Source organism: Biomphalaria glabrata, chromosome 16 (genome assembly GCF_947242115.1).
Source record: "Biomphalaria glabrata chromosome 16, xgBioGlab47.1, whole genome shotgun sequence".
In the NCBI taxonomy this organism is placed as follows: Eukaryota; Metazoa; Mollusca; class Gastropoda; family Planorbidae; genus Biomphalaria; species Biomphalaria glabrata.
The window spans coordinates 21671537-21743625 of record NC_074726.1 but is presented as its reverse complement, the minus strand read 5'-3'; the positions used below and the strand labels follow the sequence as shown (position 1 = coordinate 21743625).

The window sequence follows — 72089 nt, the reverse complement described above, 5'->3', positions numbered from 1 at the left end:
CACTCCAATGAGTGATTAAAAAGTTATTGGTCAAGCTGTCAGCTATCTACACTTCACATGTACTGTAGTCTGTAAGATATTACAACAAAATCTATTGACTAATTCTCTCATTTACTCTTTGTTTTAGTATATTACTGTTGTTCACTCTCAGGCCGCTTTTGGACATTTCCTAAAATTGTTAGCACCAAAATAGTGCTGCATGTTAAGAAATATGATTGTATGACAACTACTAAAATATCAAGATGTTTCCCTGTATGAACTCAATTACAGCTCTAATAAAACAGCTAAAATTTTCAATTTGAAATAAATCATGAGCTTATGTAATTATAACAGCTTGATAACAACTTCATTCTACTTAACCAAACACTCACATTATTATAGAAAACAAATATATTTTTTAAAATGTATATTCTACTTACAGGTCCAAGGTCTCGACGTCTTGTTTTCAATGTGTTTGTTCTGATAGTCACAGGCCTAGGATATTCATTGGCCTCCAAAAAGTCCATTATCTTGGGAAAAAAAAAGAAAAAGAACATTTCCATGACTTACAATTAGAAATGCAACAACATGAATACAAAAAAACAGTGGAAATTCAAAATCTTCTACACATAAAATATCCCCTTCATCTTAATAAATAATATTCCTTTACACAACAAATAATGTGTCAGTTGTGCTAGGAAAAGATTTATTGTGTTGGTTTGCATTCACATAGTTAGAACATATATATATATAACAAAGGCTTATATCTATCTCTTTATAGTATAGTTTTTAAAAAACTTGTGCAGGAAATAAAAAGTAATGATTTTCTGTTTCTTGTGTCTAGAGCTATGTTCAAAGAAATGACCATGCCAAACAAACTGTATAGTATCAATATCCTCCCTGCAAGGAGCAATCTACAAACTTCTAACTAAGGAAAAGACACACTCTTTAAAATTATCACCATAACAGAGTAATCCCACTCAGCCTCCAAACTGTAAATACTGCGCCCAACCTTCCAAAATTGTGAATTGTATCCTATTTGAATGTCCCTTTTTAATCCACCTTTGGCTGGCTTAGGCAAACCCTTCTTCTAAAGCCCAACATAACTATCACTCTGCATGGCAATGCTGGACTATTGAAAAAAAAAAACAAAAAAACAGCACACTATTTTTCCTTGGCACAGACTGCAATAGAGCCTACAGCTCAGCTGCAAAAAGTTGGCTAGAAGTGTCAGGAATATTCAGATATGTTTCCGAAAATAAAGCATTCATTAATACATGTAACTTTATTAGAACATACTAAAATGTGGAAAAGAACTTTGATTTTAAGTTCCATTATACAATATGAATCATCATGCTCTGGCAGCAATTAAAAAATAGAAACGGAAAAATGGTTTGAGTGCTGGAACAAGTCCCAAAAAGCACATGAGGCCACACTTCCCTTGATGGAGGCTGCCAAGTCCTGAGCAAGCTATTATAGCACAATTCGGAACAGTGCTATGTCTCGTTGGATCATATTTCGCATGGCAAAACTTCAACCCACTGTGCCCCAGTCGCAGGGAAGAAGAGAAAACAGTGTCTCAGTCTTTTTGCTTTTGATTTGTTGATCTCAATTTCAACATGTCTGGGAAACCCCAAATTCTTCAGCTCTATGGTGAAATACATGCACTATGCAAAACAGCAGGGTATCTGTCCAGGGCTTTTGCTAGAGAGAATCTGAACCTCTCAAGCCCTCAATCAGAGTTTGATGATGATACTATATGAATGAATTTCAACATAAAAATGTTAACAAGTGTGTCACTCACTTCTACAGGAAATAAATCCAATAACTTGGTCATGAGATACTCATTGTAAGTGAAACGTGCACAAAGATCTTTAATAAGTTGGTTGTTGTACTCTTGTCGAGACCTAGGGTGGAAAGAGTGACAATCTTTTTAAATAAAAAGATAAAAATTGCAATGATTTAGATTAATGTAAAGTAGACATACAAAATTAATTTTCCTAGACAAATATTTGTTTTTATGAGCCAGCAAGATTGTTTAAATGTTACAACTGCCAGAAAGTTTAACTTGTCCCCAAAAAAGTCTTTACCAATTATAAATAATTAGATTTAAAAACTTTAATTCATTTTAATGCTTTTTTTTTTTAAATGGTCATCACTAAAAGATGAGTATTTTTTTTTAATTGAAAAAAAAAAAAAATGTCACAAGTCAAACTAGTGGCTTCTAAACTTACATAAAAAAAAATATGCCAGTTGCCCTATGCAGAACTAAAGCTGTTAATTAAAGTTTATTAAGTAAATTGAATCCTGCGCCATCTTTTCTTGACAATCCTAACAGCCAATGCAAGGTAGGGAAGGGCAAAGGTTATGAATGGCTGTTTTATTTATATTGTGATTAAAGAGTAAGAGGGCTTGGCTACCAAACTAAGAGACTTGAATTTAGGGATGAGATTTTCCTTGGAATTAGGTGATGTCCCTGAACTTACATAATATGAATAGGTGTCTGACAATTGCAAAAAAGAGTAAATGCAGAGGATACATGGACTGACCACATGACACCCTCATAATTCATTGGTTACTCCCCAAGAGATCTTTGAATATTTAAATTCAATAAAAAGTTCTTAAATTTGTAATTTTTTTCTATTTAACAAATAATTAGCTTGAAGACAAGTTTAGATGAGAATTGCACTAAGAAAACACAGATTCTAAAATGGCTTAAACCTGAAAAAAGAAAATGACCATCAAATGATTGATAAAAATTGTATATCTTACCTCCCAGGCTCTCTGCGGCTGTTAAAATCAGCTAGAACATGTCTGATATGAGCTATTCTGTTGTCTAATATAGCAAGGTCTGGAGGTAGATTAGGTGATAAAAGTTAAGGAAAATACTATTTCTTTTCTTCTATTATTTCTACTGTAGTGTAGTAGAGCCTAGAATTGGAACACTTGAGAGCTTTTTTCCATTTTGAGAACTGTTTAGTAAACTTGGCTACAACCATGTAAATGATTAATCCAAAAATGTTTTATCAAGCTTTTAAGTATTATTTATTTCTGTTCATCTTTTGCTTTAGTTTTTTTTTAAATAAATTTATATTTATTTTATGTTGAATTATTAATTATTGAATTCTATTAATAAAAAATATACTTTTATATATAAAAAAATAAATAAAGATAAGATTTCTGTTAAAGGATATCTTCTTTTTCTATCTCTTGTCCACTAGGTAAAACAAATTTCTCCTGTGACTGGATATTAAGCATCAATTCAGCTTTAGCCATATTTCTGAAATGTAAAAAGATAAAATTGTGCAAAGTTATAAAAACATATAAAAGAATGCTAAGATGCTTTTGAATATTGATTTCAATTGTAAGGTATGCTATGAAAAGAAAGTATACTTAAAATATCAATCTAATGAACAAATGCTTGTAATGCTGGATATTTTCTTATCTTATAGTTCACAGACATAACTTCAAAAGAGAAGATAATTACACAGTGCACATTTTAGCTTTTTTTTTTGCCAACAATAAGGTGATTATTACATCAAACCTATGAACTATTAAATCTTGAAAGAAAATAGTAAAAACGAACCAGTTATGAAAAACTAACACCTTTGCAATAAGCATTTACTGCTTCTAAAAATGACACTATTTTAATTGACCATTTTAACAAAATTACAATTTCTACCTATACACACAGTTGTTATATTTTCAACAATTTCTAAAATATATTCTGTTTAGTGGTAAAAAGTGGTCAAGCACTTGACTACCAAACCAAAAGGCTACAAAGGTGAATCTCTGTGAAGACTAGGATTCTGAAATGGGTATCTGACATTATGCAGGTGAATGTAAAGGCAGCTGGTGGTTATGCTCTCCAAATAATACCTTGTCAGCATTGGAAACAGATAAGCTTTATATCATCTGGAAGACAGACCACATGATCTTAAAGAAATTTTATATTTGGGTCAGGATTTTGTGATTTTTACCATCACAAAAGAGATACAAGACACTGATAGCAAAGACAAACAGACAAAAACTCTTTTGTTCCCCTGGCAATCATATCATTAAATAGAAACTATCTGATCTAAAATTTTCACATGTGAATTTTGAGTGAGTCTGGTGTGAATGTATATTTTGGTTTTCTATAATTATAATGTTTTGTTTGGTTTAATGCACAAATTGTGAGACAAATTTCCTTATGGATAATAAACAATATTATTATTAAAGTTTATGTCTGCTCCTAAACAAAACAAAATAAAAAAAACTCACTCATTTTCCTCTTGCTCTTTAATCAAGGCCTTGGAAGCTTTTTCAATTTCCTGAAAAATAATTTTGTAAAATTATGCTACATCTTTATCACCAAACACTGCATCTATTTACTAATACAAATCTGTGTAAATAGAATTATGTACCATATCTTCTTCCTCCTCCTCTTCCTCAGCTTCATCTGTCCCAGGTTCCTCTTCTGCAACTTCTTCCTCCTCTGCTGATGATAAATCTGGAGAATCATCTTCGCCATCATCACTGTCAAACAAGAGCTGATGAACAAAATAAGAAAGCTAATAAGTTTTTATTTTCATTTCTATCTATTTGTTCATAATCAGTGTAGCGTTAGAGTAGTTTTCTAAATAATCAATTTATTTTCCCACTCAACAGATGCACCTATAACCCCCCCCCCTCTTTGTGATCAAAGATAGCACTTTATTATTTCCCATGAACTGGAAAATAGCTTTTAAGGCCAATCTTCACTTTGAAAAGCCAACACCACACAAGACATGCTGCAGTGTTGTTTTCTTTTTCTCTTAATTTTTAAATGATGCATATAAAATTTTTCTTAATTTATTTTTCTCAGTAGCCCACATGTTTTAAAATAATTTCAATAACATGGAACAACCATGACAGTCAGCAGCACTGAAATGAGCATGCAGCACAACATATCACACAGGCTAAAGCACTAATGAGATTTTGAGACAAACTAAAATATATATTATATACAAAGAGGATTTCCCTATTAACAAAAGGTTGGGTGGTGATTTTTTTTCAGCAGGGACTGTTTACACAGTAGTGTAGAGTACTCAATGCAGCTGAGGTTTGAACTTTAAAAATACATGATAATCTTTTTAAAAAAAAAATTAAAAAAATGAAAAATTAAATATTTGTTTTTCTTTAAAAATAACATTTTTCATTTTTTTTTTTAAGTTTCAACATGTTTTGTTTGGGAAATGAAATGTGGATAAAAAGAAATGTGCAATTTATTAATCCTTTGACTGCTACTTGACACCAAGGAGAAGAAATTATATAAAGACTTACTTTAGGTTTCTTGTTTTTACTAGACTGGCCATCTTCTTTGACAGCTTTGGCTGAAATGAGAGATTTGTCTTATCTTACATTCACTTTGCATATATAGATTTAACTTTAACACAGGCAGAGTTTAGACACTATAATTTTACAAACACATGTAGAGTTTTAACATTATGATCACTTAATAGTTTTCCTGTACCTTTACGTTTTTGACCAGCCTGTTGCTTGGTCTCTTTTTTCAGCAATCTTTTTTTAAGTCTGAAAAAAAAATGTATGAATGATACATGAACAGAAAGTGATTCAACAGATGAAGAAAGAATATATATTATTTCATTAGATCTTAGAGTTGATGCTAGCACATTTATACCTGTCTTTCTGTCTATGGCTTAATTTCTTTTTGCCATCTTCTGTTTCTGAAAAAGAAAAAATATTACAATTTTTTTTTTAGAATAACAAAGTGATATTTTAACACCATGAGACCAAAACTTTTAAAATGTGTCTTTATAAAGAAATGAAATACAATGTTTCAGAATGCATTAATTATCCGAAAAAATACACCTGACAGCTTCTTATAAATAAAACATTTTATGTTATCAGATTAATTACATCTAATAAATTTTATTCGTCCCCCCCCCCTTAGAATCTGGGGGGGACCTGGAGAAGCACTGTAGGTTCCTACAGTGGTGCCCGGGAGGGTTTTAAGATTGGAACTGAAAAAGAAAAGAAACTTAAAGCCTCAGAATTATAACACAATTTTCAGGTTTAATGTGTATTAACACTATACATGTTTAGTATATAAATTTACATTTATGTAATGAAATATTATTAATGCTAGTCCATTTTTTTTTAACTCGGAAATAGTGCTTCATACAGAATTTTTAAGAGTTTTGCATACAGAAAATGTTCTTCCTGGAGATAGAACAGGAGATGTAGCAGGTTTCCTTTGCCCTTCCAACAAGGGAATCTGAGGGAGCGATATGGCGGAAAACAGATTTTCTATTGAAAATGCATTTTTGTAGTTCAAGATTCATTTTCTACATAAAATAGATCATCCATGTAAAATTTGATTTACTGATGGATAGATCTATGTTTGTGTAAGCTTCATTAGCAAAAGTTTTTTGAAATACGTTTTTATAATCAATTTGTGCGTTTGTGAATACCAGCAAGTATGCACTAAAGGACGGACAACATTTACTTTTGGATTTAAGTGCTCCCGTTTCAAAAGGTAAGAAACATTTTTTTTATATAAAATTCATGTATAAAATACATGCTTACCATTTAGAAATGGATGTTCTACGTGATAAAGAAAAAAAAAAGTGAATATATTGGTTCATTTGTCTTATTTTTTAAAAAAATAGCCTAGATGTCATTTCCGAGTTTTTTTCCGTCCGTAAACATCATGTACAATTATTTTTTAAAATATCATTTAAATAACACAGATTTTACTATTTAAACACATTTTTTTTAAATTTCGGTAGTAATAACGAATTCTTTTTAGTTCTTTTTGAAAAAAGAAAAAAAAAACTTTAATAAAAAAAAATATTTTTTAACCAATCAGAACGTCGGTCGGCGGAACTTAAATTCATGACCAATTTTTCAACGTGGTGTTTTACTAGTCATTCTCTCGGGAATAACTCGTAGTGATAACATCTACGAAAGGTAATTAGAGACTTTATCATACACAGATCGTTTAGTTTAAAATATTGACTTCTTAGGCATTTATTTTGAATTTATAGTAGGCCGTCGGCTTTCTACTGTTTTATTTCATTGGATGCCTCGCGCGCTATATAAAAAAAAACACGGGTTTTTGGCACTAGTCTCACTAGAACTAGGCTAGATCCATATTATATACTGATATATTCTAATATTGTCTAGGTCTAGATCTAGTAAGACTTTACCATGTTTTACGTCTTAACATAAAAAAAATTAATTGATTATTAAATTAAACTAGCAGTACTAGTAGGTCTATAGATTAGATCTAGACATCTAATACTTATACTTGCTCTATACAGACAGCGCACACACGTTATTATTGTTTTTTTCTTTAGGATTTAGACTATTTACAAAGTTGCTTAGATAATGGGGGTCTTCTAGACCTAGATAACAATAACTAGATATAGATTTACGTCTAAAATAAATTGATCATAAAATAAAACTAGACTAGCGAAACAGATATGTAGAGATTAGAGATTTAATACTACTAGACAACGATCTGCACTTAGATCTATCTAGATCTACTCTAAATAAACATTCCCGATCGAGATATATCTAGCTCAAATCTTAAAACGTAAAAATTAATAAACATTTAATTAATTCTAGAAATAATTGTGTAGACTAGATCTAGATCTACACTTCGTCAGATTGCTAAAGTAAAACCTCGTACACTCTGTACTGTATATTTCTATAAATTTCTTCAATTATCTTGCAGATCTACCACATACTGTATTATTTTAAAAAACAACAACATTTTAATCAATTTAATGTAGATCTAGATTTCTAGATCTAATCTATTAAATTCAAGTATAATTATTATGTTTGTGATTACTAGATATAGATCTAGATTCAAGATCAACATCTAGATCTAGTCTGGTCTAGATCTACAAATTTAGTCCTTGCTCCTAAGAATAAAAGCATAACAGTAATTAGACACTTTATTAAATACCATAGTCATAGATCTAAATCTAAATACATATAGCCAAAATGTATATATAATATAATATATATTGTTCTATAAAGTTAATGAAGTCTAATATACAGATCTGAATCATACTATCACTATCATGGCTGTTTAAGGCACATTCAAACATTCAACATTCATAACATTGTTTATTCACATTTAGACTAGTTACATTCTTACAAGTTATTTATAATAATCTACTAAATCCAGATCTATATCTTTGTTAGTCTACAATATACTTTAGACATCAGTTAGATCTAGGATTCCAAATGTAGCACATACTCACTTTGAAACTTTGACTTGAAGCTTTCTGATATAATAGTAATCTAGCATGACATTATGTAATACCATCCCTAGATCTAGCTAGTTGCTAGACATATTTTTTTATAAATATTATTCTTGTTTAGACTACAGTACATCTACAATCTCTATATCTATCTAAAATGGATATATATATATATATATATATAAATAATATGTCAAAACATGATAAGAAAAAAATTGACTTTTTTTTAGGGGAAAGTGGGGGGGGGGGGGGGGGGGCTTAGTTATTAATCATAAATATTAAAAATAAATTTTAATTTTTTTTCTTAAAATCTTCTACAAGTATACTTACATTGTGACACATTCTTCTTTTAATATTTTTTGTTGTTTTGTGAAATTCATGGATTAATAGACATATCTTCTGTGAGTGATGGATTTTTCATGTCGAGGGGTAAGTGTGATTGACCTATTTTTTTATGGGTAAATAATTGTCTGATGCTAATGATTTTATTTTTTTAAAATTCCTCTATGCTTAGGCATTAAAATTGATATATAATATGTCAAAACTGTAACTGGTTTTGTTATTAAGCATGATGATAAGTTATAATTTGCAACTTTTTTTTTTACATTGAGGGTGGGGTCTAGGGGGGCTCAATTAATAGGCATAAATGTTTTTTAAAAATTAGTTTTTGAATTTTTTTCAAATGTTCTATGAATATACTTTACTTTGTGAAACATTTTTCTGTAAATAACATTGTGAATTTGTGAAATTCATGGATTATTGGACATATCTTCTGTGTGTGATGGATTTTTCATTTTTAGGGGTAAGTGTGTTTGACCCAATTTTTTAATATTAAATAATTGTCTGCTGCTTCTGATTTTATTTTTTTTCAATTCCTCTATTCTTGGGCATCAAAAATGATATATAATATGTCAATAAAAGCCAATTTGAAATTGATCAAAAAAATAGCCCTAAAAGTAGAATGTTGAGAGCTCAATCTGTTTTCCGCCATATATATTATATATGTTCCCCCAAGGAAGGTCCAGGGCAGAGTCCTGGCGTTATGTGCATTCCAGCATTGTGAGCTTTAGAAATTCTTTCTCCTTGAATCTACAAGACCTTTTTCTCGAGGAAAAGAGATTCTATATATATATGCTTTCCTGCAACCTGAAAGCAAGAGATTGATCCTAGTAAACAAACTAGAGAGTTAAATGAATAAGGAGGCAGCACTGACCAATATTATTATAGAGGGATATTCAAGCTACATCTATATAAATTATAAAGTATATATTTGTGTAATTTGCTAAATAATTTTTTTTTCACAGAAAGATCCTCATAAATATATCATAAAAATATATATAAATAACATAAATAAGGTACAACAGTTGGAAGAATTATGAATTATGACCATTTTGATGCAAAAAAAAGTTGAGAAGAATGAGATGACATTATTGGAGACGTTTTATTTTTATTAACAAATGTGTATTCTTCAAAAAGTTTTGAGTGGATTTTGTTGCAGACACCTCTCCCGAAAACGCTTTAGATCTATATTTTAGTGTTTACATTTAAATTATTACTTATTGTTAATAATAAAAATAACTAATGGAAATAGATCTACTAGATCTACAACTTTTTTTTTGAACCTATGTTAGTGGTCGCACCTCTGTAGCCCAGTTTGAGTCATGCTGTACTGAGTAGTACTCTGACTCTACTTAGTCTACTAGTCACTAGATAAGCAGATTAATTAGTCTACTAAGTTAGTGATTTGATGGTCATGATGATGTTGCCATTGATCATTTAATGATCACAAGATAGATCTAATCTATTTATCTATCATAAACTACGATATCATGATAAAAGATATATCAATAATAAACCCAGCCATTCCCACGCGGCGAATGGGAAGTAAACAAAATTGAAAATATGTACCTTCAAATTTCGTTCCTGCGAAAGTTGGTGGCTTTTGTTTCTTTGTTTTCCTACCAGGACCAGATTTCGGTCTTTCATCTAATGGATCTCTTTTGCGACCCATTTTAGTTGTCTATAAGTTATAATTATTTATGCTAGTAAGAATTGTTATTTACAAATATTCTAGCATGCAATATTTTGCATGGCATTAGTTCTCATCTAGAGTAGCCTCCCATGGTTTAATCATGAACTTAATCATTCGATTTTTTGTTTTACTTAATTATAATTTAATATAGATATAATTGTTATAATTTCTTTTCTTAAAATTGTTACGTGTAACATAAGCATTTTATTTAGAAATAAAATTATTAGATCTGAAATGATGTTTACAGGAGTTCTATATACGAGCTACAATGCATGGTTCATAAATAGACTTTATTACCAAGAGGACAGAAAGCCTTAATTACAATTGAGGATAAAAAAAAAACGTATTAAAAAAATGATAAAAAAAAAAAATTGTAAACCAGGGGCTGAAAAGCTAAGATAACAAGTAGCCTAACATTTTTATCAAAAGAGGTGACATTCTCTTAATAGTGTTTTTGTAGTAAGAGAAAAAAAAATGCCTTTGAGTCTTTTGTCCACTTCCGCTTCTGCATATGCGTTGATCTGCAAAACATTTCTCACAATAAAAATTCACAGATCTGAAGAAGCTCTGAGTATCATGTTTCACGTGAATAGCTTGAATATATACTACATGGGCGTAACCGCAGCAACCCCCTCCTCCCCAAGGGGGTTTGGGCTCAAACACCACACACACACACACACACACACACACACAAATGACACCACACCCCCACACACACCGTTTGGAATTTTGTGACTTGATTTCTTTTATTTTATTATTAGAGGGATTCCATATTTGGAAGTTAAACCGTCACTTTTCCCCTGGTTGCCAAGCCAAAGGAGATTTTAAGTTTAAAACCCTTGTGATAAACAATTAAATCAAAACTTATAGTTACCTCATGAGCCAAGAAAAGTGTTTTTTATATCCCCCCCCCCCCCACTTTGGTCTGTTTTTCTACCAGTTATTGGAACCCGTTACTAAAGTAATCTACGAGAATTCAAGCCACCATTTGAGGTTGAACCCTACCCCAAATAAAACCTATCACACATTGATTTGTTTCTCTAACAGTCGCTGGGCTCCATTACTAAAGTACATTGAATAGCAGATTTGATATTTGGCCGATATTTTGGCATAGAAGAGTTTTGTTTTGTTTTTACATGTTTCGGATGTTCCTTCAGAGTTGAAGATAGTTTACTTGCTAGTCCAAACCTCCCGCAGGACGACGGGGGATGGGAGCGGGCAGGGTTTGAACCCTCGACCGTGGATAAATCCGAACGACAGTCCAGCGCGCAAACCGCACGACCAGGCAGTAACGGGATATAGAACTGTAGACACCTCAGACTGTTTCTTTTTTTTTTTTTTAAGTTTCAAATACATGAAATAAAGTTTATCCGACCCGCTAGGGTAGCTCATAGCGCTCCCTCAGACCCCTTATAGCTGGCAAGGGAGTGGTGTCTGCAGCCGTTACACTAACTAAAGAATGTACTCTAGGGTCTGTGTACGTATGTGTGCAAGGGAAAGAAATCCATCCCCACCCCCACACAGGAAAACAAAAAATCCCGTGTAAGATCATGATATACTAATATTTTGAATGGCTGCTTGGTCGAGTGGTATGCTCTCTGGGCAGAGGTGGCGCAAGGAGTGGGCGACTGTCCAAGGCCTCGTGATTCGATGGGTCTCGCTCTCGAAAGATCTCGACTATTAAAAAGATGAAGCATAAGCTGCTAATTTTTTTTGCAACTAGATACCTGGACACTGGACCGTGTAAGAAGAGAATCAGTACGGAGCCTAAGTGCATTGAGGATTACAGGTGGCAGCTACAAAAAATGTTGCAAAATTTACCTAGAGTTTTAGAGTTATTTGTAGAATTCAAATTTTAATACTTATAATTATATTGTGCAAACATTGTTAATATAGCATTTTAATAGATTCACTTTAAGAGTCCTAGAATTGGTACATTTGTTGCTTATTTAGCATAGATGACATTTGTGTAATATATAGTAGAAATTAAAAAAAAAAGATATGTTTGTTTTCGGTCTGAAGGAAGTATATGAGCACCAATGACTAAGCATTTTTTTAAACTCTGAGCTTCAGATTCCACAAAGCTGTGATGTCTAATAATTACTTGAACTAGCAAGACGAGGATAGTAACTAATCTCCCTTGTATTGACAGTGTTTAGTAATTTTAGTTCATATTATTTCACCATCTTTTTTAAAAACTCAAAATGTAGTTTGTGTATTTGTCTCTTAAACCCTAAGTGAAATAAATGTGAAAATAAAATCTGAAATCATTTTAAGACACAATGTTGCTTTGAATCTTTGTGATTGACAATCTACTGCAATAAAACAAAACTCAACGTCACCTCCTCCTTCAACATTTTTTGGATAAGAGAATGAAACTGAAGAAATAGTTGAGCATGGTCAGCGTGCTTTGGTCCAAGTGCTTGGGTAAACATGAAAGGGGGGGGGGGGAGAAGAAGGTTCCTGTGCTGCCTTTGGGACCTCAGCAAACTAAACTCCATTCGGAAGTCCCTGGTCACACATCTCACATGCCCAAAAACTCAGCTAAAAACTTTTGTGAATCAAGGAACAACAACTCTATTATGTAGGCTACAGCAAAAAGTTGATCATTTATTTAATATATATAAGGAGTGTACTGAGTGAAATCAAAATTGAATACAAAGCATTCGCCAAAAACTATTCATGCAGCTCTGTGTCACAAGGACAGACCTTTGTAACACAAATGTATAGGTTGTGATAACAATAATTCTTAAATAATAGACAAATAGTGATAGTTCCTTGGGATATAACAGCTGTAATAACAGGAAGTCAACTCTCATAAATATAAGTTGTGATGAATGCTTGTAAATTGAGTACTACAAACGTGCATTAATACAGTTTTACTGTTTAACATTTCAAATAAATTCTTGATATTTTCTATGGCATGAAACTTGATACTGGAGTTACTGAAAAATAATGTTAAAATCAAAATACATTTTGCCAGAACTAAATAGAGGTCTTCAAAGTCTTGTATTAAAAGAAGAAAAAAAATAGAAGAGTTTGGTTAGAAAAATAGTACAGTCTTAGTTTTCAACTTTCATTCAATATATTTGTTTTATAGTTCCTCATTTTAAGTTCTCTTTCTTCTGATTACTATATGAGCAGAAAGAAAGAATACATGGAGTAGTCCAGGGAGAAACTTGTAGCCTAATATTATCATTAGTTATTCAACAGAATATGTTTAACAAATTAATTCTAACAAAAATAGTAACAACAATAAAATATATATAATGCTAACAAATTTTAAAATTTTCATTGCTGATTTAAATCCTCTCAATTATGATTGGAAAGTTGTCCAGCTAACATGGTTGTTAATCTTAAACCACACAAGATAGTTAATAAAACTTTACCAGCTCGACATCAAAGCCTTCCAAGTAAAACTTCTTCAGTAAACTTGTTTATTTAAAATAAGCTGACTATAATAGCTGCATTAATGAGGGAAAAGAGAGAAATGGGCTAGCTTGAGGTTAGCTCCCCTAATATAAGCTAAACAGTAAAACACATCACTCACATCACTAAAAATGTGTGAAATCCTCAATACAGCCTGTGAATGTTTAGATCCAATTCAACTCATCACATGGATTGGGATAAAAGAAGACCAATGGCCTAGAATTGAGAAAAGCTCATAGAGAAGGAGGGATACCGGTACCATTAATTTGAAAGAGAAAAATAGTCACTCAGAGATTAAGCAAATCTAATTAGCATTGATATGCACGTAAAATTCAGATTGAACTGGAGTAATAATACATTGTACAGTTTTAAAAATTGTCCTGTATCATGCAGTCTAGGTATTGTAAATGCTACAAACAATACAAAAGTTAAAAACTACAAGATCAACATGGCGCCTAGTAGAAGATTGGATGGTGTGGCTCTTGAAAACATTCATAAAAACTGTCACTCATGCCTAAGTCATTCCTCATCAGTGTTCTGATCAGTGCCCAGGACACTGGACCATTGAAACCAATGTGTCCTCAAAATTACTGTATGTCATGAGTTAAAATGAATACAAGAAGTCTGGAGTAGCCCTCTGAGAACTGAACAGAATGTAATGGAAACTAAAGAGAAACTTCAACTTTCATTTGCTTACTTCAAAAAAGACTTGTGTTACTTCCTAATTCTTATTAAGATAAATAATAATAGAAAAAAAATATGAACATGTTAAATCTGTTATTAAAGTGATAAAAATCCTAACTCTAAAAAAATATTTTGAAAGAGTTGTAAAATATATTAAATAAAACCAACCCCATTGACCCTTTTAATGAATCTAAATTAGTTGTAAAATAGAAAGTTCAAAATGTAGACAAGTTGATACCATGAGATTCTTGAAATAATATTTGTTCAACTGCTTTGTATGTGATATGTGAAAAAAAAAATGTAGATCACAGTTGGGTTTTATTAACCACATAAAATACTCCCCTATTCTTTAATCTTGAGACTCCAAAGTTGTCTTATCTAATCAATATAAAGGTTTCAATGGACTAATTTATTCTGGCCAATGGGTAGGTTTTCTCATATCACCTTCAGCCAAGTCTGGTAACCCGCATAAGAAAGTCCTGTTGACCAGTGTCCTTCACTCCTAGCCTGTACTATGTATTAAAAAGATGAAGCGTTAGCTGCTACATTTTTTTGCAACTAGATCTAGAGAGAAATTTAACAAAACAAAATTTTGAGTGTCTCAAATTCTACATGTCTTTACAATGAACAAAAAAATACATTTTTGAGTTTGTTTTCAATTGTTGAGTCAGCAAGAGAAAATCAAGTAGTACACTGAATTCAATTGTTGAGTCAGCAAGAGAAAATCAAGTAGTACACTGAATTCAATTGTTGAGTCAGCAAGAGAAAATCAAGTAGTACACTGAATTCAATTGTTGAGTCAGCAAGTTGTACACTGTGACCTACTTCTTGTAAAATAATATAAAGATTGCCATGACCCAGATTAAGTGTCCAGCACTTGAATTATTGAATGCCTTAATACCAATGGCTCAAAGTACCAAACAAAACATAAAAGCAGTGTTGATCTAAAACTTTCTTATCTATGTTGCCCTGAGCATAGGCTCTTTCTACTTTAAACAAAATCAAGTCATGCATAATTGTTTCTCACAAAGCACCTAAACTATTTACATGTTCTCACTGAGGCAAAACAAACACAATCACAAAACTGAACATAAAGACATTGCTTTGCTACATGGTCTAAGGCTGAACAGTTTTCATAAGTCAATGTATAACATAAGGGTATCATTAAATGTTACAAAATATACGTCTACAAAAAGTCCACACACACACACACATAAAACAAAATAAAATTCTAGTGCTTAAAAGTTTTCTATCAAGTCACAATTTTATAACAGTATTGAATGTATATAATAAATATAATAAACTGTAAATAACACTTCCCCACAATATGCTACACATATATTTTCTTGACTTTAAGTTTACAAAAACAAAGTATATTATAAAATAAGGACAAAAAAAAATGTGTATTTGCCTATACTGGCAAATCTAGTAAGTAAATACATAATTGTATACAGCAAATGATTCACACAGAGTGGTCAATTTATCTACATACAGAAGAAACTACTCTAATTAAAAAATCCCTTATACCAATGTGATCATTTCTAAATGGACAAAATTAAATGACATATTGTGGCAGAGTGATAGAAATGATTGTGATAACTCACACGTTAGGAATGAACAAAAGAAGAAATGTTTATAGATAAACAATGTTCAGAAACTATCACAGAATAAGGAAAATATATATAAAAATCAACCTCTTTCACCTGGAGTATTTAAAACCAAAACACAAAATGGAATGGGAGGAAAAAAACAGAGAGGGTCTTGAGAAAACTGTTTGGTAGCATTTTATTCAATAGTTTCAGACTAAAGTTGGACAGATTATCTTTTTTTAAGCAAGGGCCAACAACCGACCCACAGTCCTAGCATCTAGGTCAATGGGAAACATAATATGTAGGAGTAAAATTTATTTTGGCAGGTTCTCAAGAGTAGCATAAAAGTTTGAAAAGGTCAAAGATTCCTTTCATGCTGAGAGACAAGAAATTATCAGCTATTTGAAACATAAGATTGTAGCCCAGTCACAAGGAGAGCTCTCATTAGAGAGAGCAGAGCTTCAGGTCTGAATGAAGGCTCCAATTATGGATCAAGGGAGGACATAAAAGTACAAACAAAATGCATTATAGTAACAGTCTTAGAGATAAGTTGGTGACTTGGCATGATGTGTATAAGTGTGCATGTGATATTTTCAGAATAAATAAAGATAATCTAGTCTATATATCTACACACACAAATTCACCAGAATAAATAAAGAAAACTTTGAATAGGCAAGAATATATCGGATGGTGCAGAAGGAAATTATTCTTATTGTATGTAACTAATTATCGAATCAAAATATCAAATACAATTAGAAGACAAGATGTACTGTTAAACTGTCCAACGGTATATTCTTACCTAAAGATATTTGGCCAGTTTGTAACAGAGACACTATGTATTCTTCAGGTTTTGTATCTGAAGTTATGTCATACATAATTATAATCACTATGTGAAATATAACTGCATCTCAGAGTGGAACATATGAATGAAAAATGTCAAAAAGATGACAAGACTTGTTTCTTCAGCTTTCAAGTGGGACATCTAAAAAAAAAAAACGAGTGTTTCCAAAGCTTATCTTAGTTGTTTCCCCTTTTTTTAAATAATTTAAAACTTTGTTAAAAACATGCATATGAAATATCTGTGAATATATCTTTGTTTGTAGCTTAAGTTCACATAAAGTTTATTTACTTAGTATAATTTATATAGCATGAATGCATCTATAAGCGATTCAGCTCTGTGATGTAGAAGGCAAAGGTTAGAACTAAATTGATAAATCAATGAGAACAGACCTGATGTAAGAAACACTTCTCATAAAGTGTAGTGAACTTTTCCACCCACCTTCACTGTGTGGATGTAGTCAAAAGGGATCATAATGTAGTGGATATAGATGTAAGTGACTAGAATGGCGTAGTTCTAGAGCCCACTATGTGGAGAGAAGTTTTAACAAGTCAAGCAATGAACAGCGAGCAAAATAGCAAGCGACTACTCCAATCCACAGTCAGGTTCTACTTTCGCATACAAAAAATGCCTCAGAGAAGAGTCTTTCCAAAATAGGGATTTATAGCCACAACAAGAAATGTTCCACAAGATAATCCAAAGTCATCTCACAACAGAAGGCAGCCAATGATGATGATGATAAAAGTAGTTAAACCAAAAATAGAATATTTATTGTTCATTTTGAGAATACTTCATAAAAACTTCATTCTAAGTATATGAATATAATAAAACGTATCCAAATAAAACATACTCATAATTCTGAGAATAAAATGAATAAAACCATGGTTTTCCCACCCTTGTATAAGACCATTTCAGAATGTGTTCTAAAAGTTTGATAAAATATGAGAGTGAAAGACAGTGAAGACAAAAACACAAAGCTACTGGATGACTGAAGGAAAGGTTTTCCTGTGACTCAATAGATAAAAGTGTATCACATGCTTCAAGTAGAAAGATTGGTTGTTATTACAAAGTCATCAAGTAATTAGAATGACTTGTAATATGTTTCATCACGATAAAATGTAAACCACCACAGCCAGAGCCTTTTAAAGCGTTTATAACTGAACAATGCAGCAAACCGAACTGGTTCTAGGTTGACTGGACAAGATATATCAGACAACTTTTTAAACAATTCATCACTTTGTTGATATTTCATTATACCTTCCCCCTCACCCCACAGGAAGCAACATTTGCCTCCTTTGACCTAAAAACAATAACATATTGTAATAATATAGTTAACATAGAGTACAAAATAACAATAGAACATATCAATATAGTTAAGCACAGTGGATAAATCAATGGACAACTGAAGTTAAAAAGAAGTAAAACGCAAGCAGAATAAAATAATCTACTATTGCAGTTAATGCAGAGTTTTTGAAACAGGAATAAGTTATAAAAATGGTCAAAAATAATTTTCATTAGCAGCCGAACATGTATCCAGTAGAGTCAAGCCCATTTTGATGACAATATCTAACAATGTGATACAAACAAAGACTCTAGGACATCCTTGGTTACAAAAAATAATTTACATTTTAAAGACTTGCCCTGAAGGCTCATTGGAAGATGTGGATCTAACAAATGTGAAAATAATTGAGTTAATTCAAATTATAACTTTCCTATAAAACCTTAGAAAAAAAAAGGAATTAACAAGAGCTAAAAAAACAATAACAAGAAACAAGCAGAAATAAAAATTAAATACATTTGTAAATATTGGTAAGCAATTAAACTTCTCAATCTATTAACACAACATTCAAACCAGTATATTGCAACTATCCTGCACCATAATAATAATTGAGAAGCAAATTTCAATATAACAGGAAAATATAAAAATAGAAACATTTTGGTAATCAAACACTTTATAATATTGAACACAATGTTATTTAAATCAAGAAAATACACATGTTACAAGAATGTTTGTCGAAGCCATCCAGCCATTTTCTCATTTTCTTCAGACTCATAATGCCTTGTTCAAATAAGCAAGCATATTCATTATAGATATTTAGATTTATAGATTTCTATAACATGAAAAAAAAATCACTACATCGTTGTTGTAAAGCAAAGTGAGATTACAAGCGGAAGGATACATGAAGGAAAGAGGAAGGACATGTAATGCACACATTTGGAACAATTCAATAGTATCATAAGGAGTGCATACAATACACAAGTTGAAAGAACTTCAGACAGAGAACAAGTTTTTCAAGACATGAATCATCAAACAATTTGATTAAAAACTGAATGTCACACAAGAGATAACCCAAACAATTTAAATTCCTAGCTCTGATCTGCTTCTTATATGAAAAAGTGATATTTATTAAACAAAACAAAAGGGAATGCTCCTGTCAAAAGCACATCTAAATAGCATGGTAAGATTTCATAGGTAAAATACAAGGTCATTAGGTTTAAATCTCAGAAAATTAACTAAGGTAAAACAATCAGAAATGGAAGCTTGGTGGCCGAATGGTAAAGAGCTTGGCTTCCAAACCAAAGTGTCCCAGGTTCAAATTGTGGTGAAGACTGGGATTTTTTATTTTGAGATCTTTAGGGCACCTCTGAGTCCACCCAGCTCTAATAGGTACCAGACATTAGTTGGGGAAAAGTAAAAGCGGTTGGTCATTGTGCTGGCCACATAACAACCTAATTAACTATGGGCCATAGAAACAGATGACCTTTATATCATCTTCCCCATAGATTTCAGAGTCTGAAAAGGGAACTTTACTTACAATAGTCAGAAACTGAAATGGGAATTATCTTTTTTTAAATATCTAACTTAAATGTTAAATGTGTGGATACAATGTACCTGGATAAAGACCATTAACAAAATCAACAAAACAATCAATCTTGTGACAGGCCAGTGTAGGATTTCATTATGAAATGTTCACCTTGATGAAATAGTCTACAACACATGCTTCATGTACAAGAAAAGAAGCGAAACAAAACTGTTTCTATGTTTGTACACATCATTCTTAACAGTGGTTCTCCATCTCTTGACTGAGGGATCATTGAAATAATGAGCAGTAATCTAGGAAATGTTTACTAAGACAACAGTGCTCTGAAACAAATGAGGACTAAGAGCAAGGTTGAATATCAACATGTATGAATGTGTGAGCGCTGGGAACAATCACAACCACTACACAAGGTGCCAACAGTGTGACGGACATAGAGAGAAAGTAGGACTAGGAAAACAGAAAAGTGCATTACTTCTTTGTGTATTCAAGTCTTAATTGAAAAGGAAATATTTATTAGAAGTTGTAAGATAATGTGATGCCATCAAATATGTCAAGATTAGTTCAAAATGATATCAAGCAACAGCACAGGGATAGGTTAAATTTTTTATCATTTAAAAATTCTAACTATTTTAGAAAACAAAAACAGTTTTATTGATATGCTAATCTCAGAGGTGCTTAAGTTAAAGAAGAACAGTGATTGATGTCATTGTGGTTTATAGTTTAAGTTACCATTCCTCAATTATTGGAGAGGAGACATCAGTGAAAGAGACAAAAGTTTATTTTAAAGTCAATACACACATTTAATTATTCTGTTAAAACTTGTCATAATTGAAATGCATTAAAAATATAATTGTACTCATCAAAACCACAATGTCTTTGTCAAAATTTAAATTTGTCAATACTATTGAAAAAAAATCGGATGATAATGTTAAAATATACAACATACTATTAATATGTGCCCTTAATTACTAGCCAATATAGTAAATGTTAACCTGATGAGTTTAGAAATCTCCAAGAATTAAAACAAAAAAATAAGTTGTACAAAAATGAGCCTAATTTTCTCTTTATTGATTAAAGTCAATTGTTGAACCTGCCAGGTTGTATACACAAATTATCATGAATTAGCCCAATTTTTAAAACAAGAAGCATTTAGTCAAATCTTTGTCTGAAATTTCACAAAAATATATAATTAAAATAGTTTACCCTTTTAAAATTGCCTTTACCAAACATTACAAATTATTGAATAACAGTTCTGCGATTATTAGATCTGGGTTTTTTATTCTTAAGAATAAAAAAAAAACTTTTTATTTTAAAAGTAGCATCGTATAAAAGACCTGAGATAAAATGTCTGGTGAATACATAGCATAGCAAAGTCAATTTTATATTTAATGCAGTCCAATCAACTAGTTGAACATGCAAACAAGTATAAAACTATAATATAATAAAACCCAAACTATATGACACTGTGATTAATCATTGGCCATAGAAAAAAAGTAAACATTACATTAGCCTGTGACTCTGACATAAAGATATTGTAGGGAAATTATAATTACTATCTTACATTAGCTTCACCAGTGAGCCTAAATTAAATTACAAAGTTAGTTTGAAAAAAAAACTATAATCTGTGGTTGTTATGAAGGATATTGTGAGCCTTATGAAAAAAAACAACTATAATCTGTGGTTGTTATGAAGGATATTGTGAGCCATAGTAACATTATCATTTGTAATGAATAAGGCTAGCCATAGGAGAAGTTGCACAAGTAAAAGAAAATTTGGGAACCAAAGTTTTGAATAAATTAAAAAATGGTAAAGGCTATTTGTTTTTACCCTTATTTTATAGCAAGCAAGTATTCTGTTTATTTCACGACTCTTAAGTCAAAGTAGCCAGTCCAACATGTTTGTTTAAAACAAGCAATCCATTACCATATTAATAAGCCTGATAAAAAAATAACCTTAAATAAAAAGTTTGTTACTATCTTTACATAAGTACAAGGTGGTACATGGACATTTTGTCATCCTTCACAGGGTGAAACAGAAAATGCATGTTACTCAAAAATATAGAACATACATAAGGTTCAGTCCAGTCTAAATAAGCTGATGTCATTACCAATAGTCTATAGATTTATCAACCCCATCAGAAGATATAAATGTTCTATTGCTACAACAAAATGTAACGCAGCTTAATCCAAATAACAACCTAAGGAATTAAATCCAAACCTCTAGACAGTTTTAGAATTTACTTATTCTACCAGAGGCAATATTTAAATAGCTTTTACCAAAAATAAAATAATATATATATATATACACTCACAAAAAGTGCCCCAAAAATCCATTAAAAATGTTAAATATTTCATATTTACTAGTTAATAAAAATAGTTTGATATAACAATAAATTAACTTTTTAAAAGGAAAAAAAAAATGTATGCCTTTAAGATTTCATGCTCAGCACAAAAAATAAACTAGTTAATAGTTGCAAGGCCTTGTCTAAATTTCATGTTTTGATAGAAGAATTTTTCCATCACATAAATGTTTCTGCCAAAGTCCTGATAGGAGAATTGCCTTGAAGATCTAAAAATGCTACTGGGTTGTCCTGCAGACCTCAGCCATGTTAAGGGTAAAATATATAAAAGATGTCAGCACTTAGTTGTCTTGTCTTAATGTCTTCCATTCTCTATAATACTTTGATGAATCTTTTTAAGACTGAAACCAGTGGCTCTACACATGTGGTCATGAATGATTAAAACTGTTAAAAAAAAACAGAAGTACAAGAAACGGCAAACTTTCCACTTAAATTTACTGGCAACCAGTCCATTTAGAAAAGTGGCCTGAAAGACATGCGAGAGAATCCTGGATCCTTTCTGGCCTCCCAGTATTTGTTTGAGTACTCGTAGGTCTCTGTCTTGCCATCAACAAGAATTTTTCTGGTTTAATAAAACAAGATTATATTTTAACGTAATTTTGTTGAAAAGAATTAACAACTAATAGCAATTTCAATGTGTGTATAGATGTGTAAGTTAGCATTTAGAGAGAGTATTGTACACCAAGATAGATGATTCAATCTCTACTGTGGACCCTATAATACTAAGATGTTTCAATCTCTAATGTGGACACTAAAATACTAAGATTTTTCAATCTATAATGTGGACACTAAAATACTAAGATTTTTCAATCTCTACTGTGGACCCTATAATACTAAGATGTTTCAATCTCTAATGTGGCCCCTACAATACTAAGATTTTTCAATCTATAATGTGGAGCCTGTGACGACTACCTAATTTTAATGAACCACAAAACATTGAAGTAACAAACTCGACTAGCTTTCTTTTCTATTAATACAGCACTTTATTTCCTCTCTAATTTCTACCTCACAACCTACACTAACAGGCCTAGCCGCTCTACTGACTTCTGCATTCCTGACCTCTCGCTACCCCGCTAGGCTGACCCATTCAACCGCTGGACAGGTACAGAACAGGGGCGTAACTTAAGGGTGACACTCATGCTCCGCGACATACACACACACACACACCAAGATCCTTTCACAACAGAGCCAACAATACTAAGATGTTTCAATCTCTAATGTGGCCCCTACGATACTAAGATGTTTCAATCTATAATGTGAAGCCTACAATTCTAAGATGTTTCAATCTCTTATGTGGCTCCTACGATACTAAAATATTTCAATCTCTAATGTGGCCCCTATGATACTAAGATGTTTCAATCTCTAATGTGGCCCCTACGATACTAAGATGTTTCAATCTCTAATGTGGCCCCTATGATACTAAGATGTTTCAATCTCTAATGTGGCCCCTACAATACTAAGATGTTTCAATCTCTAATGTGGCCCCTACGATACTAAGATGTTTCAATCTCTAATGTGGCCCCTACGATACTAAGATGTTTCAATCTCTAATGTGGCCCCTACGATACTAAGATGTTTCAATCTCTAATGTGGCCCCTACGATACTAAGATGTTTCAATCTCTAATGTGGCCCCTACGATACTAAGATGTTTCAATCTCTAATGTGGCCCCTACGATACTAAGATGTTTCAATCTCTAATGTGGCCCCTACGATACTAAGATGTTTCAATCTCTAATGTGGCCCCTACGATACTAAGATGTTTCAATCTCTAATGTGGCCCCTACGATACTCAGATGTTTCAATCTCTAATGTGGCTCCTACGATACTAAAATATTTCAATCTCTAATGTGGCCCCTACAATACTAAGATGTTTCAATCTCTAATGTGGCCCCTACGATACTAAGATGTTTCAATCTCTAATGTGGCCCCTACGATACTAAGATGTTTCAATCTCTAATGTGGCCCCTACGATACTAAGATGTTTCAATCTCTAATGTGGCCCCTACGATACTAAGATGTTTCAATCTCTAATGTGGCCCCTACGATACTAAGATGTTTCAATCTCTAATGTGGCCCTACGATACTCAGATGTTTCAATCTCTAATGTGAAGCCTACAATACTAAGATGAAGACCTACTTGAACCACATAGGTTTAGGCTCCTCTCCGCCCATTTCCCTGTTTTTTCTTCTCTCTCTTTGTACAGACTCCAGTCTAAGTTTTTCTGCTTCAGCCTCAGCAATCTTGCCTTCTTCCAACAGCCTGGGAACACAGTAATATAATGTTATACAATTCTGTTTCACAAAACATGGGATCAGGAGTTTAACAGTGGATATCTAATGAGAGAAAAAGAGTAAAAAAAAAAGTTTCCCCTTTCAGACCATGTGGTCTATAGGGCATTTGATGTAAATGTCATCTGTTTCTGTGGCCCACGAATAAGGAGGGTGTCATGTGGCTAGCACAACGACCAACCACCTTTACTTTCCCCATCTAATGTCAGGTACCCATTAGAGCTGGGTGGACTCAGAGGCGCCCAAAGATCCCAGGATTTGAACTCGGGACCCTTGGTTTGGAAACCAAGCACTTTACCGCTCAGCCACCGCACAAAAGAGTAATTTGGGGTAAATATTCACAATAATGACAAACTGCCCCAAGTTAAACAAGAATAAATAATAAATAATATGACTTCTAGGGCTGAAATTTGGAAAGACATAATAAATGACCTAACCAGATCACTGTGTTTTCATAGTTACCTTGCAGAGCTAACACAAATTAATCAACTTTACCAAAGTCATTTATAAATATGAGTAAATTGTAAACCAGGTCTTAATTATGACATTATGATCCTACCTTTGATCAGGTCTAAATCTTGAGTCAGTAGGTGGTAAAAATTTGGACATGTCTGGATCTAGCTCATTCAATTCAATAGCAAATCTGGTGAACCCATAGTACAGTTCACTGTTCTCTGGCATAGCACCTGACCAAAGACAAGGAATATTTCTTGACATAAAATCAACAACATTAATAAATACATCTGCTCTAACGGATATACAAATCCGATAAATTGCAGAAGGTTCAGCTACTAATGCCTAACATGTAGACAATATTTAGACTTTGTCAAAACATAACCTATTTACCTATAACAAGTCAATTAATAACTCACAATTTTGTGAGTATCGATAATTCAGTGAAATAAGCAATTGGCTTCTGATAAAAACAAACATTCTTCAGTGGTCAAGTGCAGTGTAAATGTAGTTATCAACAGACATTATAATTGTAAGTATGTTGGTACATACCAGGCCTCCATATACATTTAGCAGTTGCAGCATGCCCACAGAAGAAAGCTTCATTCCACTTGCCAAACAGGTTATGCACTACTTTACCATCCCCAGTGTTGATGCTGCCATAAACTTCATAACGTTTGGGGGATGCATTATTGGTGCCCTGGAAACATGTTTAGTTTAGAAAGTAAAAATGAACTAGAGTTAACAGTTTTTCAAGCTAACAGGTTTATAATTAATTTCAGTTTTGTTCAATAATGTACATGCATATTCATGTTCAAACTAGACGTACATGTCTTGAATGACTCAGTCATATAACTCATAAACTACTTTTATCTCAACTAGAGGCTGCAAGAGGATATGTGTCAGGAAATTTTAAGTGCACACATTTTATACAAGAGTGTATATTTCCCTGAAGACATAGTGGCTGAGTGGTAAAGTGCTTGGCTTCTGAACCAGTGGGTCCCAGGTTTGAATCCTGGTGAAGACTGGGATTTTTAATTTCAGGATCTTTGGGGCTCTTCTGAGTCCACCCAGCTCTAACCTGACTTTAGTTGAGGAAAAGTTAAGGTGGTTGGTCATTGTTAACAGTGGGCCAGAGAAACAGATGACATAGACCACATGGTCTGAAAGGGGAACTTTACTTTTTTCCCCTTCAATCACTTTAGTAAAAAAAATAAAGATAATGCACCCACATCTCTCTCATACATTAACAATCATAATTTCTACCCTTTGGAAAAGGTTTCTTGAGATATTTAGCTGTATTAGTTGAATCATAAACGTTCACTTATAAATACTAACATTATTATTACAAGAATTGGTCCAGGTAACCATTTGCTAAGTCACACACTTGTAGTAAGTTATACAAATGTCTTACTTTGGTAAAGGTAATCTTGCACACAATGCTTCCATTAACAATGGTCATTTCCCCATATTGGTCAGCCCAGCGCTGACCTCCTAGTAAATTATGAACACATGTGGTCACTTTATTCCATTTGTAGTGATCTCTATACCTGTTCAAGAAAGAGACACTCTTATCACATCTGACATTATATTCTCTCAATAATGACAACCAAGATGTATATTTTTAAATCTGTAAATTTAATGACTTTCAAATCTTCTGAAGCCAACTTGTACTAAAACCTTTACTCTACTTTTACATAATAATTTAACATCCACTGATGTTGAAAGTTGTGGCAGCTCTGGTTTCTAGTTTTACAGAATAACTTTAAGGAAAAGGGCTCGTTTACATGGCCTAGATAACTGATAGTAATATGATATCCTATTTGATTGCAAACATTGAAATTGAAATAAAAGAAAACATCATTACATCGTCACATAACCATTTAACCAACAAACAAATGCACATAAAAGTATGTGAAACACATAATTTACAACTTTTGCACCATTGCGTCTCAAGTAATCAAAACGTATTGAAGTTTGACTATCACTGTTTATCTCACATTGATTGAATACCATAAAAATTAGTTTTTAAAATGTAATTTGATTACTTCTACTATTTGACAATTTTCTTTCCCAATCATGGCCAAATATTAACACATGGCTTCCCAATGAAATCAAGGAGTACATTTGGTAAAAAGTTGTTGCTAAGTAACTTACAACCAACAGTTCAAACACAAACAGCTTACTTTGGTAAAACCACATTGACAGTGCCCAAAGGTTGTATCTCCATAGACTTGCCCCAGAATTTGGTCTTCATCCTAACATCTTTAAAAATAAACAAAATCAAAGTAGTATTTTGAATAAATAAATAAATAAATATTACACTAAAAACATTTTATTATTTGTTGATAGAGTGAAATGTATATAAATGTCTCTTAATATGATGCTATAGATTAAAACTTAATTAAATAAATGAATCTTTCTGAGAATACTCCAATATGTCTAATATGTGACATTTTGAAATGTTCATTGCATATTTAAAGTCCCATCTGTCAATATTTGGTAAAAAAAAAATTTGAAATCTTCTAAACAAAGCTTTTTTTTTTTATTAACAAATTTGTGGGCAAAAAAATCTACAGTATTACAGACATTTTCAGTACCAACCTTGCCAAAGCTTAAAATTCTTAGACTCACAATAACAAGCTGATATTGGGGGGTGATGGCAGACCTGAGTAAATTGGAAGAAAATTATGTGACTGGCTTCAATTAACAAAAGCAGAAATTTAAAAAAAAAAAAAAAAACTTAGGTGAAAGCAAACAAAAAACTTAAAAAGGAATATCCTTTAAAACTTATGAAGTTTTGATTTGAGCTACACTATTTTGTAACAGAAAACCTTAAAAATGTCTTATTTACAGTTCCATCCCCACCTGCTCAGCAATAAACTTCCAGCCTTTGTCTTCCCTAATACACTCATATGTCTCCCCAAGTAATGGGTTGAATGGTTTGTGTCCCTCTCTGTAGTAGGAACTGGCATAGCCACTGACAGCAAAGGCAGCGACATAAATCTGGAAAAACAAAAATGTCATCATCTATGACTACATCTTTCTAATTTAAAGACCTCTTAGCAGTTTATTAACAAGAAAATGAGGAACAGAAAAATTTTAAAAATTAAAAGTTAGTCCATGAATAATAAGAATATGATATATAACAAGCAGAGATTTTTAACAAGATTTTTAACAACAATGCGGTGTAATTAGTTTTAATTTCAGGAAAACCAAGACAGACAAAAGTAGAAAAAATTAATTAAATTTGAGTAATTTAAAATAGTTTGATATTTCAATTTGTTTTAATATCATTTACAGCAAAGAAAAATTACATTTATCACCATACCAAGAATTTGGACTAGACTTTTAGGTCAAACTAAGCTCCATTCAATTTAGAATATTTTGTTTCTAAATAAAGTGCAGAAAAGAATGTTTAAACAGTACTACCAACCATACGTTCCAATGGATCATCATACTCAGCAGCCTTGTCCAGTAGCTCACTATATTCTAACTCCTCACAAAGTCTCTATCAAAGTAAAAACAAAGTAAAAAGATTACAGTAAAATGTGCCTATGGAACTCTTTTGTCTTAGTTCCACTAATACTGAAGCATCTTTCCAAGGTCTCATTTTGAGAAAATTGACAAGTTAGTAAGTTCAAAGGGCATGACATCTAAGGACTTTCAAGGCTTTCTAGATGTTAAAATTGTAGAAAGCTTCTCGGCCTTGCAATTCTCACAAGAGTGATCTCTAAGAAAGATTATTAGATCAGTGAAACCAGTTTTGCATTAAATTACTTTAAATTGGTTTTAAAAATTTGTCTCTGAACATTTTCAAGAACATTAAAACAAAACAAAACCAAAAAGTTCATATTATTGTTCACTCACCTGTAACATGCTGAGAGGCTCATTCAATGTTACAGGCATAGATATCTTGGTAAGGTCCTTGCCAATATTTCGATACAGCAGACCCCAGAGACTTACATCAGGTATTTCAGGTTTAGGAACAGGAAGACGACTCCTTCTCCCAGTGGCACATATAGCTTGCATTGCCTTATCTGTTTCCAAACAAATTCCAACATATGTTTTTAATGAAAAGATTTAGATATCTATTTTCTTCTAGTTAACAGATTACAGAAAATACTTGACAGTATGAATAATTAAAAAGTTAACCACTGTCAAACCTATAGTTATATCTGTACTAGCCTGACATTACCCGGGGCCTGCAGGTTTGTGTTTACTAATCTAGTGGATTGGATTTAGATGTATGTTAAACTTAGCTAATGATCCTTTCAAGTTTTTTCTCTTTCGCTACGAAAATAAAATTAGGTTTGCAAAAATGGGTTTACCCGAAGCCGATACATTCATATCTATTAAAAACGAAAAGAGCGATAGCTTTGTTACATGAATGGGATTATAAAGTGAACAATTAAACGAAATAATTTTTAGTACGCGATTCATGAATGAATATAGATCTAGAATCTAGGCCTATCTCAACTCGGCTTCGCAGTTTTCGTAAACGAATGTAGTCTCTTAAAAATGCTTTAGAAAACCAAATTTGAATGTTTATTTGGTCAAAATATGAAATGAATGGACTATAATTAGTATGTTCATGCGTTAAAGTGTAAAACTATCTGTGCGAAGAGAAGTTTTATCATCTTAGTGTTGAATTAGAGTTTTAGATCTAGGGATGGGATTATAAAGTAAACAATTAAACGAATTAATTTTTAGTACGCGATTCATTACGGTATTGTCTAATGAAAGAATGTTCGCCAGGAAATCTGTAGTCACAGATATAACGAACTAATTAATGCAAAAAATGCTTTTGAAACACAAAATTGAAGGTTAATTTTATTATATAATGAAATCAATGGATCTTCTTTTGTATTTTCATGTGTCAAAGTAAAAAACTATGTGCGCAAAGTGTATTTCTTAAAATTAGATCTAGGTCTAAATCCTTTCGATCTTTTCTCATGTCAACATTGTAGACATGGCCTAGATCCATAAAATACTATAGCTATAATAGAGTCGGACAACTTTATTTTTTTTTAGGGTCTTAAGTTTGTTTTAGGGCTACGATACATACACCAAGGTCTAAGTTGGTACCCAAGAAACATTCCTGCCAAGTTTTATCAAGATCGGTCAAGCGGTTTTGATGTCTATAAGTAACATACATACACCTCACATTCTACTTTATAGTATAGATTGTATTTTAAAATATTTCAAAGTTTGTTTCTTTAAATTTCATCTAAATAATATAATATAATAATTTAACCAGCATATGAATGTGTTATATTTAAAGTTAGAATTTGTCATGAATAATCAAATAACCAGGTTTGAATTTCCTTACCAGTAAAAAAAAAAAGACAAAAAAAAAAAAAAAAAAAAAGTTCCCCCTTTCAGACCTTGTGATCTATAGGGCAGATGATATAAAGGCCATCTGTTTTTGTGGCCTACAATTATGAGGGTGTCATGTGGCCAGCACAACGACCAACTACCATTACTTTTCCCCAACTAATGTCAGGTACCCATTAGAGCTGGGCGGACTCAGGCACCCAAAGATCCCGATATTAAAAATCCTAGTCTTCATGAGGATTTGAACCTAGGACCCCCGGTTCGGAAGCCAAGTGCTTTACCACTCAGTCACTACACCTACTTAGCAGTAAAAGGCTGATTTAAATACTAGTGTGTTGAGACTCTTGAATAATCTTTTACCTTGTCAATAACCTTTTACATGCTTTTAAATTTGCTGCTATGAATTAGCCAATTAATAACTGATTCATTTGTTAATATTTTTAAAAATTCCTATAATATTGTAATATCTCATTTATCTTGTTTACAATGAAGAAAAAAACTGAAGAAACAAAGCATGCAATGTGCACACCTGTAGTCCCACCTTGTGTGTGATCAAATTCTGTGCCATCTTCTGAGATCTCACTGGACACCTCTTCATCAGATGGCTAGGAAGATTATAATAATTTTGAAATATTAATTAACCAAGTTTACAGCAAAACTATTCAAGTAAATAATTGGCATGTAATATACTAATATAAGCAACACATGAATTTGTACAAGATAGAATTTTAATCACCAATTAGAAAAATGTCGTTTAATTAATTTTCTTCTTTTTTTATAATCAATTCTGGGATTTTGAATTTCTGGATTTTTAGGGCACCCCTGAGTCCACCCAATTCATATGTAACTGACATTTATTAGAGGGGGGTGTCATTGTTAACCATGGACCACAGATGCAAATGACCTTTAAATCATCTGCCTCATAGATTGAAATGTCTGAAAGGGGAAATTTACTTTTTAACTTTATTTTCTTAAAACTGAATCTTGATGAGTAACACATTGATGGAACTTTTACAGATGGGATAAATATGCAGCACATTTTCTAGAGTGTGTTGCCAACTTTAAATACATGCCAAGTTTAAGCTACTAAAAAGAAAATAACAGCTACATTGTTTGTAACAGACTACTATTTACCTCAGAAGAGGAATCACTGATAGTTCCAAAGTTTTCCTCAGCATCATAGTACTCAGACAAAGAGAAGCTGTCCAGGGACAGACTCTGGGCCACATTGATTTTGTCAGAAGCTGGACTGAACCTCACAGTAGGCAGAGGAGATAATGCTGTTTGCACCAAAGGTAGATCAGACAAGGATGAATCTGCATGGATGCGAGAGAGTCTAGCCCGGAGATCAGCATTTTGTTTCTGTGCCTAGTTGAAAAAAATAGATAAAGGTTGATGTGTAGATAAGAATATTATAAAAATTGTGAGTTTAATGTGTCCTTTTGTATTTAAATATGTATGAGTACGCTTGTATTGCACAATAAACACATAAACAGTTCAGCAAATTTTCGCTTCGATAAAGAACCAAGTGTTATATAGGCTACAATACAACCACAGACAAGAGATGAACATTTGATTATTGGTCATTATTTATTGTAGTAAAAAAAAAAAAGCAATGTACACACAAAAAACGAGGGTGTGTGACAATCAGTTTTATGTTTTGATTTGTTTTTTATTTTGTGAACTTTTTTTTTTTTGAAGGTGTCAACATATTTTCTAGCCCATGCTGAATGTATAAATTTTCTTATAAATTTTTTTTCCCAGAAAGATGTTTTATCTGCTCTATTCTGACTTGTGTATATTTTATGTATACAAGTACAAAAGAAAATTTTAAGATGGACCTTGTGTATTTTGGAATGAATTTTACCTCTATCAGTGCATTTTTCAAATTTCCAGCTGGGTTGACAATGCTTGGGTCTAGTTCTTGCTCCAGGGCATTTCTGATTCTTTCCCTCTCAGAGCTGACCATGTTCAGCAAGTCTTTCAATTTGACAAACACTAGACAACAGACAAACATTGCATGTGAACATATTTATCAAACAGAATGAAAACCAGCATCACAAAACACTAAACAAATGCATTTTTAACAGTCATTCATTAAAAATTGGAAAAGTTTCAGTGCCACAAGTTAGCAAGTTTGCCAACTCAGGAGCAATGCATCATTACATTAAAATAAAAGTTAAGTTCCCCTTTTAAACCTTGTGATCTATGGGCCATATGATGTAAAGGTCATCTATTTCTGTGGCCCACGGATAATGAGGGTGTCATGGGTCAGCAACAGGACCAACCGCCTTTACTTTCCCCAACAATATCAGGTACCAATTAGAGCTATGTGGACTCAGAGGCGCCCTAAAATCCTGAAAGTTAAAATCCCAGTCTAACATTAAAGTGAAGCTTCAATAACCAAATTGTTTTTTCTTTCTTCAGTTATGCATTTTACACAATGCTTCAAAACTCTATGAGATAAACAACAAGTAGAACAATTGGAAATTGAAATTACCAGATTCTGATTTCGAGAGGAAATGTTCTCGAAGCTTTAATTCCTGTATCCTGAACTCATGACCTGCCATGAAGGAAGGGTCATTCACCAGCTGCGCAGGTGGGATGTGGCCAGAGGAGATGTCACTAGCGTAGTTCAGCAGGTTGGGGTTGGAAGCACTAGCATGAAGGCGGTCAGTAGGGGAAGGGAGCAGCAAGGTGGGGATACTCTGCATACCTCTGGGAGTGCCAGGATACTGATAGAGAAACACAAAGAAAAAATGTTTCATAATGAAATAAAATATAGACATCATAAATGTATGATGTATTTTGTAAAAAAAGAATATTAACTCAGCTCTAAAGTTCAAATGAGGACAACTAAGAGTAATACATTTAATGCTATTGCTAAAAACATTGGTGTATCCTATTTAACATAAAGACATTCAATATAAGGAAGTTAGTTTATAACATTAACATGATTTTCTAATTCTAGTCTACATTTTTTAAATTAACTATTTTTTGTTTATTGCATGATACTGACAAAGGGATCTAACAGCTGTATGTGTGTATGGTCTGTTAAAATAAAACAAATTTATCACAGGAAAAAAACAGGAAGATAAAAAAAAAAACTAATTTATGAAAATAAAAGATTTAGTTTTAATATTTCTATTATTAAGTTGATTTTATATAAAGAATTGCAAGTCTAACACTAAAAAAAAATCTTAAAATAAAGAAAGATCTCTTGACAAAACCATAATGGTACAGAGATTGTATGCACATTTATTAGTAATAAGCAACACACAGAGGATTGGTTTTGGGCTTTTAATGAATGACTTACACATCTTCAATTTTGTCAAATTTTTAATTGTATTTCAAAAGTAGATATTTAAAAGGAACCATATCAGAATACTTTTTATTTCTGAAATTTTTGTTCGAAAACCATTACCAAGACCTAGCCTAATGTAAAATTTAACAACGTTCACACATCTAGTTTATTTTTATTTTCACAATTTTGAGGGAATCTCTACACTTCAACTCAATCTATGTTCACAAGTATTACAATAATAGTAAAACTATTTAGTTTTTTGTAAATATTATTGGGGGTTTTTTTTTTGAAAAATTAAGAAATAAAAGATATGCACATGAAAAAAAAATGTATCTATATGTCAAAAATACAACTTAAAATTTGTGTTTAAAGGTTAATTAAATAAAAGTTTAAAGAAACTAGTCTTATAAATTGTATACATAAATGCTAAAAGAAACTATCAATATTTTGTGCTCACACATAAAATAATATAAAGAAATATGAATTAGCTAATCTAAGATGTTGTAATCATAGTTTACTAAAATGTGTACATGTTATTGTTTGGATTCTCAAAAATGCATAACAAAACAAAATAAAAATAAGTACAAGATAAAGCAAAAATCAATGAAGCAAATTAAACAGCATATTTTTAGATGGTCTAATTGTCCAACATCAATTTGACTCATGCTATGAAATATTTTTAACATTTCATATTAGGGGATTGGGAGTGGGCTAAAATAAAATCACTACAGCTACTTATTACTCATATCTTTTAGCCCAGCTAGATATCCCAAAATGAAAACAACAACAAAAAAAATATGCCCTATAAATTATTTTTTTTAGAGAAAAGTTTAATTTTTAATGCTAGCCAAGCATTGTTTCAAGCTCATTTGATTAAAAACATACGCATGCTTTTGTACTTCATTACAAAGTGTTGATAATGGAAAGTTAAGATTTTTTTTTTAAAATAGTAAGCTATAAAAGTCTGTGCTACACAAAGATTATCACATCTTAATGTTCCTGACAGAGATCAGGCATTCATCAAAACTCAAGTTTCTTTATAATTAATTTAACTTTAGATTAAGTAGAGATTTAAGTTTTAGTTTAATATAGTACTTTGGCTAAGGTTTATATAGTACTCTGGCTAAGGCTAAGGACATCTTCTTTTTGGGAAGTCATAGATAGCCAATCTAAAAATCAAACAATTTAGCATTACAACAAGGCTTGTCTTCAAGTCCAAAGATTAATGAGGAATGCAGTATCTCCCGTGGTTATGCTGTGACCTACATATTTTGCCATATCTAGCACAGGCATAACCAGACACTACTGTATGTTACTTGATCCAGTTTCAGTTGTCAGAAAAAGGCTTTTCATCGTGTTCAATCAACAATATCGTTGTCAATAGTTAGAGAAAGATACAAGTAAACTTCAATGACTCTTTGAACACCTTATTAAGAAAACGTATTCATTATTACACCAAGACATACAGAAACGACTAGCTTTATTATGCACTGAAAAAATTATGTTAACATTTTGTTAAGAAATTTTATACATGCAAGTTTTATTCTCAATACAAGAAAACTAACATTTCCAAAGGCAACTAGCTACATGCACAAATAAAAATATGAATAAGTATATTTTAAATGTTGGAATATGTTAGGATTTGTTTTAAGGAATCATTTCACTCTGCTATGCTATGTTATGTTGAGGTGTAGGCATAAAACAAAAGCTTATATAAAATACAAGTTTGGGTTATAAAAAAAAAAAAGCTATATAAAAAAACACAATGCCTGCATTCAAAAAAGAAAAAAAAAAGTAAACATTTTTTTTTTTTTTTTCAAATTTTGTATTTGGCACGGCATGAAGATGTATTGCTGTTAACTAGCCAAAGATTCTCACCCGAACTCTTGAAGCCTTCAAAATAATATTCAAAGTTTGAATGAAAACAAAAAAATGATAGGAAAACAAAATTATAATTGTTTTTAAAACCTTCTCATTATGCACTTTGACTCCTTCAGTTTTAAAAATTACTCAATTATTTGAAAATAATAACTGCTCATTAATAAGACCAACTTGAACATTGGATAATGAATTGAGACAAGGAGAATTGAACAATTAAGACTTACCAAGTTTCACATCGACTATATATAAACCTTATTTCATGTGAAGCACATTTATTGGAAACAATAATCACTTCCTAAAATAAAGAAACTTTTTGTGCTAAGTCTCACCCATCAGCAAAATAGCACATACTAGAATATTCTTTAAGTAAATAGATTTTTAAAATTAAAAACAATTCTAATGATGTATTTTCATTTAAGCTACAGCTCTTCTAATATCATCATTGCTCCTGTCTCAATAGTTGGTTATATAAGTAAAACATTGCATTAATGCTGACATCATGCTATTAGATATCATAAATTTACAAAATCACCTATAATTTAAATTGAGTAGGTTACTATTCTGTCTCCTGAATAGTTGGTTATATTAGTATACTATTGCATTAACACTGACATTATGCTATTAGATATAATAAATTTACTAATTCACCTACAATTTAAACTGAATGCTATTAGATATCATAAACTTACTAAATCACCTACAGTTTAAACTGAATGTTATTAGATATAAACTTACTAAATCACCTACAATTTAAACTGAATGCTATTAGATATCATAAATTTACTATATCACCTACAATTTAAACTGAGTCTGTTACCATGTGTGATATAAATTTTATGTTAAAAACAATGATAAATGATGGGACAGTAATAATTGCTCAGATATGAAAATATCAAGCCTTATGGCCATGGTCACACACTTGTCAAAAAGACCATAAAACTTAGTAAAGATAGGAAGAATTAGTTTAGGCCATAGATAATAATTATTACCACAATTTTATTGCATTGCTCAGTTAAACAGAATGCCTCTCCCAACAAAGAGATGTGCCCCTTTCAGACCATGCGATCTATAGGGCAAATAAAGTTAAGCTCATCTGTTTGTTTGGCCAACGGTTAATGAGCAGGATGTCATGAGACCAGCACAACGACCAACCGCTTTTACTTTCCCTAACTAAAGACAGGTACCCATTAGAGTTGGGTGGACTCAGGGGCACACTCAAAATCTCAAATTAAAAATCCCAGACTTCACTGAGATTTGAACTCAGGAGCCCAGGTTTGGAAGCCAAGCACTCAACCACTCAGCCACAGTGCTCAACAAAGACATGCATCTTACTATAAACTCATAGAATGAATGAAGGAAAAGGACTTGGGCACACTTACAAAATTCCTTTGGACTTTTTGAATTACTTAACAGATAAAAATAGCTGGCTATAAATAGTACAAAGAAAAAATAACTAAAGATATTTAGAATATTTACAGGGGAGAGGCAAATAATGAAAACCATAAAAGAATTAAACCAAGTCAATACAAAAGCTAAGGTGTAACACCCTCTGCCACATAGCATGCACCATTTATTGACATGGAGTGAGTTAAAGACAAAGACTTACATCCAGTGTTGCATCTGATGACAAAGGTAATGCTTGAATCTTTTCCAGCAAATCTCTGAGTTCACTCAAGTCAGCCTGACAGCTCTGCAGATCTTTATTAGAAGACAGGGTCAACATTGAAAGAAAAATTCAGCTCAAGATGAGAAAAATAAATTTGAATGTATACAACTTTTTCATTTATCACGGTCTTGATAGGAGTTCAAGAGAGTGAGAAATAACTTACATAAATTCAAAGAGAATCCATCGTACAGCAGTTTATCACTAAATGATTCTAAAGAAACAAAAAATTATTTGAGAAAGCTAATTACTTTTTCCACTAAGCTCAAATCCAGAAGAGTCCAAAAGCCAGGTAACAACTCGACCCTGACCTCCTTTAAAACTCGACTGCCTGACAGCATCTCTTTTAAATGGCTGCTGGCGGATGTAATCTGGAAAGTTGGCAGCTTTAAAAAAAAAAAAAGAGAAAGAGAAAATTAGTCAAATAAATAAATATTTTGTACATTGGACAGCTGTTCATTTACTTTTATAAAAGAAATCACAGCATCTTTCTAAATTAAGGCATTGTGAAACCAGTCTTTGGTTATTTCAAATCATTTGTATTACACAAATGTTAAGAGGCTTAAGTTTGGTAGAGCTCTTAGGCACATCATTACAAAACTATTGACAAAAGACATAGTTGAGTTGTAAAAGAACATTTTTTCTTTTCTCCTTTATTAGACTTCTCTTGCAGGGATTTCACTTTATAATAAATGTAGACTTTTTTTGTGCGTCTTATTTTTGCTTTTAACTTTGATTCTGTTGTGAAGGATTATGAAGAATTATTAGGTCTTCATTAGCAGTCAAATGTAAACAAGGAAACCTTGTCAGATAGTTTCTGAAAACAAAAAGTAATAAATTGAATATCAACCATTATTAATTTAAAAAGTTAATAAATAAATAATCAGGCTCACTGGTAAGTAGAGGTGGCCGTTCTGTAACAGGTGAGTTGGCATCATCGATTCTTGCAGAACCCTTCCTCATGATCTCATGTTGACGATACAGCCTGTGTTGTTTTAATCTACTCAGCCAATCTTCAAACAGAGGCTTATCCTTCAGCTATACATATGGTAGAAACAAATTTAACTTATTTGAACACAAAAAGCTTTGTTTCTAAGAAATTTGTAACGTAAAAATGTATAAAAGAATATGGTATATATCAAGACCTCTTAATTTATTGAGTAGGTGAAAGAAAAAGTATCAATTTTTTTTTATGGTTATGTGGTCCTATATTGTCAGTTACCCATTAAATATGCAACAACTGAAATCCAGATTTGCAATTCCCATCTTCAAGTCTGTTCACAACTCAGAATTTTTATCATAATAGAGAAAAACATTACCATGCAAGCAAGTCTCACAGTAACAAAGTATCTTAAAAATTTTTTTAACCTTCTTTCAATACACTCATTATGTTAATGGACAAAGTATTTTATATGATGAAGTGATACAGAACAATATTTCTCATCATGGAGCATAACAGTAAGATATCCTAAAGAAAAAATTCAAAAAGAGAGAGAAAATAATGACCTTCAAGTGATGAACCTGTTCCTCTGCGTCTATATCGATTCTCTGGCCTCGACGTTTGTAAGTGATGACAGCTAGAGCAATGTCCATCAGTCCATGGTACTTCCCTTTCTGAATCTAAGTAGAAAAATGTCAGGTTTAAGAAAAGTGATATTAGATACTTTAACAAATCAAACCCTAACCCTAACCCTAAGTACCTTATATTATATCATATTATTATTAAGATTCTTTTCATAATTTTACTCAATTTAATATCACAACAATAAAAATAATAATTTTTTTTTTACTTTTTCTCCTTTTTTTAAAAGTTGAAATACGTAGACCTAGAATTGGATGCATTTTTTTCCCCTTTTAGTAAATGTCACAAAACTAATTTGCCTTGCAGTGTTTCAGTTTATTAAATTTTTTTTTCTTTCTTTCTTTTATTTATATTTTCCTTATTTCTCATTATATTTTGTGTTCAGTTTTCTCCATTACATTGATATTTTATTTTTGTTGCAATATCTTTAATTCAAAATATATGAATTTCATTTTATTTATTAATGATATCTCACTTATAGAAAAGAAGGTTGTATTGGGTTGGGTTCAAATCCTGGTGAAGACTGAGATTTTTAATTTCGAGATCTTTTGGGAGCCTCAGAGTCCACTAGTGCATACTAGACATTAGTCAGGGAAAAGTAAAGGCGGGTGGTCGTTGTGTTGGCTACAAAACACCTTCGGTAACCCTGGGCCACAGAAACAGATGATATTTACATCATCTGCCGAAAAGACTGTATGGTCTGAAAGGGAAACTTTACTTATTTTCATTATGTTAAATTTCTAGAATTCTTTTGCTGTACCAATAATTTTTTTAATATATATATATAGTGGAAAGGCATTATTGAAAATGAAAATATGTAACTTGGGAAGCATCTGCCATTTTTGAAGAATATAGTGTCCTAATTTATTCTCTTAGTTTTTGATTAAATGAAAAATTCATTATTTTATTTAAGCTTAACTGGATTGCTATTTAGTTTAAAAAACATCAAAATTTTTCTCAAAGCTCATATAGACATATTTTAATATATTATAGAGAACATTAAAAAATCAAAAGAAAAGTGTTCTAAATAAATAAAAATACATTAAAATATTCAATAAAAACAAAATGTAAACTTACATCTAGACTTGTCTTCGCATAAACCAAACTGCCTTTATCCAGCACAAAGAATCTCTAAAACAGAAAGAAATATTTTATAAAATACAGACATTACACTAAGGGAGCTACCACCTTTTACCAAGCACATCCTCAGGCAGCGGATAGGGGAAGGACCCTTAGATATAAGGGTTAGCTGTGAATACCGAATAAACAGCAGCGGACCAACAGGTTTGCAGTCATGGATGATTAGGTGGAGTATTCCAGTGGTTAGAATATTTACTAAACATATTTCAGAAATCCAGGGAAATGATTGCAAAAAGCAATTATAGGGCACTATAACTCTAAACCCAAGAAAACTGCTGCCTTGCAGATGATCTGGGCTGATCAAAGGCTATGGGAGCACACCCAAAAAGAAAAGCAGGCTGAAGCCGGAGTCAATGGGCCTCCTGAGGCATAACATATGAGAATGAGGAAGAAGAAAAGACGTTACTTCAAACGTCCTACATTTGTTCCTAAGTCAATCTAGTCATGCTTGTTAATCAATGACTTACATTCTGCCAAGTCAATTGGTTTTCCTGGCTGACTCAGGCAACCCATTCCATGCTCTAATAGCACTAGGGAAGAAGGAGCATTTGTAGGAATTTGTCCTAGCATATGGAACAAGGAATGTGGATTCTAGTGTCTGAGTATTTTATAAGGTTTTGTTTTTGTATTTGAAGATTATGGTTCAGTGTTTTTATGTATAATTGCTATCTTACTTTTAAGTCTTCTATCCTGAAGGATTTCTAAATTTAATGATTTTATTGAAGTTGTTACTTTAATTAAATGTGAATATTTGTTTGTTATGAATCTCACTGCTCTATTTTGCCTCCGTTCTAGTTTCTTTATGTTTTCTTGATTTGAGGGGTCCCAAACAGAGGATGCATATTCTATTATTGGCTTAAACAATGGCCTAAACAAGGCTAGAAATTTCTTTTAATAAACCCTAATGCTTTGTTTGATTTTGTAATAGTTTCGTCAATATGGGGTTCCATGATAGTTTTTCATTCTATTTTATTATAACACCTAGGTATTTTGAGTTTTTAGTCTATGTTACTGGCTTTTCATGATTAAGATAAGTGGTATTTATTTTAGTGTTTTTTTGTTACTTTTAACTCTTTATAATTTACATTTTCTGGGTGGAAAGGGTAACAAAGCTTTGCTAGGTTCTAACTTGTTTGTATTTATGGGTGTTCTATTTACCAATTTGTATACAACTTGTAAATGTTTTGTAATGTGCTGAGCACTAATAACTTTACCTTACCTATGATATTACTCAACATGAGGGACTGTGAAGCACCATGACTTTTTCATAACCTCACACTGCCAGCCTCGGCAATGAGTCTGCATGGAATAAGCTGTTACTATCATTCAATATCATCTTCCTTCTTCATCTATCTATCTGTGGCATTAAATGCCACAGATAAATAGCAGAAGAAGGAAGATGATCTTTTCCCTTTGGTTAAAGAGGCCAATCCTTGATACACAGCTGCGGTCACACGTTGGACATATGTAATCACTAGGTGGTGTTGCATTTTCACCCTTCTTCCTACTACTGTTGTGTGTGGCATCTGCAATCCGGGACCCTTCCTTTATGCTCGCTCTCCATGTGGATCTATCCAGTGCCACTTTTTTCCCAGCTGCTAGTGTCGATTTTGAAGAGCTTCATGTCATGTTTGCATACATTAGTATACCTTAAAATTGGGCAACCAGTGGCTCTTTGTGCTTTGTATGAAAACTGTTGGATCCTGACACATGCTCTTAACCAGACATTTTTCTTTTGACAATGTTGAGTGAATCATCGAAAGAGAAGATTCGTTTATGTCTTTTAGGGCTATTGAGTCTATTAGTCTGTATCAAAGTGTTTTCTTTTTTTTTTATCTCTAAGAAAAAATAACAACTATTCTTTAAAAAAGAATATATATATATATATATATATATATATATTGTTGTAACTCCAGTGGCGGACTGAAAGTGTTAATATGTGTGCGGCCTACTGATACACACGACTTAGGCCAATCACACAGGTCAATAGCTGTCGAAAGACAAGGGACAGTACTGCTAATAACCGCAAGTATGACCTGTGTTGTGGTCATGTGATCAAGAGCCTTCACGTCGAGAGACAGTGTGTTTAAAAAAGACAGTTGAGTCCAGTACAGCAAAGCAGTAAGGACTGTGTGGTACCTTTGAGTCTTCGAGAATGTAGCTGTACGAGCTAGAGAGACTTGTAATGTTAAGTTAGGCAGTTCTGTTAAATACAAGAAAGCATTTGAATTTGATGTAGCCAATTGTGTTGAATTGGCTGTCGATGTATTTGTACATTAAATCGCCATTTTGTTACTTGAAGCTCTTGTTGTCAAGTTCTTGTGTTAGATGTGCTGTTGTGTTGTAAAGTAGTGTTTGCAGAAGGCCTGATTGAGAAGATCGTAACAATAGATATATATATATATACTATTAGCCTGACATTACCCGCGGCCTGCGGGTCTTAGTTTGTGTTTACTAATCTAGTGGATTGGATTTAGATGTATGTTAAACTTAGATAATGATCCTTTCAAGTTTTTCTATTTCGCTACGAAAATAAAATTAGTTTTGTGAAAATGGGTTTACCCGAAGCCAATACATTCATATCTATTGAAAACGAAAGAAGCGATAGATGAATATGATATAATAATATATAATATATAAAGTACTATTAAAACGGGTTTACCCGATTTGTTAAACGAATGGTATTATAAGTAAGTCAGGACGTTCTGAATTCGCAGATATATGGAACGAATTTATGTAAAAATGCTTTTGAAACACAAATTTGAAGCCTAATTTTATTAAATAATGAAATCAATAGACTATATTTTGTATTTTCATGTGTCAAAGTGAAAAACTATATGTGCAAAGTGTAGTTATTAAAATTAGATCTAGATCTAAATCCTTTCTATCTTTTCTCATGTCAACATTGTAAACAAAGCCTAGATCCATATAATAATATAGCTTTAATAGAGTCTGTCAACTTTTTTTTTTTGAGGGTCTTAAGTTTGTTTTAGGGCTACAATACATATAGATCGGTCAAACGGTTTTGATTTCTATACAGGGACATGCATACATACATACATATGCATTACTTTCTACTTTATATATTAGATTTAATTGCTCTTACTTTATGCCAGCCTTTCATTGGCCATTTTCTTTTCTTCATCAGATAGCCTTGAAATCTGCAATCAAGAGAATTAAAGATGTGATGCAAATTAAACATTTAGAAAAAAGGATAAATTACAACTGTAACAATAGATGTAGTCAGACAGCGAATGAATAGATATTTTTATATGCTTTTTTTTTTTAAATATATAAAACATACACAAGAGTGAGAGGGATCTTAATTTTGTTCTTAGTTGAAGCATTCATGTACTCAGGCCTTTCTGGTTCTGATTATAAATTATCTATTATCTAATAAGAAAATCTTATCTTATCTTATATAATACAGACGTTACTTCAAAAAAGAAGATGATTACGTCCTACGCGTCATGCATTTAGTCATGCATATTAACCAATGACTTAAATTCTGCCAAGTCACTAGTTTTCCTGGCTAGCTCAGGCAACCCATTCCATGCTCTAATAGCACTAGGGAAGAAGGAGTATTTGTACAAATTTGTCCTAGCATATGGGACGAGGAATGTGCCCTTATCTTTGTGTCTTTCAGAGTATTTTATTAAATTTTGTTTTTGTATTTGAAGATTATGGTTCAGTGTTTTATGTATGATTGCTACTTTACTTTTGAGCCTTCTGTCCTGAAGGCTTTCTAAATTTAGTGATTTTACTAAAGGTGTTACTCTAGTCAAATGTGAATATTCGTTTGTTATGAATCTCACTGCTCTATTTTGTGTCTGTTCCAGTTTCTTAATGTTTTCTTGAGTTGAGGGGTCCCAAACGGAGGATGCATATTCTATTATTGGCCTAACCAAGGTTAAGTAACATTTTAGTTTTATGTTCTTATTTGATTTATAGAAATTTCTTTTAATAAATCCTAATGCTTTGTTTGATTTTTTTGTAGTTTCATCAATATGTGGATTCCATGACAGTTTTTCATTTATTATAACACCTAGGTATTTTGCGTTTTTAGTCTGTGATACTGGTTTGCCATGAATAAGATAAGTGGAATTAATTCGTTTTAGTTTTTTTGTTACTCTTAACAACTGACATTTTTCTGGGTGGAAAGACATGCTCCAATTTGATTCCCATTTCTGTAATTCATCTAATTCTCTTTGTAAAATATCTGTGTCTTGTGTTGTTTTTATTGTTCTATATATTATGCAATCGTCTGCAAATAATCTGACTTTTGTTCCTGAACTAATGCAATTTGGTAAATCATTTATGTAAATTAAAAATAGTAGTGGACCCAAGACTGTACCTTGATATACACATGAGTTTACTGTTATCGGTGTTGATTTAGAGCCATTTATTATTACAGTTTGTTCTCTCCCTATCAGAAAGTCTTTAATCCACTTATGCAGTGGACCATTAATGCCGAAATATTTTAATTTTTTAAGCAAACTATGGTGGTGAACTTTGTCAAAAGCCTTAGAAAAATCTAGTAAGATAGCATCTATTTGTTCACTAAAATCAATAAGATCTCTAATAAACATGAAAAAAAACACAAAATTTAACAAAATACTATGAAAGACACAAAGATAAAGGCACTTTCCTCGTCCCATAGGCTAGGACAAATTTGTACAAATACTCCTTCTTCCCTAGTGCTATTAGAGCATGGAATGGGTTGCCTGAGCTAGCCAGGAAAACCAGTGACTTGGCAGAATTTAAGTCATTGGTTAATATGCATGACGTAGGACGTAATCATCTTCTTTTTTGAAGTAACGCCTGTATTATATAAGATAAGATAAGTTATATATATATGCTTTTAAATATATACATACATATAATATACAAAAGAGTGTTCTGTAGTTAAAGCATTCTTGTACTCAGGCCTTTCTGGTTCTAATTATCATTAATAAAAAACATAACAGATATCTAATAAGAAAATCTATTAGATCTCTAATAAACATGAAAGTTATGTGCTTTTTTTAAATATATATATACAAAAGAGTGAGAGGGAAATTTATTTCTTGTACTCAGGCCTGTCTGGTTTTAATTATCATAAATAAAAAAAACAACATATAGCTAGCTATCTAACAAGAAAATCTATTAGATTTCAAATAAACATGAAAGTTAAAACACATGGTTTATGCTGAGAATGTAATAATCTTTTTAGAAAAAATGTCTGTAATTTATATGAGAGGCCAAACAGTTTTCAGATATTTCTTAAGAACGACAACAAGGACTAAAACAAAACAAAAATAAAACTGACTTTTCTGGCTTTTCAGGACATGCTTGACCTTCCTTTAAGCCCTCTAAAACATCCCACTCTTGTTGTGCTTTGCGGCTGCTTCGCTTCTTGTGGCTCTTACCACCCGTAGCGCTGATGCTGTTCGTCTCATGGTTGGAACTTTTGAGGGAGAGGTCGTCATCTTCACTTCCATCCTGATGTAATTGAAATATTGTTGGCATACTAATTTATCCCTTAATTGAAATATTAATGATATGACTAAACAAACTTTATATAAACTTCCTTTAGTTAAAAATTACCTCACTTGTAGACAAGGAGGGCTTACAAAAAAAAATTAACACAGGCTACAAAGTTAGGGTACATCACTTTACATTTTCAGTTGTTAGATAAGTAAATGTCTTAAATTATCTAGCTTCATCCCTTCATAGATACACTGTGCTACGATAGCACAGTTTGTTATTTCTTCCTTGTCCCCTATCAGAATGTGTTGATAAACATTTGTTTCAGATTTCAATACTCTTTTCAAAACAATTTAGTTGTTGTTTTTTTGACTCTGCTATCTCTTTAGAACTTAAACCACAGAAAATTGTTCAGTAAAGTATCTCTGAAGAAAAATAAAAGGGAATACTGGACATTTTTGTTTTCATTTTCTCAATAAATATTTAGTAAATAGCAGAATTACAAACAATGGATTCCTAAGACAAGAAAGTAATTTGTACTGCTGTCCCTTTAAATAGCAGTTTCTAGACACAATTGTTTCTTTCCCCTTTTTCAAAGTTCTTCTCTGATATATATGCTCAAAATATTGCTTTTTTCTGAGCCAATTATTTTTAATTTTTCTAAAATTATTATATTATAAGACAAGGATAAAAATTGTTATTGATCAAATTTTATATTTATGGGTAAAGCAACAAGATTTTGAAAGTAAGCAGTGATAGAGGGTGACAACAAAATGAAAAAAAAAAAGCTAATTTTTTTTCCTGAGACATTTTTGTAAGAATAAACATTATTTAGGCCAACAGACACACTTTTGCACTAGAAAAAATATTATGGAAAGTGGTAATTGGGATTGAGTGATGGCTTCATTAGCTAACCGCACTGGGTGAGACTAGCCTTAACAATCCACTTCATGTAAGTCATGCAAATTTGAATCATCCTATCCCCAACAATGCCCCACAAAAATGTTGCTTCTTTTTGTATTTATATGTTTATGAACCTCAGAGTCTGAAGTGTCTCCCTGACAAATGATTGGAATGTGATGCATAGACTCCCATTTCAATACAGTGCACATTTTGAAAAGCTCCTTGTGCTAAGTTCCCATTTCAGAAATGAAATCACTCAAAACAATTAAATTAATCAAATAGCATTCTTTTCTATGTCAGATCTTTCTTAAGAAACACAATTTGTGTCATAGTTTTTAACTTTTGTTCTTTTTACAACCAGTATAACCCAGATGGTACAAATCAATCACAAAGCACGGTTGACACATTTCAACATTGATTTAAGATTAAACTAGACTAGATGAGGTTTAGACTGAAAGCATAGATGTATCACAGACAAAAGTTATATTTTTTTTCAAGACTACATCTTTTTGACACAATGTAATATCAACACAGTAAGCAATACTGTCATCAATCTGCTTTCTCAAGTATAATCATATTTTTTCTTTATTACTTCTATACTTTCATAATAATCCACAATGGGATAATTGTATCTGTTCATATTTCTAGAGAAAACATTGCAAAGACAAGTACTCATTAGTAACATTTTTCTTTACAAAATCAGGGAAACACAGCAGGACAAATACACTTCCTTTTTCTTAACAATATAAAAAAGAAAGAGTAGACTTACTGAATCAGATGCTGAATCACTATGTCGAAACTGCTTCTTTGAGTCTGAGCTCATCCTAACAAATTTATTTACTGCCTCTTTAGCTTAAGCTAAATTCATTTTGTTTTTCTAAAGTCTGAAGGAAATCAAATAAAAAATTAATCTATCCACATCTTCCTTCTTAATTTTCTTTTATTTCTGTGAAGAAAAAAAATGTAATTTTCTAAAAGATTGTGTAACATGTATTTATTGTAATCACAAAGTACAAATTTACTTTTGATTAGTATGTACCCCATCCATCCGGAGATGTATTTCTATTACATTAGCCTAAGACAGGCAAAAAACTTTATAAAGTAAACTAATTCACAAGATAGTTATGGAAAGTAGTGGATTTAAAACTTAAAGAGCACCACAGTGGTGTGTTCTTTCAGCAGTACTGTATACTATCTACACCAATGACATTCAAACCCCATTAGATGATATTCCCATTATCAAATTTGCTGATTTGTATAAAGGCATAAATCCGAATTGTAAATATTCAGGAACATATTTATTAAATTTTGCCTTAGGGGCCTACATGGTGCAGCCTCTCTTACAGCATCATGTCTCAGTTCATTGTCACTAGTTCCATTAAACTCTTGCTCTTCTTCAGACGCCTGCTTACGTTTCAAATATTTATCCATAATGTATTGGTTAGATGGGCGTGCGAAAAATAATTTAACAAACATGCATTATCACTGTTGATGAAATGTTACGTTCCCTACATTAATTCACCTTCACCTAATATTGTGTGTTATCCCCCTTTTAGATAAATTGAATGATGAGTTATGCCCATACATATAGGACACAGGATGGTAGTCAAGACAGCTGAATAAAGAATTTTGTTTATATGTTTACTTACTACATGAAAGTGTCTGTTGTTTCAATTCAAGAGTTTACTTAACAATCACTGATTACAAATTAATCCTATAATGTGCATGATTAATAACCAGCCTTATGTAAGATATGTCGAGGAATCAGTTGAAAAATTAAAAATGAAGCTTAGCTTACTTCTTTGAATGGCATGTGTCAGAGGAAAGTATGGCGAGAGTGAATATGTTACTTTGATATTTCGGTATGATAGTTATATCCCTTGTTTATATATCCCTCAGGTTATGAATGTGAATAGTCTTGCACGTGTTATGAACTGAATGGTTTAGTCTTTGTTGAATGTGCTAGAGATTGTGTTAGTTAGTGAGGTCTTGTCCCCAGTTCAGGAAGGTTGGACAGTTGCTTCCTGGACTGGTGGTTTTGTATTCATATTTATTGAGTTGATGTCATCGTGTGCTTATTGAATATTAAAGTATTATTTGTATTTCAATGGATATCTATAGTTGGAGTTGAAGTGTGTTTAGTAATAATTATTCTTGATTGTAATTATTAAGTAATCCCTAATGAGCCAAGCAAGCAAAGCAATAAAAGGAACCTGATAAAAACAAGAAATTGAAAGTCAGACCTTGATTGGCTTTAGGAACATAGAAATTAAAAGAATGATGTTGATTGGTTTGTAAAGCAAGTAAATTTGATATTTATCACGAATTGATGACTGTGATCTAATTCGATCAGTTTCTAGAAGCTGGGCTCAGGTCAAAGAAGACGCAGAACAAACACACACTAATTATAATCATCCAATCAGAGAAAGAGGTCAGGGGAACAAATACCATTATATGACAGTTTCTAGAAGGTATCTATAAGTTAATAAAATATTTAGAATAGAAGTTCTGGAAAGTATGGTTTAAAAAGTATAAATTAGGGGAAAGCTAGTTAATCAGGGTCCTTGCATAGTAATGGGTCTTGCATTGTTTACAACTGATTCTTGCGTTGTACTGAGTTTTAAACAGTTGGAGGTCCACTAGTTAAAGTTGTATCATTAAGTTTTTTAGGTGATAAGTTATATCAATTGAAGTTGTATAAGTAAAAAGTTTAATATTATCAAGAGATTTAAGTCAAGTTGATATTAAATTGATGAAAGTCTACGTAGAGCTATATGTCTAGTTTAAAGAAGTTTAATAATTTAAATAAAAAGAAGAAAGATGAGCAAAATAAACTTCTATAGCAGGACTGTTAATCATTGTTGTTTTGCCTAGACGCATCAACAAAGACATCATCATAGTCATAGAATAGTTTATAATAGACATATTAAACAGTTAATAAATTCATTTTTTCGATCACAGTTTTTTGGATATTTTCTATAGTCCATTTTTCTACACATAGAACAGCATATAATGATATACATATTATATTTAATATATAAATATATTATATAAATATTATATATAACTTTGCTCATATTAGACGATTAGTATATTAAGTATATAACATAGAAAGATAAATTTGGTATCATTGTAAATCTCTCAGCATGCTCTGCATAACTAAATAGTTTGACTAAGTTTCTGTTGTTATATATTTATTTTGAATTTTTTGTCAAAGTCCTAAGCCAGGCTAAGCCTAAGACACTTAAGTTAAGTTTAAGTGACAAGTCATAAACACATAGTACTGAGGGATAGTTGATAGTAGTAATTAGTAGTCATACTCATAGTCATAGTATAGAATGATTATAATTATAATATTAGATATAGTCTATTACGGTCTATAGTCTATATATATATGATAGAATTATTAGATATTAGATCTAGATGACTAGATTATTAGATAGACTCTAAGATAAGATTACACTAGAAGTAGAATAGATCTATTCAGTATTCTATATAAAATAATTATATGGCTTTTTAAAGCCCTATACTATACTTATAGTAATAGTAGTTTAGTATTAGATCTATATCTAGAATAATATTACTCAGTGATAAAAGTCTAGATTCTCTAGATTCTCTAGATCTAGTCTAGATTCTAATCTAGATCTAGACTCTAGGTCTACTAGATCTGATACAGTCAACCGGAAGATGTTAACTCTTGTTTTTTCTCTGATAACAAAAATAATCAGCATGGGAGATAACCCATATAAATGACAATTGTTTAAAAAAAAATTAAAGGGGATGAACTATGACTATTTTATGTCCTGTGAGCACTTATTGTATATAGAATGACAGCACTAAGAAAACATTTTTATGAGAGAAAATGTTGAAATAAAAACAAGGAAATAATGAACAGGTCATCACTTACCATAGACCGTCCGATTCGACAACCTCACTTAGCAGCAACAGCCTAGGTTACCAGACGAACAAATGAACAATAGCCATGAACCATGAACAGCCAGATTCCCATAGAATGATAGATTTAAAATTCAGATAAATATTCAATCGGTAGTGTTCCGCCATGCCGCATTTGCCATCTAGAGGTCAACTGTGAAATGACCCATCCATCCGCTCTGGTTTAGTCTGGAAAAATAGCCAGAGCAGTGATTCGTGGCAATAATTAATGGCTCACTGACAATCGCAAGGTCTGAAATATACTTAATATAAATCATTGGTATAGCCAGGACTTTTTTCGGGGGGGGGGGGGGAAATATATATGTGTGTGCGTGTGTGTGTACATAATTAATCTTTATAACATTCTAACCATTCTTTCGGAAGATGTTTATTGTACCCAAGAATAGCCTATAGGTTCTTCCTGGAGTTAGTGGAAAAATTGTAGACTCCCCACCCTTGCCAGCTCCCCGCTCTCCCAGCGGGGTTTGGGGTGGAACCCCGCCGCAAAACACTATTTTCGGTTGTGAAAGCCAACAAAATGAAGGATCACAGTAAACGGACAGCCCTTAACGTGGTAGACCACTTCACATATCTAGGTAGTATATATAGTGTCAAATGACGCATCATTTTCAAGGGAAGTTGATAACCGTCTGGCCAGGGCTAGTAGCGCTTTTGGACGCCTTCAGGCGAGAGTCTGGAAGAACAAATCGCTCCGCCTGCCTACAAAAATCAATGTCTACCAGGCGTTGGTTCTCTCAACCCTTCTATATGGCTCTGAGACATGGACACTATATAAAAAACAACTAAGACTTCTTGAGCGCTTTCACCAAAGATGCTTGCGCTCCATCATGGACATACGGTACTGGCAGGACCGCACTAAAAACAGCGTTGGCCTTGCGAGCGTCAGTATGGACACTTTAATGGACAGTATAGAGGGACTTCTTATGGTCCGACAGCAACGCTGGGCAGGGCACGTATCATGGGCGTAGCCAGGGGGGGGGTTTGGAGTTCAACCCCCCCCCCGAAATGAAATCCCCCCCCCCGGGGGGGGGGGAGACGGACTCTAGTGACTGATTTTTTGCTTTGATTTTGTTTATTTTAGGTGAGATTTTAATACTAAACCATGACTTGCCCCAGCGCAGCCAAGGGAATTTTGCTTTTAAAACCCCTACCGGGGGTTTTGAGTTTCAAACCCCTTACCAGGGGTTTTTGCAGTTAAATCCCCCTCTTTAATAAAACAAAACAAAAAAAATGCAAACGACAATCCTCAAATTCCAAGAGCACAGTTAAGGAAGATTTTGATTTTAAAACCCCTCTTCAATATGAAAAAAAGCAAATTATGCACTCAAAATGTTACGAACGTATAAGGGGTTTTGAGTTTAAAACCCCTACCGGGGGGTTTTGAGTTTAAAACCCCTACCGGGGGGTTTTGAGTTTAAAACCCCTACAGGGTTTTTTGCAGTTAAATCCCCCCTCTTCTATAAAACAAAACCAAAAAAAATGCAAACGACAATCCCCAAATTCCAAAAGCACAGTTAAGGAAGATTTTGATTTTCAAACCCCCTCCAAAATTTACGATAAACCCCCTCTTCAATATGAATAAAAAAAAACAAATATGCACTCAAAATGTCATCAGCGTAGCTAAATGGGTTTTGACTCAGTTTTAAGTTTAAACTAACCTCCAGTGGATTTTGAAGCTAAAAAATACATCTTCAATAAACAAAAAAAAAAGCAATTTACACACTCTAAAATCTATGAGCGTAGCCAAAGGGGTTTTGAGTTTAAACCCCCCGCCAGCGGAATTTGAAGCTAAAAAATACATCTTCAATGTAAAAAAAAAAAAAAAAAGCAAATTACACACTCAAAATGCTATGAGCGTTGCCTAAAGGGGTTTTGAGTTTAAATCCCCCTTCAGAAGAGTTTGATGCTAAAAATACCTATTCAATATAAAAAAAGCAAACTACACACTAAAATTATTTGAGCGTAGCCAAGCCAATGGGGTGTTTTGAGTTTAAACTCCTCTAATCCAGATGGTTTTGAGTTTAAAATCCCCCTACAGAGCGTTTTGATGTGGAAAACCTCTATCTTCTATATTATTCTAAAGCAAACTACAGTTACCAAATTCTATGATCGTAGCTAAATGGGGTATTGAATTAAAAAAAAAAAAAGTAAGTCCTGAGATTTTTTAGTTTAAAACCCCCAACAGATGATTTTGACGATAAAACTTCCCTTTTCGATATAAAATCTAAAGCAAACTACAGTCACCTAATTCCAAGAGCGTATTCAAGAGAGGTTACTCATTTCTACCAGTGGCGGGGCTCCATTAATAAAGTGCAATGAATAGTCATCTGCCGAAATTGAAAAACACTAAATGTGGCTCAACAAAGATGGCTACGACATATTTTAGGAGTCAGTTATAGAGATCGGGTCTAAATCAAGGAAATTCTATGCCGAACTGGAAGTCAACCCCTTAGTAAGGTTGTGACAAAGCGTCGCATGAGGTTTGCGAGACATGTTCTCCGACAAAATGAATTACTCATAATAAGAAATGGGATGACATCCTAGTACAACTTGGCGCCACACATTCATGGAGGTCCTCATGGCAGGTGGGAAGAGGTTTCAGATATTATCTACAGTCCTCAGAATATGCATTTTGTTGGCATACAATACCAGAAAAAAATCCTCCCCTAAACCCCCCCCCCGAAAAAAAAATCCTGGCTATTCCCATGGCACGTATCCCGTATGGGAGACGAACGTATGCCGAAGGCAGTCTTTTTTTTTGTGAGCTAAAAGGTGGTCGACGTAACAAAGGCGCCCCACGGAAACGCTTCAAAGACCAGCTTAGGCGTCAACTTTCTTTGGCTGACATAGAAGAAAGCACCTGGCTGTATGCGGCGTCGGAACGAGACAGCTGGAGGTCACTCACGAAGGCAGCGGGATACACATTTGAGACCAAAAGAAAATCTGCTGCCGAGGACAAACGCAGACGACGAAAAGAAAATCTAAATCGACCACCTGCGGACAATGGTTATGCTTGCCCTGGATGTGGCAAAATATGCAGGTCACAGCTGGGGCTGCGCAGCCACGAGAAATACTCTATTCCTCATTAATCTTCTGACTCGAAGACAATAAGCCTTATTGCGATGAATTGTCCTGTTATTAAACAGTTTTATTTCAAAAACCTTATTTGTTATTTGTTAAGCTTATTTACTCCTGTATTAAAATCCGTCTTAGATTAAGCCATCTTTGTTGAGCCACATTTAGTCTTTTTTTTCAATTTCGGCAGATGACTTTTCACTGCACTTTATTAATGGAGCCCAGCCACTGGTAGAAATGTGTAACCTCTCTTGGCTACGCTCTTGGAATTAGGTGACTGTAGTTTGCTTTAGATTGTATAGGCCTATCAAAAAGGGAAGTTTTATCGTCAAAATCATCTGTTGTGGGGTTTTAAACTAAAAAATCTCTGGAGTTGTTTTTTTTTTTACAAATTCAATTCAAAACCCCCTTATAGCTACGCCCATAGAATTTGGTGACTGTAGTTTGCTTTAGAATAATAATGAAGAGAGAGGTTTTCAACCTCAAAAATTTCTGTAGGGATTTTAAACTAAAAACCATCTGGGGGGGGGGGGTTAAAAATTTGAAAAAAAAAAAAAAAAAAAACCTTTGGAGGAAGGGGGTTTAAACTCAAAACCCCTTGGCTAAGCTCATATCATTTTGAGTGCATAATTTGCTTTTTTTTTATGTTAAAGATGTATTTTTTAGCTTCAAACCCCGCTGGAGGGGGGTTTAAACACAAAACGACCTTTGGCTACGTACGCTTATAACCTATAATTTTGAGTGTGTAATTTCCTTTTTTATATTGAAGAGGTGGTTTTTAGCTGCAAACCCCGCTGGAAGGGGGTTTTAAACACAAAACTCCTCTTGGTTACGCTCACAGAATCTGGTGATGTATGGATAGTCTTATATTGAATAGAGAGTTTATCTTAAATTTCGGAAGGGGGGGGGGGTAAATCAAAATCCCTCTTAGTTATGCTCTTGGAATTTGGGAATTGTCGTTTACATTTTTTTGTTTTGTTTTAGAGAAGAAGGGGATTTAACTGCAAAGCCCCCTGGTAGGGGGGGGGTAAACTCAAAACCCCCTTTGCTGCGCTGGAGCAAGGATGGTTTAGTATTAAAAGCTCTTCTAAAATAAACAAAATCAAGCAAAAAATCCGTCACTAAATTCCGACCCCGATTTCATTTCGGGGGGAGGGGACTTTAATTACCACTAATTAATAACTAATATGTTATTTTTTATTGATTCAAGTGTTGCCATTGACAATGGATAGTTGTACAGTTTGATCCGAGAATGTTTTTTTTTCTCCCACTTCACATTCTGCTGTTAACTACTTTCCTTTATGCCAGTGAGGGCAAAATGGCGGTTGAGTTTATCTTATTTATATCGCTAATCGGGGGGGGGGGGCACCTCTGTTACTCCGTTCTCCTTCAATCTCGCCAAAAAAAGAGATCGCTTTTGGCTTGCGGTCGTCTCCCCATGTGGGATAAGGGCAACCATCAAATGGTAAGTAGTGCTTCTATAGGGCCTAGTATCTAAGGTAGTTCTGCCAGTATAAGTCCTAGGAAAACTTTGATTGAAGCGTCTAACCCTAAGCTGATTAATATTACATTATCTTCTTAAAATGCTATTAGTTAAATGGGTGGTGACAACTGACTTCACGACATCACCAAGGCCCTGCACATTTTTAAAAGAAGATTCTTATTTATTTCAATTCTGAAGGCGATTTTAGGGTGATATAGTTATCTCAACAGAGACATTAATAGACCTTGTTGCAAGCTAAATCTCTTGCTCTTAATCAGGCAGACTGACAATCAAGACGATTGCTGTATGTTGTGTGAAGCCATAATGACACTGTCGATATTGGGGGGGGGGGGAGGCGAGGCATAGACCAGGGCTTAGAAGAGCCTGTAGTAGCAATCTGTGATACCTCCAAATGTCCTTCGCCGAGTTGAGAGTCAATGACATTTAAGGCTTCACAGACTGCCATGGCCTCCGCATCAAAACTTCAATCGCTACCACATGGTCCAAAGATTTTAACTGCGTCAGAGCCAAGAAACTCAATGTAGGCTCCATTGCCTAACCTTCCTATTAATGTCGACCAATCAGTATATGCTAAAATGGCACTGGGCTTGAAGGCAACGATGATCTCGAGTGCTAGCATTTAAGGTCGTAAGATTGTCCTAGCTTGGTGGCGTTTCTAGGTATGAAGTAAATGCCCATTTTCACAAAATTCAAAATTCACGAAACACATTAGAAATGGTAGAAAAGGGAAGATATTGATACCAAAAATACATCACAGATTTAATTATTCAAATGTGTACAAATGTGTTACATAAAATATACATGCATATAAAAAAAATTTGTAACCACGATAATATACTTAAACATAGCATATATATACATAAATCATTGTGCTATAGTATTTACTAACTGGAATGACAATGCAAAGCTTAATAATGACTATTAAAAATTACATAAGTACCAAATATTTTTAAATTCACCATGCTTCAAAATAGCAAAAAAAATGTAGTAAATATCATAAATGTATATATATCTTCACGTAAAGTGCAATGATCTTATTCCTTTGAATAAAGAAATCTAAAGAAGTCTAGCTGCTACTGGTCTGACAACTGAATCTATTTATTAATTTAAGAATTTTTAACAAAACACATCCTTTTAAAGAAATAAGGAGCTTAACTTTGAGAACCTAAAACATTACGGCAGCCTAAAAGAGCAGTAGATTTTTACATAAGGGAATATTAATATTTTTGAAATCAACAATGATATAAAAAAGTGGAAGTGGCCACCTAGGTGACATAATGCAAAATGATTGTTTAAAAATGTCTTTATTTATAGTATCTCCATAAAATAAGTTTGATATTTTTATGAATTTTATGAAAGGAAATTTTGTTCTTAATTTATTGACATTTCACTTTTTTTAGGCCAGTGATGATTCTTTTGATTATATTGAATAAAAAAAAACTCCCATTGCCCCACACATGCATCCAAACACACACACACATACCAACATTTGTTTTCTAAGATTATAGCACTTCCTTTACTCTTTAGTGGGAAATATAATTTTTTTTACAATTGTCTTGTTCTACAAGTGCAATGAGTTCTGATTGATGTCCTGACTATTTGAACACACCTAAGGCAATGTTTGTATGTTTGAACATTCCTGGAGAGTGCATCATTTTATGTGGTTATGAAGACCAAGCTAGGAACAACTTATTTTGAAAAAAAAAGCAGACAAAAAAATTATGTTAGCTCTGAATTATTTTACTTTGACCTATGCCACATCTTTTTAAAAAACAAAAACAAAACTTTATTATTTTCTAGCCCTTTAGCCCTACAGCAACCATTTACCAAACTTTTTGCAGGGGATGACAACATAAGTATCTTTGGGGTAACTGTGACAAGAGCTACACCTGCAGTAATTATTTCAGACCCACAAGATAGTAGCCTATGAGGGAAAATAATTGTCTTAATGTAAAATTCTACAGGCTCATGAAGGTACAAATACTTTTGATACATCACATACAAATAATCCCAAATCAAACATAACAAACAATAGCAGTTGACAAAAAAATTAACAATTTTTTAACTAACTGAAAGACAAACTGAAGCAATACAAACTTGGTCAATTTACATCAAGCTGAAGCAATACAAACTTGGTCAATTTACAGCAAGCTGAAGTAATACAAGCAAATTGTTAGAATTTAGAGATCAAGTTGCCAGTACAATAAAACATTGTTACAAAACATCTCAGGACCACCACAACAGAAACATTTTAATCAAGTTACTGGAAAAACATAAAATGTATACATATTTTTATATTAATGATTATTATTTTTATTGAAATATCCTGGGTTGTTGAGCCACAATACAACAGCTGTTAAGATTGATGAAGTAAAAAAATAAAGACCCCTGGCGACAGGACAAAACCAAGACTGCAAAAGAAACCATGAATTTAGAAAATGCCCTGCTTGGGGTCAACCTGTCAATTGCCTAAATAAAATAATTATACAAGAACCCTAAGTCATTAAGAAGAATATTTAAACACCCAAAAGGGTTGAATGCATAAAAAGACAAATTGAAAGTAGTATTTTATTTTGAAAATACAGTGGCATGATAAAGTAGACTACACCAAACTGTGAGAGATGGGAGGACAGAGAGGTGCAGATCTTATAAAGAACGTGGAGATAGATTAGTTACACCCTAAGAAAAGATGTCAGCAAGAGCTAGACAGCCATAGATTGGAGCAACCCAGGGCACAAGAAGCAGAGGAAGACCAAAAAACAAACTTGATAAAGATTGGAAGCCATTAAATGACCAGCATGAAGACTAGCCAAAATATCAAATCTCATCTTGACACAGGAGCAGATGGAAACAGTTTTCAAGACATTTGCTAGAAAATGTCAGGGAGAAAAATATACCCCCCCCCCCCCCCCCCCCGGGTTAGAAAATATTAGAAATTTATTGACAAAATAATGACAAGATTCAAGTTTATTACTTTATACTTTCAAAATATTTCTGAATGAGATACATAAAATTTCATGTTTGGGACTGCCAACTACAGACTAATTCTGTGTTAATATCAATGGGCATCGAACTTTTAAAACATTTCTTAAATAATTTTTAGTAGCTTCCATGCAGCGTCGTTTGCAGATAAGTCGAAACGGAGGTAACACTTTAATAATCAATAACACAGAAAAAAGACCAACAACATGAAGATTACTTGATGCAGCTGAACAATGTCACAATACTGTAAGACCCTCATATTAATGCAAGAGAAGTCTACACATTAAGATCAACTGCTAATATACTCTTTAAGATCTTAGTCCCAATAGCTAATATTTCTGCAATGTAAAAAAATTATTATCGATGCAGACATTAATTATAGATACTAGAAAAATAACTGATCAACACAGGTAGTTTACTGACCTTCATTTATTGTTGAGTGACAGTAAACTTCTCAATGTTGGGTTCCTAACTTTATTCTTAAAAGCCTGTTTCATGTGGTAGGCTAGTCTAATTGGCACAGTGTCTAATTAAGCCTGCAATAGGCTAAAGACTTGGTAGCATTGATAATCCTAGGGAATTATTGGATATTTTTAATTACAAGCTATATTAAAGCTTGTATCTGCTGTAACATAAAGAGTGTATGTCACCGCTAATTTATTTCTTCTTATATGGAAGCTGATTTAGAAAATGTGCACTCCGAGACTTTTAGATGAATAAAATTTAAAAAATAAAAGTGTAACACATTTGTTTTCTCATGAAATAATAATTATAATTACATGCACTGTATCAACTACTGTAAAAAAGGGAATGTGATGCCAGCCAAGTACTTAGTCTATAAATAAAGTCTATACTTAGTCTATAAAAATATGAGCTTACTTTTGCTAAACAATCTGTCTAATATCATAATGTCAAGACTAATTTAGCCTTTCTATTGCATACAATTTTATTAAAAAATAAAAAATGAGCCTTTATATCAAGTTTATATATGCTTCATTAGCAGGCATCATTAAAATATGATTTTCTTCCTGACGTGTTTTGAGACAAGTCAGATAAATGTTTTGCTTGTATGAAGCAAAAAAAAGTTTTATATGTAAAGAAAAAAAAAGAAAGAAAATTATTGCTGAAAATGTTTTTGTCAAAACAAGATTATATTTTACAGTTTACTAGCTAACAAAATTCTCATGTGTGAAGCATAGCATCAAATTTTAAAAATTAACTGCATTAGTTATAAAAGCTCTTAAATGGTATTCTTCATACCTCTTTCCCCAGACGGCTATTCAAAAAATCTTTTAACATATCACAGAAGTTCACAACCTTTTTTTTAAATCACTACACCATTTAGTGTAAATTAAGTGACTGAAGATTGCTCCCTTAAAAAACCTTATGTTTAGGTCCCCAAAAAAAAAAGACCTAGAGACCCCCAAATGGATTTTGGGACCCATGTTCTAGTGTTCTATACTACAGCAAAGCATCGTATTAGACCTAGCCAATGAGCCTATGGATTAGTTCCAACCAATAGACTGCTAGTTTTGCTACAAGCTAATGACATTCATGATAAGACAAATATTTCAACAGCTTTACATGTATGTACAAATATTGATAAAATTGGATAAATGCTAAAATCATAAGGATGTAAAACAAAATAAAAATACTGGAACAGAACATGTCATGGAACAAACAATAAGTACAACAGTCCTTTTGCTTCTTCATTGCCCATTTTACATGCAAAAAATAGTTCAATTTTAACATTCCATTTCTAATGTTTCCCACATGAAGTTATTAGATAAGATGTGGCTTCCTCCCTTTTAAAAACAAAGTAACTTCTTTTAGTGTGAGGTTTTATTGATTTAAGTAATAAAATAAATGATTGGTTGAAAAGCCATAAATGTTATTTGTCCAATAAAAACCTGCTCACCTAATAGATAAACAACTGTTTTAAGTCTGTATCTTTTAACAATGCTTTATCATTGTCTTTAAAAAAATTTGAAACTATTAATAACTAGTTACTAGTTACTAATCAAGAAGATCTACATAAATTCACTATAGCAACTGTTTGGCATGTTTAAATCAGTTAAAAACAATTATAAAAAACAATAATAACAGAATGGCCCAGTTTTCTGATAGGGTAAGTACTTATAGATAAACTTTTTCAATCCGCGTGTTCCAAGATATCTGTTCTCAAAGGAGAAGGCACTCAACCTTCTGTTTCTTCTGTACCTAGCTCAACCTTCTGTTCCTACTGCACCTAGCTCAAGATTCAACAAAGTTAAAAAAATGAAAATATTCCCTATAAAACAGAAAAATGACTTACAAAAAGAATAACATCAAAGCAAATCAAGTTAAAATGGTAAATATCAATTTTTATTATGCGAGCCCTCGGAAAAATTATTGCATAAGTATATCTCCTGCATAACATCTTATAAGCTTTCTTTATATCAAAATATACAGTCAACTCTTTATGCCACCATCCGTTTCTTATATTAACAGATGGCTCACAAATATAAGCTCCCTTTGGACAATGTTGGCACAAATTTAAAATTTGTTTTTTTTTGTTGTTTTTTTTTTTCAAAAGTTTCATCAAAACAATGAAAAGATGCCAGAAGCTAGTCTACAAGATGTTTAGAGAAATAAAGACCTTCTCCTATTTCAATGATTCTCAAGCTGAAAACTTTTTTAACACAATGAGCTGTTCCTTCTTGTCATTCGTCAGACATGGAGAAAAACTTTCGGAAAGATGAGGTCACAGAAGTAAAGACATCATCACTTTTTCCCTCTACTGGGATGCCAGAGTCGTCTTCCTGCTGAGTGGTGTCCACACTTTGGCTAGGCCTCTTGTCTAGCTTTCTTTCACTGTCAGGCAATTCAGGTAGTGAGACGGAGCGCTTGTCACTCATGTTTTCAAGTTCCATTGATGATATTTTATCTTGGCGACTCTTGACCAACCTACCACTGGCGTAGCCTAGAACGAATTGAAAAAATGTGATAAGAATTTACTTTATATATGTGTGTATGGAAGATGATTTACTAAGTACTAATCAGATATGACCTGTGGCCTATTTTTAGGGCCCTCTGGTAGTGGTATGGACATTAAACATACACTATGGTCTCCCCCATGATCTAAAGAACATTTATGCCAAATTTTATCAAGATTGACTTCTATGTGGGACATACATACATACATACATACGTCTTACTTTCTGCTTTGAATATTAGATATAGCTTAGAGTTTTAGGATTGAATGTTTTATGGAGTGAACCATCCTTTAGGTTTTTAGACATTCAGAGACAAAAATGATGACATTCTGGAAATGATAGTAGTGTTCAAACAAAAACGATACTTTCATCTAAGCATGTATGTAGATTTGAAGCATACTTTTCATTCTAAACTAAATTGTATTAAATAAATAAATGAAGAACTTCTATGTTGAAGTATTTTCTAGCCATTTGTTCACCTATGTAACAAAGTGAATGAAAATCTGAACTCTAAAAAAATTACCCAAAAAAACTATTGAAACTGTTGAAACAAGTCAAATGCAATAGTATAGTAGTGTCATTTTGCCTAGAGAAATGTCAAGATGCAGTAAATCTGCTTTTTTGAAGCAATGAGTATTTTATAAGAAAAGATATTCTCATAATAATATATTTTTAAAAAAAATACAATTAAAGTTAAATAAAATGAAAGTTGTTTCTGAGAACTATAGGCAAAAGTTCAATGTTTACCACCAAAGGCTTTAAAAAAATCATAACCTTACTGCTCGTTGTCATTTTTTAAATTTAACTTATATTTCTTTACCTACTGCTCCACCAACAGCACCAGCCAAACCTCCAATCTTCATTCCAGCAACAAGACCCACTGGACCAGCTACTACACCACCAACTACAGCCCCTACCACAGGAAGAAGTGCAGACTTGTACTTGGCAGCCTATATTAAGTTAAAAATGTTACTTGTTAAGTTTCAAATGGTGGCTTAAGATTTAATTCTCAAAATTGTATAAAATTGTTTGTTTTATCTTTTAGCTATTTCAGGGGTCTTGAAATATGTTACAATATGAAAGTTAAAAATATATGTAGGCTGCGGTTTTCTATATGGTTTTAAGTAATCTACTCATTTTGGGAAGTTTATACTCATGACTGATGTCCCTATGATTTAAATAAAAAGAGGCACCTAAAGTTAGCTGTAATAAGGTGGGGCTAGTCAGAGATCTTTTGATTGATATCAACAAAAAATATCCAAGGTGAAAAGGTAGTAGGTGTACTGTTCTCTTGGAAAACGCAGTCGATTGTCTCACCCTGGATCCAAGCACTTTAGGGTATTAAACTAAGACCGGTAGTCATAGTAGGCCTTAAGTGACCCGCAACCACTGGGCAGTTTAGCTCAACAGCCTGTTGCCACACAACAGATCTGTACAACATGGCAATGAGCTATTGGTCCACTAACAACAAGGTTGCAAGTCAGTATGTAGGCCTTCTATAATGAATGGTCTTGATAAAATTCACCAGTCCAAAAAAATCTTCATGGTGGTATTTCCTTTATATATTAGAGTATTAATGACACAGACCTCAGGTTTGGATAATGCAATTTAGACCTATGCCTATAAACCTCTAAAGAGGAGAAGGGCTTACTATTATTACTAAATGCATGCTGGGTTCATAAGTATTCCAGGACTTCTGACACCTACAGGGGAATTCAATACTCGAAGTCAAACAACAAAATGTAAAAAAGCAACATGGAAAAAATTATTATGTGAAAATACCTTAGCTAAATGTTGTGTGCCTTCTTTAATATTTTCATGGCTGTTGTCAATATTTTCTTCAATGCTGGTAATTTTTTCTTTTTGCTCCTTGACAAAAATATAGATAATGAAAAGTTTAAAGTCTAAAATGTATTATAACAAAACAAAGTGAGAAAGAATCTTTAAAAAAGGCAACACAGAAACCGCTGAGATACCCAATCCCTCTACTGGTCCACAGCATAGATTGGGCCATAGTGAATTGAGTATTTGATAAGCATGAAAGTTGTGACATAAAAAAAAAGAAAAGCGTGCCATACAAAAAATGGCCAGCTCCTCTACCACCAAAACAAAAGCCAACTCGACCTGCAATATATGTGGATGGGATTATCTCTCCAAAATAGTAGTCCACAGCCATATGAAAAAGTGTTCGGGATTGAACCATAATTGTTCTACGACTGAAGGAAGCCAATGAAAAAAGTAAGAGAAAAAAATAAAAATAAATTAGAACTATTCGTGGTTGTCTTTTGATCCCATCCATGTTCTCTCTGTTGTGTTCATGTCCCAAGCATTTTTTTAATTGAAAACTTTGATTGAATTGATTTTAATGCTTTAAATCTTATCCCTAGTCAGCTCAACTGTTTATGTGTTGACTTGGTCCTAAGCAGGCTGGGAAGATACAGAATGTGCTCATAAAAAAAAAGTTAAGTAGCCCTTTCAGAGTTAGCGATCTATAGGGCAGATGATGTAAAGGTCATCTGTTTCTATGTTTCTTAGGTCAAGAGTTAATGAAGGTGTCATGTGGCCAGCACAACGACCAACAGCTTTACTTTCCCCAACTAATGTCAGTTACAGATTAGAGTTGGGTGAACTCAGGAGCGCCTTTAAAATCCCAAAATTAAAAATCTCAGGGATTTCAATTCGGAATCCAAGTGCTTTGCAACTCTGCCACCATTTCCCCTGAGTGCATAAAGATTTTTTTTTTTTTGTTCAACTTTGTGGAATGCAAGATATGTGCCTTAGAAATAATTTATGGTACATATATAAGGTGTGACTAGCATTTTTTTAAATTTGTGGCATTTGTAGTCTACTTTCCACAAGCTGCCTGATGACACCATTTGTACTGATCTGAGACATTTACCTCAATAAGGTTTTGTGTCAATTAAATTAATGCCATAAAATTAAATGAAAAGATTTTAAACAAAATAAAAAGGGTTACTTGAAAAACATTCAATAATATGTCACACTAAACATTCTAAATGAGTGTTTCTGGTAGAGAATCCCTAAACAAATAAATTCAAGCTTTCACCCCAAACTAACAGAGACAAATAATTGGAACCAATATCACTAATTAACATCATAATTAAGAGTAAACAAATCAGATAAAAAGGGATATAGATCAATCTTTAGCAGGGCTTACCTCAACTCTGGAAGAGAATTCATGGACCAATACGTTTAGTTCTAGAATGTTCTGCGAAGACCAAAAACAAACAAATAAAAATGTGAGTTTAAGTGGGAGGTTTGGAAACCAGACAAATGTTGAAATGTTTCTTAGAGCAGCAACTAATATGTAGTGTTGGTTATAACAAAAATACAAAGTATGAAGTGTTTACCTCTTGTAGCTCCTCCCAGGAAGCAGTTGCCTCTGAGTTTTGTGGGACAACATGCAAGTGAAGTGTTTCACTCGGATGAGCATGTAAGACTGCTGGTAAACTTCCAAATGTGGTTTGTGGTGAGTCAGATTCGTCTTCAGAGTGGCCTGCTAGACTAGTTTGCTTTTTAAAATCAGAGCCTCTCTGAGCTGTCACTGGGACTGCCGCAGATATTGAGTTTGATGATCCACTGTCAACTTTTTCCAAGTCTTCATGAGATTCATCTAAATAAAATATCCAATTATCAAGAATTTCTTTAGTCTACTGGCAGGTAAATCTTTTTTATTTTCTTTTATTTGCTCAAAAAACATCTGCCTTTCTATATTCAGTTCATTGTCAGAGTCTCAAGATACGAGGCAAGGAGAGCAACCAGCATGAAAGAACACAGAGCTAACTAAAGGCTGAGAGAAGAAGCAGGCTTATCTTAACTTAACCATATGCGGCCAGATTTGTAAAGTGAGTATTTGACACTTTTTAGTCATTTTTGAGTTTATAGGAAATGAGAAATGTGCTCATCTTTGACTACGATGGAGGAACTATACATATAGTACAATTTCAAAACATTTAGATTATTTATTCAAGTTTTGAAAAATAAGGTGAGGATGATATAGTGCTTTGAAATAATAATGTAGTTTTTGTAACCTCTATCCTTTTTTTCTTGATTATGATCAAAAGTCAGGCTTCTTTCTATTCATAAAAACAACAAGGAATACACCATCTATAGAAATATAGATCTTTTTAGACTATTTTAGTTCAAACATTTTTTTTCCCAAGGTTATTTCTCAACCACAAAGACCAAAGCTATGTACAGAGTTTAACTACTGACCTGTTTTCATTCCAGCAAAGGCCATAAACTCTTTCATTGATTCAATAGCTTTCAGTTTTACTCCTTCAACCCTAGCATCAAACTCAGAAAGCTCTTCATCATTCACCTGTTTAAACAAGAAATTCAACAAACGTAATGAAGCAAATAACTCAAATGAAACAAAAATACAATTGTTTTTGTTTTAATTATTGCTATTGGAGGAAAAAGATTATTATATCATAGCAGGACAGCAGGGAATGACAGTAAGCCTTAGCCTAAAATGCATATCACAGTCAGTATGACTCCCATCTTGTTAGCAGAACAGCGGGGAATGACAGTGAGCCCTAGCTTGAAATGCAAATCACAGTCAGTATGACTCCCATCTTGTTAGCAGGACAGCAGGGAATGACAGTGAGCCCTAGCTTGAAATGCAAATCACAGTCCGTATGACTCCCATCTTGTTAGCAGGACAGCGGGGAATGACAGTGAGCCCTAGCTTGAAATTCAAATCACAGTCAGTATGACTCCCATCTTGTTAGCAGGACAGCGGGGAATGATAGTGAGCCCTAGCTTGAAATGCAAATCACAGTCAGTATGACTCCTATCTTGTTAGCAGGACAGCGGGGAATGACAGTGAGCCCTAGCTTGAAATGCAAATCACAGTCAGTATAACTCCCATCATGTTAGCAGGACAGCGGGGAATGACAGTGAGCCCTAGCTTGAAATGCAAATCACATAGTCAGTATGACTCCCATCTTGTTAGCAGGACAGCGGGAAATGACAGTGAGCCCTAGCTTGAAATGCAAATCACACAGTCAGTATGACTCCCATCTTGTTAGCAGGACAGCGGGGAATGACAGTGAGCCCTAGCTTGAAATGCAAATCACAGTCAGTATGACTCCCATCTTGTTAGCAGGACAGCAGGGAATGACAGTGAGCCCTAGCTTGAAATGCAAATCACATAGTCAGTATGACTCCCATCTTGTTAGCAGGAGAGGGGGGAATGACAGTGAGCCCTAGCTTGAAATGCAAATCACATAGTCAGTATAACTCCCATCTTGTTAGCAGGACAGCAGGGAATGACAGTGAGCCCTAGCTTGAAATGCAAATCACATAGTCAGTATGACTCCCATCTTGTTAGCAGGACAGGGGGGAATGACAGTGAGCCCTAGCTTGAAATGCAAATCACATAGTCAGTATGACTCCCATCTTGTTAGCAGGACAGCAGGGAATGACAGTGAGCCCTAGCTTGAAATGCAAATCACATAGTCAGTATGACTCCCATCTTGTTAGCAGGACAGCAGGGAATGACAGTGAGCCCTAGCTTGAAATGCAAATCACATAGTCAGTATGACTCCCATCTTGTTAGCAGGACAGCAGGGAATGACAGTGAGCCCTAGCTTGAAATGCAAATCACATAGTCAGTATGACTCCCATCTTGTTAGCAGGACAGCAGGGAATGACAGTGAGCCCTAGCTTGAAATGCAAATCACATAGTCAGTATGACTCCCATCTTGTTAGCAGGACAGCAGGGAATGACAGTGAGCCCTAGCTTGAAATGCAAATCACATAGTCAGTATGACTCCCATCTTGTTAGCAGGACAGCAGGGAATGACAGTGAGCCCTAGCTTGAAATGCAAATCACATAGTCAGTATGACTCCCATCTTGTTAGCAGGACAGCGGGGAATGACAGTGAGCCCTAGCTTGAAATGCAAATAACATAGTCAGTATGACTCCCATCTTGTTAGCAGGACAGCAGGGAATGACAGTGAGCCCTAGCTTGAAATGCAAATCACATAGTCAGTATGACTCCCATCTTGTTAGCAGGACAGCAGGGAATGACAGTGAGCCCTAGCTTGAAATGCAAATCACATAGTCAGTATGACTCCCATCTTGTTAGCAGGACAGCGGGGAATGACAGTGAGCCCTAGCTTGAAATGCAAATCACATAGTCAGTATGACTCCCATCTTGTTAGCAGGACAGCGGGGAATGACAGTGAGCCCTAGCTTGAAATGCAAATCACATAGTCAGTATGACTCCCATCTTGTTAGCAGGACAGCGGGGAATGACAGTGAGCCCTAGCTTGAAATGCAAATCACATAGTCAGTATGACTCCCATCTTGTTAGCAGGACAGCAGGGAATGACAGTGAGCCCTAGCTTGAAATGCAAATCACATAGTCAGTATGACTCCCATCTTGTTAGCAGGACAGCGGGGAATGACAGTGAGCCCTAGCTTGAAATGCAAATCACATAGTCAGTATGACTCCCATCTTGTTAAAGTGGAGGCTGAGTGAAACACTTGGCTGTTCAAAAGGAACACTGATATTTGTTTGACATGATTAACTCTTTCTTTCCTAACTGACGATACCAGCGTTGATTCCACCAGAATCTGATAAATAATTACGGAGAGAAAGAGTTAAATATACATTAACCCATTAAGCTCCAACTGGAAATGACATTAGTTGGCTAAGTAAAGTGGTTTGTCACTATATTCACAATATGCAAAATGGACTCTGCTTCCATCTCTCGATAGAATTTTAAAGCACTTTTTACATTCATATTATACAAGAGAATGTAGTCCATTCGTTGAAGTTTTTAATTATCATCAATTTAAAAAAAATTACTTTTAATACCAAAAAAACTGAACAAATGGTTTGTAAAGGAAAATAAAAGCTGAGAATCAATACAAGAGGAGGTTATTCTGCTCAAAACAAAACAGATACTAGACTAAAATCATGACATGTTTATGCAAGGAATGCTAACAGACCTTAAGCAATATTGTGTTTTTACAAGCACTTATTATTTTAGGTGAAGTGCAGTAGCAAACAATCCAACTGCGCTATTCATTACATGGTTTACATTTTAAAGCCCTTGCCTTTGTTAAAATATAGTTATATTATTACAGCTATGTGAGATATCTGGTACTTTCTGGGAAACTTTGCTCCATTTAAATATTTGTGCTATCCAGCTTATTCATTGAAATCCCCTAAAAGAGTATACTGATATGTACTAGTTTAGAGAGTATGTAGTTTCGGTAGACAAATATATTGTGTAGTGCGGTAGACACATATATTGTGTATTGTTTTAGCAATGGTAAAAAAGTGATAAAAGTAGTGACGTAATCAGACAGACGAATGAGGTAAGAGTATAGGCAACAAGAAGAACAATATGGCGATAGCGTAGAAGAAGGTTGTTTAATAGTATAGATAGATAAATAGCGACGGTTAAGAGGACTAGACAGACTTCCCAGTTATGAATAAATGTATCATTTACAACAGTAAAAAAGTCTTTATCAAGTGTATATTGTTAACTGTAATGTTCGTTGGCTAATGTGGAATAGTTAATGAAATAGAAGTGAAGTTACTCAAGATACTAGCCCCCAACAATACAAAAGTATATATAGTGTTCACTGTATTAAGCTTGTTTGTCACCATTTCAATCATTACAAAGATTTGAAACAAACAAAAAAAGAAAAGTGTTATGATAATCAGTTATGCTTAACATTGCTAAACATGTTTAAGAGAGTGAAAGATAATTACTTTTGTATTTCTTGAAACAAAACGAATAAATATTTTAGTTTGAATACTAATTTTTAAAAAATGGTTTTATGAAAAATCACAACTGCTGTAATATTGTAAAACAGTCCTGGGATTTGTTAAATATTTGTTATTTCACATTACAGTGAAATTTTGTTTTATGAGTACTTTAAAAAGATGCCATAATTCTTAATAACCAAGACAGTTCAGCATCTAAAAGACACTGATGAATTTTTAGGGAGACTTCATTTTAAAGTCATCTATCATAAGAGAAAGGGAACCAACTACAAGTTCTGCTCAATTCTTTATCTCCAGGACTAAATCCTCACTTATTTTAGTTTAGCAAGCAATAAAAAGACAATGTGAAGAAGGTGGTACATACTTGTTTCCTGGCCTTTTCTATCTCTTTAATGTTAGCTTGTATTTGTTGAATTGTACGAGAAGCATTGACTTGTTCTTTATGTAAGTTATTCCAGTCTTCTGCATTGATCAACTTTTGAACAATAGAAAGTTCAAAATAAAATTAATAAATCACAGTTGGAGTTCAAAATGGTTGAGCATTGCAATGCAAAAAAAAAAAAAAGCAAAATGTGACAATTTAAATAAATAAAGCTTGCATTTGCAAATAAGTTGTAATTTAAATAAAACATTCCTTTTTTATGGAGGCTGAATTAGCCATGGAAAATTTGATAATAGCACAGTCCAGAATGGGACACTGCTCCATAGGTTCATTCTTTGTGGTTACAGCCAAATTATGACTCCCACTGTCAAAACTGTGGGGAATCAAAGGAATGTGTCAGCTGTGTTACCTGACCTGCATGGGAAACTAAGAGGTACAATTTCAAACAGCAGAGTATCTTGCCAGGGAACAATAGGAGGAGAGCTTCCTGTTCCGTAACCAATTGGAGATCATCTCAGTTGCCCAAAGTGTCTAACAGCAACATAAAATAAACACTAAATAATTGGACTAACTAAGAGAGACCTCTTACTCTTGAGACTTTTAATAAGCTGCAATAAATTCTGTTTCACTAGATTTGCTGTTGGTATTCATTGTATGTAACAGAGTTTTATTGTCCTTACTATTACAAGTTCTGAAGAATAGTTAAGTTTTGCATCTCTAAAAAAAAGATAATGTGTTTGATAAGTAAAATCGACTAGACCCAATCTCCAATGTCTTTCTCTCTACTTTTATCATGTCCCTTGAGTTTGAGAGGGCTAGATGTACCAAAATCACAGTATACAAACAAATATCAATTACCTTCAATTTCTTATTGTTTTTAATCATAACTTACCCTGCTTATGCTGATTGTATGTTTGTACAATCTGTCCAAATCTATGTCTAAAACTTTTATAAATTTTTTTATAGACAATTCCAGTCTTTTCATTGGATACTTAGTTATATCTCCATTGCTTTGAATGACCATTCTTTCTTCTGGGTTAAATCCAGACATTTTCAATGATTTTGATTGTAGTCAAGCTCTATTGGTGTATAGATCTAGATATATACAGAGACAGTGGTAGTAATATAATTTAATATTACATAATGATATAGATCTATTTACTACTAATAGAAAATATATACTTACATACAATAATACAACTATACTTAATTATACTACTAGTTTCCCTTTCAAACCATGCAATCTAAAATTCAGTGGACTACTACTACTAATATACACCTAACAGACTATAGTCTAGAACAGGGATTGGCAACCTTTTGAGTCGGAAGAGCCAAAAATTACAATTTACAAAATTGCAATTTTTTTAAAGAGCCACAATTTTTTTCTAAATAACAATAAATAGTACTCGCATAAATAAAGTTTTATACATGGTATTATTAGATAATTACTTATCATTTAAGTATAAACTTTAAACAATTAAACATTTACATACACAACTAACTTGTACTTCAAAAACAAACAATGAGCAATCAAATTGAGTGGCTTTGCATGGTTTTAGAAAGTTTGGATAAATTTGGCTCATAGCTTGTTTTTAGTTTCAAACACGACTAAATTTTCATTTGTTAGTTGGCTTCTTAGTTTACTTTAAATTATATTCATGCAAGAGATCGCCTGCTCGCACGAATATGCCGATCCGACGATAGTTGGCATTTGGAAGTCTGATTCTGGGAAGACTATTTCATGCGTCCAATATAAGTGCCTCATCTCGCGGCATTTTTTTTAAAGCTGTCCACTTTCATTGCCTTACATACATTTCTGGACCTTCAACTCTTTCAACCTGATTTTCAACTCTGTAAATTCTTCACTCCACAAAACTTAACTTTTTAAAAAGATCAATTGCATTTCTAGAGATCCTGTATCAATTTCAAATAGCTCAATGTGGATTTCATTAGGCACCATTACTATTTGTATTGAAATGTTTTTTTATAAATGCTACAATCATTTTGTTTGTTTTGAATCTGTCGGCAATTTCATCTTTAATTTTTCTTTATAACTGTGCTGAAGTAACACGTGTCAACAGTTGCACTGGTTTTATCGCAATATTCCTTTACAAATTGAAAATGAAGTAATTGACCGCTCTGAATATCTTCTACAAAAAGAATAATTTCTTCTTCAAAACAAAACAATTCTTCTACCAAAACATAGGCTTGGTTTTCCTTTTCTTGCAGTTTTAGATTCAGCTCATTTAATTTCTCTGTTATATACACCATAAAGTAAAATGCTTGCATTGCATATTGTAGTCCCTTTGACTTTCTCTAATTCATGGTGATAAATGCCTTTATCATTTAGGAATGGTAATTCATTCATTTATTGTAAAGAAGGAGGTCAGAATACCAATTCTCCATTTAATTAATAATTCTTTAAACTGACCATGGTAGACTGCTTTTGACAAGATGCTGTTTAAAGTCCTAATCATCAAATTCATGACCTCAGCTATTTCCGCTGGAAATATTTGGACACAAAGCGCTTCTTGGTGTAGTAAGAATTTAGTGATTTTTTTGTGCCAAAGAATCAGTTGCAATTGAAAATTTTTATTTATATTGATTATATTGTCTTCAAGGTATTTTTGCATGGTATTAGATGTATCTTCTCTAGTTTGTCACTAGAGCGGTAGCAATCCTAGAAGTTCTTCTTTTGGACCTTGGGAAGACATATATCTGACAACAAGGTCAACTAGTGCCATGTCTTTTATGTCACAAGACTCATATATATATCAAGTGATAAGGAAGAAGAATGTTGAATATCTTCCACCAGCAAATATGTTTCATTTCAAGACATGGGGGCAGGGTGTGCTGAAGAGTGAGTACAAGTGGCTGAGAGATAGAATCGGTGCTTAATTCTCATTATTAATCGAATCAGAAAGATTTTTGTGTTTTTTTTTATATAAAATTAATATTTGCGCATGGAACTAAAGAGCCGAAGCTTAACATCCAAAAACCGCATGTGGCTCATGATCCACAGGTTGCCAACTCCTGGTCTAGAAACACTAAATTCCAGAGTATAACTGTATATATACTATCTTGTGTGTATAGTTTTAAGACACCATATTTTTGTGCATACGTGGCATACACTTGTGCAAATCGTGACTTGCTGTAAACATAAAGTTGTTGCTCATCATATGTCTGTCCCTTGAGACAAAATCCTGTTCTAGTTGTTGTTCAACAAGCAATACATACAACACACTTATGAAATACAAGTCTACAGTTGTATGGCAATGGCAAAACTCTCCAAGCGCAAGTGGGAAAATACCAGATTGACTGTGGCAACGAAAATCATAGTCTACAATGCCTGCGTTCTGAGCACACTTCTTTATAGCAATGAGAGCTGGGCAACTTACATGCATCAAGAGCACAGATTAAATAGCTTCCACCTACT

At 33.1% G+C, this 72089-nt stretch overlaps 3 protein-coding genes across 8 annotated transcripts in view; all 3 read right to left on the bottom strand.

Moving 5' to 3' along the window:
* LOC106078890 (probable 28S rRNA (cytosine(4447)-C(5))-methyltransferase) overlaps positions 1-10361 on the bottom strand; it is an 18948-nt gene extending 8587 nt beyond the window's left edge. Inside the window, exons 1-10 of one of the 2 annotated variants that reach the window (XM_013239954.2) lie at positions 10146-10361; positions 5642-5687; positions 5474-5532; positions 5284-5333; positions 4386-4511; positions 4243-4292; positions 3174-3259; positions 2752-2845; positions 1784-1886; positions 420-509 (exon numbers count right to left, since the gene is read on the bottom strand). In XM_013239954.2, coding sequence (XP_013095408.2) covers positions 420-509; positions 1784-1886; positions 2752-2845; positions 3174-3259; positions 4243-4292; positions 4386-4511; positions 5284-5333; positions 5474-5532; positions 5642-5687; positions 10146-10248 — 807 coding nt within the window. In that variant the 5' untranslated portion in view covers positions 10249-10361. The remainder of the gene's footprint in view (positions 1-419; positions 510-1783; positions 1887-2751; positions 2846-3173; positions 3260-4242; positions 4293-4385; positions 4512-5283; positions 5334-5473; positions 5533-5641; positions 5688-10145) is intronic. The other variant, XM_013239955.2, reaches the window with a different exon arrangement.
* A 2488-nt stretch (positions 10362-12849) lies between these two features.
* LOC106078867 (oxysterol-binding protein-related protein 6-like) lies at positions 12850-49693 on the bottom strand. 5 transcript variants are annotated; one of them, XR_008775285.1, is made up of 25 exons: positions 49594-49622; positions 46779-46955; positions 44949-45121; positions 42747-42801; positions 39578-39631; positions 38425-38538; positions 37812-37956; positions 37170-37304; positions 36862-36953; positions 35253-35267; positions 32571-32805; positions 31938-32068; positions 31205-31438; positions 30600-30675; positions 28604-28773; positions 28170-28244; positions 27602-27739; positions 27338-27401; positions 26920-26998; positions 26148-26283; positions 25286-25433; positions 24840-24966; positions 24129-24251; positions 21298-22552; positions 12850-21246 (listed from the first exon to the last, which is right to left on the bottom strand). XR_008775285.1 is itself a non-coding variant. In XM_056013780.1 (24 exons), exons 2-24 carry the CDS (start codon positions 46830-46832, stop codon positions 22444-22446), a joined length of 2682 nt encoding a protein of 893 aa, XP_055869755.1. In that variant the 5' UTR covers positions 46833-46893; positions 49594-49693; the 3' UTR covers positions 12850-22443. The 5 variants fall into 5 exon arrangements, 4 of the variants coding, with proteins under 4 accessions (XP_055869755.1, XP_055869754.1, XP_055869757.1 ...); XM_056013780.1 differs by having other exon boundaries at positions 12850-22552; positions 46779-46893; positions 49594-49693; XM_056013779.1 differs by having other exon boundaries at positions 12850-22552.
* Positions 49694-59866: 10173 nt separating this feature from the next.
* Positions 59867-69896, bottom strand: LOC106078883 (syntaxin-17-like). Its single transcript, XM_056014387.1, has 8 exons — positions 69546-69896; positions 68636-68746; positions 64736-64841; positions 63871-64133; positions 63678-63728; positions 62282-62368; positions 61320-61449; positions 59867-60486 (listed from the first exon to the last, which is right to left on the bottom strand). The coding sequence occupies exons 1-8, from the start codon at positions 69702-69704 to the stop codon at positions 60227-60229; spliced, it is 1167 nt and encodes a 388-aa protein (XP_055870362.1). The 5' UTR covers positions 69705-69896; the 3' UTR covers positions 59867-60226.
* Between the last annotated feature and the right edge of the window lie 2193 nt (positions 69897-72089).

Bases quoted from the DNA above. Each gene is read 5' to 3' on its own strand.
- LOC106078867 (XM_056013780.1), bottom strand. From the start codon at position 46,832: ATGAGCTCAGACTCAAAGAAGCAGTTTCGACATAGTGATTCAGCATCT. The intron at 38,539-39,577 runs GTAAGTTTACAT...TTTTCTACTTAG, and splicing joins ATGCGAAGACAAGTCTAGAT to ATTCAGAAAGGGAAGTACCA. The intron at 32,069-32,570 runs GTAATTTCAATT...TCTGTTGTCTAG, and splicing joins CCTCTCGAAATCAGAATCTG to TGTTTGTCAAATTGAAAGAC.
- LOC106078883 (XM_056014387.1), bottom strand. From the start codon at position 69,704: ATGTCTGGATTTAACCCAGAAGAAAGAATGGTCATTCAAAGCAATGGA. The intron at 64,842-68,635 runs GTATGTACCACC...TTGTTTAAACAG, and splicing joins TAGAAAAGGCCAGGAAACAA to GTGAATGATGAAGAGCTTTC. The intron at 63,729-63,870 runs GTAAACACTTCA...TGGTCTTCGCAG, and splicing joins CCTGGGAGGAGCTACAAGAG to AACATTCTAGAACTAAACGT.